Source organism: Mesocricetus auratus, unplaced genomic scaffold, assembly GCF_017639785.1.
Source record: "Mesocricetus auratus isolate SY011 unplaced genomic scaffold, BCM_Maur_2.0 Super-Scaffold_15014, whole genome shotgun sequence".
Classification (NCBI taxonomy): Eukaryota; Metazoa; Chordata; class Mammalia; order Rodentia; family Cricetidae; genus Mesocricetus; species Mesocricetus auratus.
In genome coordinates this window covers 76,152,531-76,224,619 of record NW_024429186.1, presented here as the reverse complement: position 1 = coordinate 76,224,619, position 72,089 = coordinate 76,152,531, and the positions used below count along the sequence as shown (strand labels likewise).

Genomic DNA, 72,089 nt, shown 5'->3' with positions numbered 1-72,089 from the left:
CATGTTCGCTGCTGCGTTTGTCCCAACAGCAAGCAAATACAGCCAGCCCAGATGTCTAGCAGTGGGTAAAGACAAAACACGGCATATACACAAAATGGAATGTCATTTAGATGTCAAGAGAAATAAAATTATAAAATCTACAGGAAAATAATGGATGGAGCGAGAACATATTGTATTATATAGGTGAGACAGTCTCAGGAAAATGAAAACAACTTACTCTTTTTCCTATGGGATCTTAACCTTTAGTGTTTGTGTGTATGTAAATAAAGGGTTGTGAGAATAGGTGCAGATTCTGAAGTCAAGTAGGAGACCGTGAGAGGGAAACAAGAGATTCTGAGAAAGAGGGAGAGGTGGAAAGCAAAAGGCACATGTGACATGAATGTTGGGATGAGGCTACTTGGGATGGGAGGAGACAGCAGAGATGGAGAGGATGGGGAGAGAGTAAATATAATAAAACAAGTTGTGTTTAAAAACGCCCATACTAAAATCCATATCTTTGCAAGCTAACCAAAGTAGATATATTTTAAATGTTAGAGAACATATCGGTTAGATTAAATGATTGCAGGAGTTTTCTTTTTTTTTAAACACAAAATTGAAAACTTTGATATGCAAGCAAAGGACCAGTAAGGCTAACGAATGTTTAAACAAAGAAATAGGAAGCCAAAAATATCTTCCAAAAATGCCATTGAGCTTGTTTTGTGTTGGTCAACTACTGCTGGGCACAGTGCATACCCTTAAGTATGATTTGTACACCCAGTGAAACACAAATGGAGAAAATGAATAGTTTTCCTTTTGGTGTGGTTAATTGGAAATAGTTTCTTGGTTAGGGTTAGGAGATCATGTTCACTTCCTCCTTTCAGCACTGGGACCTCATCTGGCTTGGACCTATACAGGTCTTTGCATGCTGCCAGAGTCTCTGGTGTTCATTTGTGAGTTGTTCTGTTGTGTGTGGAAGACACTGTTTCGTTGGTGTCTTCCATCTCCCCTGGTTCTTACAATCTTTCCACTTTTTCTTCCTTATAGCCCCCTGAGCCCTGAAGGAGAAATTTGATGAAGACCCCCTGTTAAGGACCACGAATGGGGTAGAAGTGGATAGGGTTCTGAGATGGTCGACAGGAACGCTGGATCTTTTTTTCATCTTTTATTTCAAAAGAAAAGTAGCTTGCAGCATGATATGTGTTAAGGAAGTAATTTAGTATATGCTAAATGTGTCTCTTTGTTTCAACACTAGGTGAGAGGAATTTTGAATTTTGTAATCCTCAAACATGGAGCCATTATATTTGCTCATAAAATAAATAGGACATGCTTACACCCACAGATAAATGCAGTCTTCATTCCTTTTCAAGGAAACTTGTCTTTACCTCAGACTGAAACCATTACCTAAAACTACAGCCAATCAATATGCACAGTTGTGGAGTCCATTCCCAATGTACACAACAACTCCTACACCTAAGCATCATTGATGAAGAAGAGATGAGAAGACTGTAAGAACCAAAGGATCAGGGAGTTAGCTGTGAGGCTGTGCCACCTTAACAACAAAAGATACACCAACACAACTGCCCAAACATGAAGTGAACAATGGGAACAGCAGAAAACATGCCAAACCGGGTGCGGAAGAGCCCATGAGGACTTAACTCTACACAATGAACTACAGTCAACTGAAGAAAGCTAGGAACAGGGGCCATGACCTTCCCCAGGGAAAAGCATATGAACTGGTTATTCAGTGCCAACTGATAAAGCCTGATAACATACATATTGAAACACAATATGTATTCAAGGTAATTGTAACCTTGTAAAAAGAGTTTGGCTGGGATCCTTCTCCTTCTATTGTGTGGAATAATTTAAAGTGTATTGGTATTAGCTCTTCTTTGAATTTCCAGTAGAATTCTGCACTGAAATGATTTGGCCCTGGACTTTTTTTGGTTGGAAGACTTTTGATGACTGCTTCTATTTTGTTAGTTAGGGGTTATGGGTCTATTTAAGTTGTTTATCTGATCTTGTTTTAATGTTGGTGATATCTATCCAGAAAATTGCACATTTTCTTTATGTTTTCCAATTTTGTGGAAGACAAGTTTTCCAAGTATGACCTGATGATTCTCTGGATTTCCCCAGTGTCTGTTGTTATGTCTCCCTTTTCATTTCTGATTTTGTTGATTTTCATGTTCTCTTTCTGCCTTTTGGTTAGGTTGGATAAAGGTTTGTCTATCTTGTTGATTTTCTCAAAGAACCAACTCTTTATTTCATTGATTCTTTGTATTGTTTTCTGTGTTTCTACTTTATTGATTTCAGCTCTCAATTTGATTATTTCCTGGCATTTATTCTTCCTGTGTGACTTTGATTCTTTTTGTTTTAGAGCTTTCAGGTGTTCTGTTAATTCTCTAGTGTGTCTATTCTCCAGTTTCTTCATGTAGACACTTAGTGCTATAAAATTTCCTGTTAGAACTGCTTTTAGAGTGTCAATTACCTTAGTACCCAAACCACACAAAGACACAACTAGGATAGGGAACTACAGACCAATCTCCTTCATGAATATTAATGCAAAAATACTCAACAAAATACTGGCAAATCGAATCCAAGAACACATATATCATACACCATGATCAAGTAGGCTTCATCCCAAGTATGCAGGAATGGTTCAACGTACACAAATTCATGAAAGTATACACCATATAAACAATCTTAAAAAGAAAAACCACATGATCATCTCATTAGATCCTGAAAAAGCCTTTGACAAAATACAATGTCCATTCATGATAATGGTCTTGGAGAGATCAGGGATAAATATAAAAAAGGCAATATACAGCAAACCGACAGATAACATCAAGATAAATGGAGAGAAACTTAAGGCAGTACCTCTAAGACCAGGAACAAGACTGGTCTCCATATCTCTTCAATATTGTACTTGAAGTTCTTGCTAGAGCTATAAGATAACAAAAGGAGATCAAGGGGATACAAATTGGAAAAGAAGAAGTCTAACTTTCACTATTTGCAGATGTGATAGTCTCCGTAAATAACCTGGAGAATTTACCAGGAAACTTCTACAGCTGATAAACACATTCAACAAAGTGGCAGGATACAGGATTGTCTCAAAAAATCAGTACTATATATAGACAATAAGGGGGATGAAAAAGAAACCAGCAAAACATCACCCTTTACAATAGCCACAAACAACATAAAATATCTTGTGTTAATGCTAACGAAACAGGTAAAGACCTGAATAATAAGAACTTTGAGTCTTTAAAGAAAGAAATTAAAGAAGATACCAGAAATGGAAAGATCTCCCATGTTCTTGGATATGTAGGATCAATATAGTAAAAATGGCAATCTTATCAAAAACAATCTATAGATTCAATGCAATCCCTATCAAAATTCCAGCACTATTCTTCACAGACCTTGAAAGGACAACTCTCAACTTTATATGGAAAAACAAAAGACACAGGGCAGCCAAAACAGCCTTGTACAATAAAGGAATTTCAGGAGGCATAACCATAGCTGACTTCAAGCACTAATATAGAGCTATAGTAATGAAAACAACTTGGAATTGGCACAAAAATAAAAAGGTAGACAAAAGGAATCAGATTGAAGACCCTGATATTAAATGACACACCTATGAACACCGGATCTTTGATAAAGAAGCTAAAACTATACAATGGAAAAAAGAGAGCACATTCAGCAAATGGTGCTGCAATAACTGGATGTTGGCATGTAAAATACTGCGGATAGATCCATATCCAGATAAAGGAGGCAGAAAGAGTGTAGGAGACATGGGGATAATGACACAAAGGAAAAAAAGTTCTCCACATCAACACGAGCAAAGCTCATATGAACTCGCACAGACTAAAACAGAAAGGGTAGGCCCTCCGTGGTTCTGTGCTGGTCCCCCTGGGTATATGTGGTGATGGACTCCAGTTTAGTGTTTTATGGGATTCCTGAATGTGTGAATGAGGGGGTCTCTGCTTTTCGTGCCTGCTCTTTGACTCTTTCATTTCTGTTCGTTTGTCCTGGCCAAATTCAAAATGATCACTTTTGTTTTATCTTATTTTATTTATGTTGTTACATTTTAATGTTATCTCTTAGAAACCTGTTCTTGTCTAAGGAGAGAAGAAAGGGAATGGATCTGGAGGGGAGAGACTGCTAGGAGTAGAGGAGGGGAAACTGTAATCAGCATATACTATGTGAGTAAATAATCTGTTTTCAATTAAGGTTAAAAAAATAAAAGAAACCTGAGCTGTTTCTTTTAAACACAGAAATTGCCACTTTTAAAGCAAAACTGGAAAATAGTCAAATTTGTGTTCTCTGCTTTGTTTTACTTTAATGTTTCAATCAAAAAATTAACAGTATTGGTATTAATGATAAGAATAGCTATGGCAACACTTGCCATTTATTGAGCATCTACTTAGGTTCTTTTCATACAGTATCACTAATCTCAAATAAAACTTCAGTGTAGATGGAAGTTTGTGTTCTGCTCAATCCCACAGCCATTTAGTTCCAAATAAGCACACAAATTCTTATATTAATTATAAACTGTTTGGTCTATGGCTCAGGCTTCTCATTGGTTATCTCTCTCTGAATTATTAGTCCATTTCTATTAATGTGTGTGTCTCCACATGGTCTTGGTTTGTGCCTCTTGCTTTCTCAAAAGCTGCATTGTGTCTCCAAAACAACTCACCTTCTGTGTTCCCCTTCCCAGAATTCTCCTAGTCTGGAAGCCCTATATATACTTCTTTTCTGGCTAATTTCTTCCTGTCCATAGGCTGAAACATTATTTATCAGCCAATAAGAGAAACATATTTTCACAGTATACAGAATGACTTCCCCTGAAGAGATGCCATGTAGCTGTCAAGAAAGAAAGAGATCTGGATGTCAATGTTAAGCCAAGACCACATGAAAATATCCAGATTAATAGATGGGTTAATAACTGAGAGATAGCCGATACAAAGCCTGATCCTTCAGCCAAACTGTTTATAATTAATATGAGCCTCTGTGTGTTTATTTGGGACTAAATGGCTGTGGGACTGGGTGGGGCAGAAACTTCCATCTGTCTTTCTGTAATCTCTTTCCCATTTCAAATGAAATGAACAACCAGAGCAATTAACTAACTTGCACATTTGACACATGGCAATGTAGGGACACCAGACTATAGCTGTCCAACTCAAAAGCATATGTTTAAGGAATTAATGCATCGTATCTATCCTAAATTTGTTCTGATTTCATCCAAATTTACAGTCTTCCTTCTGATGCTTTTGCCACTTTTCTGTTTCAGTAGACCTTGAAGATAAGAGGTACAAAAGGCATTTCTTTGGGCATGAATGTCATTATCATAATCAGGAAGGTATGTATATGTGTTCTTGGTGTTGGCATTCCTCAAATGTCCAAATTTTATATGCAGCTATACACATAAAAGGGTGATATCGAAACAAAACTCGAAAGCAATGGGGATTAAAGCTGTGAGCTTTTTCAAATTGGCTCATCCTTGTGTTTGCCAGAACCAGTCTGGTGCTTTGTGTCACACTTCTCTGCTGTATGCAGGCATATTGGCTCTTTTCCTTGGGAAACTGTTTACATATAGAACACACCCCCCAAAACAGTATTGGACAACCATGTTTATCCTTGTTTCCTGTCAGGTAGAGATCTGATGTTTTGTAATTGTATAATATAATTCTGACTTATTGGGACAAAATAACTCAAACTAAATATAAAACGACAGCATTAAATACACCAACCAAACAACAATGAGTTAATGAGAAGGAGTCCACAGTTGCGTGGACCATGACCTAAGTTCTCAAGGCACCTGCTGCCTGGATCTTGGCGGGACTGTTGGACTGAGTGATCGTGATCTGGGCTTGCCATGCTTCTTCATGCTCCCTGGGTGCTTGTCCTACTCTTTTCTTTCTCTTGCATCCTCAGGTCCCATGAGGCATTTGTTCTGTGCCTGCCTTTGATTGGAAACTGGCTTCAAATAGCCGGCTCAGCCTACGTCTCAGACTCAAGATAAGCTCCAGAGAAAGCTTCAGTTTGTCCCGGCTTGGGCTTTGCTCCTGATCTTTCTATCGGTCACTTTGGCCAGGCATGGGTCACAGGACTAATACCTAGAGTATGGAGAAGATTACAGGGAAAGTATAGTGTGACTGCAAGGGGTTGTTATGTCTGAAGGAGAGAAAGAATGATAAGCTGAAGACAAGCATAGATGACAATCCCCCAGACATTTGATGTATTTACCTAAACTTATGTCCATGTCACCAGATGGAAAAGTAACAGATGTGGATTTTATACAGTTGGCAAGTTACCTACTAATTCAAAACTGATTGATGCTGTAGTTACATTGTTACATGCATGGAAGAGCTGCAAGTGATTGGATTGGCCAGCTGTCATTTGACTTTTGAACAATAGATTTTAAAAAACCACAGAAATGGAGTCAGAATTGAGGTCAGGCCAAGGTCACTCACTCTTACTGACATTTCATGATTTCTCTCTGACTCGTATGCCTGATTAGTTAAATGGGGAATGATAGAACCTTAGAGGCATACTTTACCTGGACTCACTGAGGACATTTCTGAAAGAGTGAATGAACAGCTTTCTGTGAAATATTCATGTTGACTAGCAGTAAAGACAATTAGCCAAGTTGTTAACAGCAGCTCCATGACACTGTCACAATAAACAGCCTTAACCCATAGGATGAAAAACAGTATAAAATATCCATGTAGTAATATATCTATGAAACACCCAGGTATGTTGTACACACACACACACACACACACACACACACTTCAACAGTAGTTTGGAAGGGGAAGACCTTACTAGGGCTCTCTGTGAACTAGGCATTGGTAACAATTATGTTATGTTTGTTTGTTTTTCAGGACAAGATTTCTTTGTGTAGCCTTGGCTGTCCTGCAACTAGCTCTGCAGACCAGGTAAGCCTCAAATTCATGGAGATCTACCTGCCTCTGCCTCAAGTGCCTGAGATTAAACGCATGTGCTACCACTGCCCAGTCAGTCACTCAGTCTTAATTTTAACAGACATAATTTTAACATGTATGGGGTTTTCATTTCAACCTTTCCAAACTCCACTTGCCATCTCTGCATTTGTAAAATCCTGAACTTGGTTCCCAACACTTCCCCCATATAAAGAATATCCTATAATAATCACTTGCTTTATTTGAAAAGAATCAAAATCAACCTGTTGTAAAGCACGTGAGAGCACACTTGTATTTCTTTTTGCAGCTTCCTATGTAATGGAGAGCATATCCTGGAGAGTACATGAACTCTACAAAAGAACGAGTCCATTTGCTATTTGTGTGAAATGAGTACCATGCAGGGCAAGCACAAAACATTGCAAGGCTACTCCAACACTCAGGGTTGGATCTGTTTTATTAAGCCTTTGGGGCAGAAGTTAGTATCATTGTTACAATTCTTCTAAAAGACTTTATCACATAAAATAGAATAGTGACTTAATAAACTCTAAACTGTTTCTAAAAAAACAGATATAAACGTTGACCACCAGATGGCTCCCATATTTTTTAAAAAATTCATCAGCAATAGTAGAAACTATGCAAACAAACACAGATTAAAGTGAAGAAAAAGAGGAACATAATATAGCCAGTGGAAATCGGAAGTACATATGCGATACTGGGAATTTCTCTTTTCTGACAGTGTGTTAACTGTGAATGTGTAGCGGGAGACAGGGTTCTTTGTGGCATTTTGGTTTTTGAATCAGTGTGCCTATGCAGTTGGGAGTTAGAGAAACAAATATCATGCGGGAGAAACACTGCTCACAGTTTTACACTCAGTAGCATACTTGTATCATACTTTGCTTTGAGCAATACAAACATCCTATCATATAATCAGAAGTAATCCATAGGTCTTTCTGCACGGAGTTTGCACTGGGACAAAGTACATTTTATTGATAGACCGCTTTTACTGACACCCCAACTAGGCATCATTTTATGAGCAATATAATGCTAATATCGTGAAACAAATCAAAGTTTGCCACCAAAACAAAATAATTTTGAACTGCGCTAGCAACAGAGCCAGCCCATGACGTAGGTAGGGGTGCACTACAGGTCACAGCTCCAGGAGGGACTCTGCTGGTGTCCTAGACGATGTTTTAACTGATGTGTTATCCAAAGCTTAATACGTAAGCTATTAAGATAATAGACCCCACACTTGTCACTCTGACAGCTTCTTTAAAGGCTAAGCTGCCCAATTTGTCTCTCATTAAAAGCTCCAACGCAGTTGAGTGATCCACAGACACTGAGCCACGGCGCTTTCCGAGTATACTCATCTATTTTGAGAATTTTTTTTCAATAAAACAGGCATATGTTTCAATGAGTCATCTTAGCAGAGCAAACTCACAAGAAGGGGTGAGCCGCTCTTCCACCCTGCCCCTGAGTTCCCTTACCTTTCCTCGTTAGCACAAAGCTTGCCCCATGCCTCCTGCCACCGGGAAGGCAGTCATGTGCAGGCCGGGGCTCCTTAGCCCATATGGTTTTATTTGTGTTCTGCTGGCACAGTTATACTCATACAGTAACCAACATAAATTTTTAGTTTTATTATCACCTCTAAAAAGAGACAGAAATGTGAAAATTGAAGCCAGAAGGTTTGTATCACAGGATTAATTAGGCAGGGCCAAGTGGAGTCGCACTCCTCCTGGCTGTGAGCGCCTCAAGAAGGTGCCTGCCTGCAATTACCAAGCGCACGACGCAATTAAAGACGCTGCTTCTTTCTCCCGAGGTGTCACTTCTTAGTTGATAAATCTCTTTTTTAAAATTCTCTGGGGATCTGAACTGGCTTGAGGTGCAATCTACCAGGGTAGATATTCATGAAAAATTGATTTAGCTCTAGCCCAAGTGCAATAGGTTTAAAATAAACCTAAGAGGAGCGAACAGTATGTTTCTTGGCTGACATTTCATTGGCCATTCTTTTTTAATGAACAAAAGACTAGATAATTAAGAATTGGGATGCTATGGCTCTCCACAAGGAGATATGAATCGAACTGGTCTGCTGTTCCAAGCATGTCATCCTAGGTCACACCACACATGGGACTGACCTTTACCACTGGCCTGTTTGTACAACCCATGGACAACAGTATGGTCCACACAAGTCAGACTAAGTATATGCCTCCCACAGTGCGCAGCCCCTTATAATAGAAGCATGCCTCTGTATAAAATGATTTCTTGTTTCCTGATGTCCATACATGTCCACAGAGATTTGAAATGTGGCTCTGTTTTTCTAGTTCTTCCAAAGGAATTCTGCTTTACATGGTTCTTTGGAAGATTCCATCAAGACCCTAAGTCTGAAAAGATCCGTCAGTGTTCAGAAGGAAGCTCCACTTGTCTCCTGGCAGCCAGTTTGGCAGAGTGAGATTTTACCACGAGGCCATAAATCACCCAGCTCTCTCTTTCCTCTGAAATATAAATAATTTAAATATGCAGTACGCACTGTGTACCTGCTATGGAGAGGAGACTAGTGCTCTATCAAGATGCAAGAAGTCGAGCTTCAGCAATGATCTCATACTTCCTGCTGAAAAGAGAAGCACATATTTTTAAATCAATAGGCTAAACCCATCATTGTAAATGTAGAAATGCAATTCTGCTTTCATTTCAGAATGTACCATGTACAATTTAATACAGCAAAGGGAGCAAGAGACCCCTGGCTATACTATTTCTATTTCTTTATACTGTTTCTTTATTAGGAAAATTCGTTATGACTAAATGGTATTTTGCTCCCTCCCTCCCCCTTTACATCTTATTTGTTATTTTTATATTTAAACATTTATAAACAGATGATTTAAAAGGATTATACAGACAGTAAAAAAACTAAATGGGGATAATGATAAAAATTACCAACTTTTAGTGACTATAAGTTTGATTAAATATAACTTAGAAATCTAAATTCTAGTATTTGACATTAATTTTGGCAATTTTACTGAACATTTTATTCATGGATGATCTATTGAGGCAAGTTGCAAGTTAACATTACCTTAAGAATTTTTTAAATTTATCATTTATTTTTATTTTTATTAAAATTAGAGACAAGATGCTTCCCATGTCAATCCCTGCTCCCTCTCCCTCCCCTCCTTCCCTGCCAACCCCCAGCCTCCCCAGGCCCCCTCCCAATCCATACTCCATTACCCAGGGAGGGTGAGGCCCTCCATGGGGAATCTTCAGAGTCTGTCATTTTGTTCAGGGCAGGGTCTAGGCCTTCCCACAATAGTTCAGGCTGAGAGAGCATCCCTCATTGTGGGATGGGTACCCAAAGTACATTTGTATGCCAGGGATATATACTGATCTCCTACCCAAGGCCCAATAGATTTCCTAGGCCTCCTCACTGACACCAACATTCAGGGAGTCTGGATCAGTCCCATGGTGGTCTTTCACCCATCAGTCTGGGGTCCAAGAGCTCCCCCTTGTTCAGGTCAGTTGTTTCTGTGGGTTTCACCAGCCACTTTGCTCATCACTCCTCCCTCTCTGCAACTGGGTTCCAGGAGTTCAGTTCAGTGTTTAGCTGTGAGTGTCTGCCTCTGCTTCCATCAGTCATTGGATGAAGGGAAAAGGTAGTCATCAAACTCATCAGGGAGGGGCATTTAAGGTACTCTCTCCACTATTGCTTAGTTTGCCAGTTGGTGTCATCCTTGTAGATCTCTGGAAATCTCACTATTGCCAGATCTCTCTTCAATCCTATAATGATTCCCTCAATCATGGTATCTCTCATCCTGCTCTCCTCTATTCATCCCCTGACTCAACCTTCCTGCTCCCCCATGTCCTCCTCTCCTCTTCTCCCCCTTTCTTTTTTCCCTGGCTCCCTCTCCCCTCCCTGCATGCTCCCAATCTGTTCAGGAGATTTTACGTCATTCCCCTTCTCTGGGATACCATGTATATCTCTTAAGGTCCTTCCTGTCTCCCAGACTCTCTGACAGTGGGATTGTATGCTGGCACTTCCCTGATCCATGTCTAAAATCCATATATGTGTGAGCACATTACATGTTTGTTGTTTTGTGACTGGGTTACCTCACTCAGGATGGTTTCTTCTAGTGCTGTCCATTTACCTGCAAATTTCAAGATTCCATTGTTTTTTTTTCTGCTGAATAGTCCTCCATTGTGTGAATGTACCACATTTTCTCTATCCACTTTTCAGTTGAGGGGCATCTAGGTTGCTTCCAGGATCTGGCTATTACAAATAATGCTGCTATGAACATAGTGGAACAGATGTCCTTGCTGTATGAATATGCATCGTTTGGGTATATGCCTAAGAGTGGAATATCTGGATCGTATAGTAGACTGATTCCTATTTTCCTGAGGAATCTCCATACTGATTTCCACCACTCCCACCCGCAGTGGAGGAGTGTTCCCCCATTTCCACATCCTCTCCAGTATAAGCTGTCATTGGTGTTTTTGATTTTAGCCATTCTGATAAGAGTAAGATGGTATCTCAGAGCTGTTTTGATTTGCATTTCCCTCTGATGTCTAGGGATATTGAGCACTTTCTGAAGTGCCTCTCGGACATTTTAGACTCCTCTATTGAGAATTCTTTATTTAGTTCTGTAGCCCTCTTTGTAATTGGATCCTTTTGTGTTTTGGAGACTTGCTTCTTGAGTTCTTTGTATATTATGGAGTTCCATCCTCTATCAGGTGTGGGGTTAATATCTTTTCCCAATCTTTGAACTGCCTTTTTGTCTTATTGGCTGTGTCCTTTGCCTTACAGAATCTTCTCAGTTTCAGGAGGTCCCATTTATTAAACCCAGCACAATTCTTCACTGACCTTGAAAGAACAATTCTCGACTTCATATGGAAAAACAAAAGACCCAGGATAGCCAAGACCACCCTGCTCAATAAAGCAACGTCTGGAGGCATCACCTTAAGAATTTTAAGTGATGCTGAAAGGTACTGTTTCATTCCATATGCATTTTAGGCCTGGCTTAAAGGTTCATCAGGAATTAAAGAACAGAATTGAAGGTTATTTTGTCATTCTGAGGTGAACTGGTTTGTCTTGGTGAACTTGAAAAGCACAAACATAGCTTTCAAGTTTTCCTTGTAGGACTCTGGCTGTGGTTCATCCTAAGTTCCTTTATTATGACTTAGCCTCCTTTTGGGTCTCCAATAGATATATTCCTTCCTTGAAAGCTGCCCCATGGATTGAGTCCTCAACAACTGTGATTCACACAAGCTTTTGGTTTATAAATACAACTGATATCTCCTGCCGAGTGGTTGGATATAGGACAGAAGTGGAGGTTTTTATCATCCACAGTTAAAGTTCATAATCTGTTCGTTTGTTTTAAGTCATGTGTTGGATAACTCAATTCAGTAAGGGAGGCCTTTAAACCAGGATCTACAATCAGAGACCGGAAGAGACAGCAGTCCTTCTTCCTGTTGCCCTGGGGTTCCACAGCCACAAGAAAGCACACTGAATCAACTGGCTGAGACTTCAAGGACATCATGAGGTGTAATGCTCAGCCAAGCCCCACTTTACAGGGATTCCGTTCCCATGTCTGTATCCACACAATGCAATCTGTGCATGTCATTCCCAAGACCTCAAACACTGTTTCCTTTAAAGGAAATACTGGACAGTAGAAGATGCTGTCAGGAAGACATTATTTTTTTCTTCTCATCACCAACTTGGCCACTTTTCAAACCTGGTTGTCTCTCACCAGACAAAATTCCTAGTGAAGCATCTTGGTTTCTTTCATGTGTTTTAAGTAGTGTTTCCCACTGGGCCATAAGAAATTATTGAACTTCTACAACTCTGTCTCTCACGGTTTGTTACCAGTGAGAATTAACAGATGTGTGTAACTGGTTCTAAAACCAGAAAAAAAAGTGTGCTCATCTATTACTGGCATTTAATAGAATGAATGCAAGTATACATATTTTGGTCTCTATCATTAATTTGCTTCATCCTAACACTTTAACCTAACTTTGAAATTATAGACTCAAATAGAAATGTGGATTATTGTTTTGTTAAGTGCCTTAGCATCTTATTTGAAAATCGCATGAAAAAGTTAAATGCTAAACACACACCAGAAAGGTTACTGCATAGTCATAATATCAAAAATCTCTTCCATATTTTAAAACACTTTCATATTTCAATGCTACTGAAAATCTCAAGCAGCAGAACAGGTTATATAGCTTACGCAACCTTTTATTCTTTCATCCTTAGTTGTCTAGCCCTCTTATGAAGCTATGAAAATTCTCTCCTTTATTCATGATTATGGCAATGGTTTGGGAAATATTCTTCTTCCCACATCCTGATATCAGGATTTTGTCACTAAAAACCAAAGAGAACTTCATAAATGAAGGTAATGAAATTGGAGTTGAGTTATTCCAAGTCAGGGTTTCTCATGTCTGATTCTATTGCTGTTTGGGATAATAATTCCTTGCAGTGGAGCATGACGGGTATTTATATAGGAAAGTTTTTAGCAACCTCCCTGGCCTCTATCCAGAAAGCATCAGTAGGTTTCTCCCTAGCTGTGACAAACAAAATAGTCTTCAGACAGTGCCAAATGTTTCTCAAGGAACAAAATCTCTCCAGATTGAGAACCCGTGGTCTTACTACATACTTTCTATACATTAAAAAAATCAGCTGGGTTCATTTTATTTTTATCCATTCACTTATTTTATGGGTTTGTAAGTTTTAATTATTTTTAAATTTCATGTACAGAATTAGAGCACATCATGTTCTGTTCACAGGGGACCTCTGCACGGGGATGGATTCATTATTGAAAAGACATATCTTTGACAATGTGTCATTGAACACTACCCCTAAGTTTACATACTCCTTGGGAACTTGTCAGGCAAAGTTTTTCTATATTATTTCACATCACTGAGTAGATGCTTTTAGGATTTTCAATGTTACTTAGGAAATACTATATTAAATGAAAGAGGATCTATTAACAAAACTTTATGCTTATCAGAAAACAAAAATCCTGCATAAAGGTTAAGAAATGTGGTTTTTGATGTATAAAATTTGGTGGTTATATTTCTTTTGGAGATTCTGGTCCATGCATCTTAACAATTGCACTTTGATACATCAGTAAACGATTTTCTTCAGCCTTAATACAACTTAGTTATTACAAAGTCTGTCTTATAACAAATGTTCTTTTGAGGTTACTGTGCATTTGAACAGTAAACATGAATTAGTGCCTAAATGGATTTTCTGTGGTTTTAGGATCCTTTCTGAGAGAGTAAAATATCACGCACACACTTCTCTTGTGGTGGCTTTTACATTTTCTTTATTTCTCACTATCATCTAAAGGTAATTTAAATCTGTCTCTCATGTATCTTTATCATCTCTGTCTCGGTCCATCCTTCTGTGTTTCTGTCTCTCTCACAACATACACACACTCACAAGGAGAGTGGAGGAGAGAGAAGGGAGAGAGAGTCTGAGAGAGAGAGAGAGAAAGAGAAATCCTTGACACCATACCAGCTTTCTTGCTTTTTAGGTTAAAGTATAGGCTCTTTTCTTCTATTCATTATCCTTCATTGATTATTGGATTGAAAAAAATCTATATTTTGTTAAGGCCACTTTTAACTTTCTATCACTAGATGACATCTTATTTGCAATCAGAGCCGTGACTTTTCTCTCTTCCATTGACTTATAGGTCATGACAGTTTCCTGGATTTCCTTCTACATTTTGAATTTTCTTCAGACATTCTATTGTTATCTCTGAATTTTCTGTACCTTATGATCCAATTCCAATGCCCTCTTCTTTCCTTTCAAGAACTGGCCACAAAGTCTCAGCCATTTTAGACTATATTAACCTCTATATAGAAGTTCCTGTGTTGGCTGTGTTTATGTATCAATGTGACACAAACTAAAGTCATCAGAGATAAAGGAGCCTCAGTTGAGGAAATGCCTTCATGAGATCCAGCTTTAAGTCATGTTCTCAATTAATAATCAAGGAGTGAAGGCTCAGCCCACTGTGGTGCCATCTCTGGGCTGGTGGTCCTGGGTTCCATTTCCTGCCTCCAGGTTCCAGCCTTTCTTGAGTTCTGTCTTGACTTCCTCCAATAATGGACCATGATCTGGATGTATAAGCTGAATAAACATTTTCTTCCCCAACTTGCCTTTTGGTCTTGATGCTTTCATCCTAGCAATATAAATCCTAAGTGAGACAACTCCTATTTCAGTTTCCTTTCTTGGAAAATATACCACTCCAATATCTAATGGTATACAATGAGTATTTATCACTAGTCTTGGATTTGGCTGGGCTAATTTCAGGGCTCTCTTGCATTCTATGAAGCTGACTTTGGTCAAACCAAGGGCATATTCTATTATACTTGAAATAAATATTTATATGTCTGAAATCTAATGTTAGCTAATGGCCAGATGCTTACTGAGGTAATTGACTGGAACAGCAACACATGATCTATAAGTTTTATGCCATGACATCTGAGTTCCATCAAGAAATGTTTCAAGATTAAGAAATCCTACAAAGAAGAGTCAGAAACAACAATATTTTCTAAAACAATACTTATTTTATTTTATTATTTTATATATAAATGCTTTTCCTGCATGTATATACATATACCATGTATGTGCCTTGTTTACCCAAAAGCCAGAAAATGCATTTGATCTCATGGAAAAGTAGGTGAGAATGGTTGGGAATCACCATATTGGTGCTGAGAAATGAATAGTGGAGCTTTGCAAGACAAGCAAGTGTTCATAACATGGGCACTTCATGGGGGAAATCCTCCTGTGTATATGCTGTCCTATTGGTTGATAAATAAAGCACTGTTGGCCAATAGGGAAGCAAGATAGATGGGACTAGGAATCTAGGAGGAAATGTAGTCAAGAAAGAGTCGCCATGTGATCCCGGGAGGAGAGGACACAAGTCTGGTGTCCTGGGTAAGATAAGACCTTATGAAAATATTTATTAGTAATTATGGGTTAATAATTAAGTCAGAGCTAGCCATTAAGAAACTATGGATAACGGCCAACAGTTTCATAATTAATATAGTGTCTAGTGTATTATTTGGGGGCTGAGACAGTGGTGTGACCCAGACAGCTGGTGGGAAAGACTGCTCGTTACAGGCACTACTCATATTATTCGAAAGCCTAATAATGTGGTTTCAAAATTGACCCTTGGACCTAATAACTTCTGAGAGTAAGAACAAAGCTTGAAAAAGCTAGTCAGAGGCAAGTGTGGAGTGTTTCTTCAGCAAAAGGATGCTCTATGTGGATGAATCCAAGAAATTCAGAAAATTAATCTGAAAAAGTAGAAAGAAGTCATAATCAAAGAATTGACCTATGCTTTTCTAAATTTCAGTATACCTGTGAGTTAGAGATTATTATTCATCTCTTAGCTATTTGAAGCAATGTGTTTATTAAATTCCACAGTTCTCTTCTCACAATTGTATGTTGAGTTTGTGAGGGTCAGATAATTTGTCTTTTAGTTTAAATTTCTTTATATGCAGCAAAGTCAAAATACCTACCCACCTAGTCTGAGTTAAATAATGAAATGCTGGACCTTGGCCAAAAGGAGTAATGGGATGAGACTTTTAATGTCATGAAGAGTAGTGACCATGTTTTTAAGAAGGAAATGGAAAGACCAAAGATAGTCAAGCAATCCTCATCATAATGAACATTGTTAGATGTAATTTAACACTTGACTTCAAATTACACTATAAAGCCAAAGTGACAAACACAGTAATGTATAAAACAGAAATGTCAAACAATGATCCTTCATTAAAAAACCCAGGAGTAAATCCACACAGCTGTCTCCTCCACTTAGCAAGTTTTAGAGGTATCAGTACATATTTCATGACGAAAATGCTGTATAGTTATCAAAAACGATTGACAAAACTGGCTATCTACCTGAAAAAGAATGGAATTAGATTCATATCTGTCACCCTGCAAGACAACAATTTCTAATGGGTTATAGATGTAAATTTAAGACCCAAAATACTGAATTATTAAAAGATAATATAGGGGGAAATGCTCAAGATATAGGTAAATAAATGTCGCATCAGAACTCCATAAGAACATAAATAGTCCCAAGAACTTATAAATGGGATGTGTAAAATTAAAATCTTTTGTACAGGAAAGAAAACTGAGTAGAAAAAGTTGATAGGCTATAGAGTGATAGAAAACCTTACTAACAACACTTAAAACTGGAGCTTAAAAATCTACATTATGTGAAGAAGTATAAGAATTAAACAATAAAAGTGATGATCAATGAATGGGTTAGTGATCTGAACAGACAATTCTTAAAAGAAGAGATTTAAATAGCCCATATGTATTTTTATAGTCTCATCTTAGTGTATTTATTAGTGTATTATTAATGTATATTAGTTCATTTATCAGCTTTCATCAGAGGCTTCTTTCTGTCAGAAATGAAAGCTAATATAGAGATTGACAACTATTTAATGTGCAGAGAATAAAAGTGGAATATCTGTAAATGGGACATTTATAGTATACCCTTCATCCTAGAGACTCAGGGGTCATTTGCAAGAGGGGACAGGACATATTACTTGTCAGAACCAGATCAGTGGACATCTGCAGTATTTGCCGGACATGACAATGCAGTTGCACACATGGACTCACAGTACCTGCAGCTGAATGAATAAGGCCTGCGTGGAATCAAGTTATACAAATCCAGTCATTCACAGGAGTGGGGCTCAGGAATTCCAACTCCAGCAGAGGAACTTTGGACAATTGATGGCTGCTGGGAATGGGAAGTGCAAGCTTTCTTCAGGAATGTGGTCTCTGTGAGGTTACCCTTATTCTACTGAATTTTTCCACACCCTTGCAGAAACAGACATTACCAAATTGTCTCAGTGGGTTTTGTAAAAGAGAACACATAAGCTTAGAGAGAAAAAGTGGTGTCAGGGATAGGGGAGGAATTGGGAGGAGGGGTGAATGGTGGGTGAATTTTATCAAAATATATGTGTATGAATTTCTCCAACAATAAAAAAAGAGCTGCAAATGCTTACATAGAAACAAACAAAAAAACATGTTCAACATCCATAGCCACCAGGGAAATTCAAAGTAAAACTGTGAGATTGCATCTCACCCAACCCAGAATGGCTGCCAACAAGGAAACAAGTGTCGGTGAATCCTGGTGAGGATGTGGGGAAACAATGACCCTCATTCACCGCTGGTGTACAACCAGCACAATTACCTATATCAATTATTTATAGAAACTAGGGAGACTTCTCAGAAAATTAAGAATAAAACTACAATATGACGAGAGACACTTGTACATCTATATTTATTGCTGCTCTACTCACAACAGCAAGGAAATAGAGCCAGTCCAAATGTCCATCAACAGATGAATGGGTAATGAAAATGTGGCACATATTCACAGTGGGAATTTACTTAGTCATAAGAATTTTTCAGAAAAGTACATATATCTGGAAGCTGTAATATTAAGTGAGGCAACACGCACTATGTGTTTTTTCATATAAGGGAATCCCAGATTTTAATATTTATGTACATGAATATAGTTGGGTGGGAGTATGGTTATTGGTCATAAAACTAAGAAAGGAAATCATTAGTGGGGAAGATTTTTAAAAAGTGTGGGGTTAGCAGACACAAAAAGACAAACATGGTATATACTCACTCATATATGGATTTTAGATATGGATCAGGGGAGTGTCAGCCTATAATCCCAGGGCCAGTGAGTCTGGGAAACAGAAAGGTTCCTAAGAGAGATGCATGATACCCAAGAGAAACAGAATGAGGCAAGATCACTTCAGCAGATTGGGAACAGGAGGGGAGAAGAAGGCATGGGGGAGAAGTAAGGTTGAGTCGAGGTAAGAATAGAGGAGAGCAGGATGAGAGATACCATAATAGATGGAGTCATTATAGACTTGAGGAGAGAGCTGACACTAGTGAGATCTCCAGAGATCTAAAAGGATAACACCAACTGGAAAACTAAGCAATAGCGGAGAGACTACATTAATAACCCTCCTTGATGATAAGGTTGATGACTACCTCATATGCCATCCTAGAACCTTCATACAGTGACTGATGGAAGCAGAGACAGATACCCACAGCTAAACACTGAACTGAACTCCTGGAACCTAGTGACAGAGATGGAGGAGTGATGAGCAAAGGGGTCAAGACCATGATGGTGAAACCCACAAAGACAGCTGACTGGAAAATGGGGAGCTCTTGAATCACAGACTCATGGCTGAGAGGCCAACAGGGGACTGATCCAGACTCCTTGAATGTAGTGTTAGTGAGCAGGCCACAGAAATCACTGGGCCCTTGGATATATCAGTGTTTACAATGGTGTATGACTGATCTTTGGGAGCCCATTCCAAATAGAGGGATGCTCTCTCAGCCTGGACACATGGGGAAGGGCCTAGGTCCTTCCCTGGATGAAATGACAGACTTTGGAGATCCCCCCCAAGGAGGGCCTCACACTCCCTGGGGAATGATGTGGGGATTGGATGGGGGGTTGGGGGGGACTAGTGGTGGGACAAGGGAGGAGAGGTGGAGAGAGGGAGCTGGGATTGACATATGAAGCATTCATGTTCCTTGTAGAGAGAAGCCTTCCCGCCATCCTGGTTCTAGAGCCGCAACAGTCCCAAATGAACATACAGGAGGATATATTAATTATAAAGCTGTTGGCCGTTTTCTTGGTTTCTTACTGGCTATCTCTGATTTAAGTATTTACTCCATAATTGTTAATCTAAGTATATCTCTTACCGGAGAAAACAGTTCGGACATCTTACTTCTCTGGCGGCTACATCATGACTCCCTGTGTTTCTCCTTTCCATAATACTCCTTGACTCCTAGTCCTACCTATCTTGCTTCCCTATTGGCCAACAGTGCGTTATTGACATATACACAGGACTTCGCCATCAGTTTCTAATGTAAATAAAAACATATATTGAGGGAAAAAAACTAAAATAAGTATTTAAAAAGTAAAAATAAAAAGTGTGGGGTTAGAAGAAAACATGGGGCCATCAGAGCAAATGGGAAGAAGGGTAGTAGAAGAGGACAGGGCAGAGGGAAGAGATCAATATAAATGCTGTTCTATGTCATCCTTTAGTCCCAGCACTGGGAGGCAGAGGCAGGCTGAGCTCTGTGAGTTCGAGGCCAGCATAGTCTACAGAGCTACACAGAGAAACCCTGTCTGGAAAACAAACAAAAAATGCTACAATGAAGCTTAATCTTGGCACACTAATTAAAAAGTATAATAAAAATATATGGTCATTTTTCTTAGACAAAAGATAGAACTTTCTGAGAGAAAAAAATACCCCACACACCTTTAAAATCTTAGATTTAGAGGTTTTGTTGTCTTGAAGAATGCTTCAGAAAAGTGTATTTGAAAGTTCAACAAATGTCCAATTTTGTGGGTTTCCTGGATGTTCCGGTAGATATATATGTAGTGCTGTCTCTGGGTTTATGTGTTGTCTGTCACTAGATGTTCCTGTAGACACACGTGTTCAGGGCTGACTCTGGGGTTCTCTGTTAGCAGTGGGTGTTCCTCTAGGTACATGTCTGCATTGGTGAGTTTGGGGTCATATATTGGCAGCACTGAGGAGGTGGTATTGGTCCTGATATCATCTCTTACTTAGATAGTGTTTGGCTTGGGGATACTGTGAATGAGAAAAATTCAAACATGTCCTACACAGAAAATACTTTATCTAGTTTTTGTCTGAAAGATGAAAGTTCCTTTTTTGTGCCTTTCCACTGTGAATACTTTATTTCATAAATGTAAACTAGTCACATTCAAAATTTGATTCACTACACTATGCAAAATATGCAACTTAAAATATCCAATTTTTAAAAACTGGTCATACTTGCACAAAAAAATGGAAGATACCCTTTTATCCCCACACATTTTTATCCATGCTTATTTCCACTAGCAGTCTCCTTTGGGCTCCATCTTCCATCTGTTTACTATAAATGAGATTTAAATAAATGGTAAGTGGCTTAGACTTCTTTTACCCTGTGAGCTATTTTTTTTTATTGCTATTAGTAACAGTGTGGCTATTGCTAGACTAACATTTAAAACAAAACAAGGTGGTTATGTTTCATGACTGTTGCTGACCAGCTCCTATGGGTGGGTCTTCTACTTTGATGCAAAATGACATTGAAGAAGACTTACTCCCAAAGCTACTTGACACTGCTCAGTGACTGTGTCATGTGGGAACACCAGACCTTGAGCAGAGACCCACTTCCCCTTCTGCCTGGGAGTAGGCAGCTATAAGACAATGTTTACTAAAAACATGTTTACTAAAAACAATACAATGCCCGGGGGCAATAAGTTCCTGGAAAAGGCCTGCCCACAGAAACCGCCCTGACCTCGACCTTGTCCAAAGACTAACCGCCTCTTCTGACATGCCCAGATCAGTTTTTGGTGTCAGAGCAGAACCAGCCAGGGTAGAGGAGAGAGCAGAAGCTTTTCTGGAGGGAGCCTTTCTTAGGAAGTTTTCTTGAACCTTTTTGGGGCCTGCTTAAAGTTTTCTTTACATCGTTGAACAAGTCTCTGTGTTGTCAATCCCCGACACCCTCCGCACGTTCTCAGACACAGGCTGCGCGGCAGACGCGACAGTGCCATCTATGGCTGTCTCCCAGGAAACAATATCCCCTTAGCCTCTGGATTTTGAAGGAGAGTGTCCTAGAATAGAAACTACCAGAAGAGGGTGAGATGCTCATGAGGGCTATACCTAGGGTGAGTACAGTAGTACTTTCATATCCTGCTTTGTTTGTTTGTGGGTTTTTTGGGGGGGGTATGCTTCATAATCTAGGAAGGTCAATTTGTAATCTATGGAGAGAGTCAATAAACTCCAATTCTTAAGTGTTAAAATGACACTTTGGAGCCATTTCAAATATATAATAAATTACAGGTATCTAATGAGATATTTCTTTTTCGTGCCTTAATTGCATAATCTGACACCCTTCTATGAATACTTCCAAGGCACAGGTCTATCAACATCAATATGTTACCAGCATGGTCAAACAGACCTAGTATCAGGGGCATTTATAATTCTTTAATGTTCTTTTATTGCTGTCTTAAAATTCAGATTGATTTTAAAAGAGCAATTCTGTTTTCTGGTTCTGATGGGTCTCAAAGTGGCACAGTGTAACACAAATAATAAAAAGCCGAGACAGTTATTGGGCTTCAAGTTGAAGTTCAGAAATGTACAGCAGCCAGCCAGAAGCTCTTACCTCTACCAAGCTGAAATGGAGATGCTGTCTTCCCTGTGACTGGAAACTGAATCTTGCATGAGACCCTTCGCTTCATCCTTATTGCTCTCTCTAGTGCTGGGATTAAAGCAGGAGCTCTGTTACTCCTTTAGACTGATTCACCCTTGTGTCACCCTGGGTGTCCTTGGAGTCACAGAGATCCATCTGCCTGTGTCTCCTGAGTCCTGGGATTAAAGGTGCGTGGAACTACTGCATAGTTTCTATAGCTAATTAGTGTGGCTGGCTTTTCATTCTGATCTCCAGTGGATTTTTGAAGCATGAACAAGATATCACCACAACACATCTCACCCAGAGCACTACCTTAAAGACAACCAGTTCCTTCTTCTTCAGCCATTCTTTATGTAGATGAATTAATCTCCTTCCTTAGTCCATAACTTTAGGCCTAGCTTGTGGGGACACCAGACCTTGAGCAGAAACCCACTTCCCCTTCAGCCTGGGAGCAGGCAGCTGTGTAATGTTTACTGAAAACAATTCAGTGCTAAAGCTCTTGATAGGGCTCAGATAAGGGCTTACTCACTGAAATACCATGCCTTTCACACCCCCTACAGCTGGCTAGATGCCTCTTCCTGTTTCCCTGCGGTGTCTCCCTGATTCTGGGGCTGGAGATTAAACCACCAGCCAGGAAGGTGAGAAGTCTGGAAAGAATGGTATGTAGATGAATGGCAGAAGTCCTTAAAAAGGGAAGCTCCTTTTTCTTAGAGAGACTTCTCCTGAGACTTCGCTCTCCTAAGCAGACTTGAGTTCTCCTCCTAAGCTGACTTGGGAAGCATAAAGTTTTCTTAAAGCAACCGACCGGTCTCTGTGTCATCTATCCCGACCACCTCGCTACATTCTCGGATGCAGGCCGCACAGCAGGTGCGACACTAGCTTTTAATTATTGTATTTTGTTTACAAAGCATTTTGAGCATTCTTTCTTATTCATCACATGTGGACTTGTTTAAAAAATAACTGGTGTTTCTCAGCCATTTTTAAGGCAAAGGACAACTTCAATAGGACAAAACAGCAGACTACATAGTGGGAGAAGATTTTCACCAACTCCACATCTAATAGAGGGCTAAAATCCAAAATCTATAAAGAACTCAAGAAACAAGACATCGGCAAACTAATACAATTAAAAACGGGGTACAGATTTTAACAGAATTTTCAACAGGGGAATCTCAAATGACTGAGAAGCAGCAGCTGTATGTCAACATTAGGATAAAAATGGGACGAAAACATTTAACACAGAGGGTGCAAGTGAATGAAGAGAAGTTGATTTCTGTCAGTCAAGCTGAGATTTGGGGGTTAAGCAGCTATGCAGACTCCGGGTTGTGCTTCCTTACAAAGGGTAACTGCTCAAGGGCAGAGCCCAGTTACATAGTGGCAACAAACGGAAAATCATTTTAAAATGCCATTTTCTTCAAAACCGTTTATTTTAAATGAGGAAACACTTGATAAATACAGCCTTACACTGGAGTGACCCAGAGACATAAGGTTCTTCTTTAGAAGAATACAAGCAGGTATAGGAGTGAACTGAGTAGAGAGAATGTGGGCCAGTTTTTCAGAGAATAACATAGTAACCTTTTATTTAGAGTTCCCCATCCTGCAACCTGCCAGAACCATATTAAAGTATCTGATAATCTTTTGAAGCACAGGGCACATTTTAAAAAGAATTGTTTCACATCGACTCTCTTAAAAGGATATTCCGTTTTTCAACTGCTGAATACACTACTAATTTAGCATGAGCTGTATTTCATTACAGTTAAGCCATACACTCAGATGTGTATAAAATATATTACCTATTTTTGATTGAAATTCAATGATAATATGTTAACCAAAAAATCTTTTAAAACATGGTATTACTAATCTTACTTCAGAGCATTTTCAGAGTGTTTTTTATAAACTATTTAATATCAAAGTTTAAAAAAGCAGTAGCTTAGCCGGGCGTTGGTGGCGCACGCCTTTAATCCCAGCACTCGGGAGGCAGAGGCAGGCGGATCTCTGTGAGTTCCAGGCCAGCCTGGTCTACAAAGCGAGTTCCAGGACAGTCTCCAAAACAATACAGAGAAACCCTGTCTTGAAAAACCAAAAAAAAAAAAAAAGCAGTAGCTTTAGGAGAAATTAGAGTATTTTTTTAAGGAAAGACACTTTTGAAGTTACAAATAAAATGAACCTAGTAAAAAGAAAAGAGGACAGAGAAAGACACAAATAATGGTCACTTTGGCTTTTTTTTTAGAGCGTAACAAATTATCTTCTAAATAATTTAAAAGATGTCAACTTAATGTAGAGGAGCTCTATGAAATGTATTAGAAAGTTGATCTGATATCACATACATTTCTATAACAGATAGTTTTAAATTTTTCTCTTCGATCGATTTCTTCAGCCAATTGCATAAGTGCTCAATACTTTTATGAATAAGAGTGGTGTATAGAAATGTCCCTTTACAAAACTGCTTATAATTTTTGTATCTTTTCCCAATGTTGAGTATGACACCCAAAGTACATTTGTATGCCAGGGATAGATAAATATCTAGTACCAGAGGCCCCAAAGGTTGCTGAGGCCGTCTCACTGACACCCACATTCATGGGGTCTGCTTCAGTCCCATGCTGGCCTCTCAGCCATCAGTCTTGGGTCCATGAGCTCCCCCTTGTTCAAGTCAGCTGTTTCTGTGGATTGTCCCCCCACCCCAGTCTTTACCCCTTTGCTCATTGCTTCTCCCTCTATGCAACTGGTTTCCAGGAGTTCATTTCAGTGTTTAGCTGTGGGTGTTTGCCTCTGCTTTCATCATCCACTGGATGAAGGTTCTAGGATGGCATACAAGGTAGCCATCAATCTCATTATCAGGGAAGGGCATTTAAGGCAACCTCTCCACTATTGCTTAGATTGCCAGTTGTTATCATCCTTGTAGATCTCTGGAAATCTCACTAGTTCCAGATCTCTCCTCAAACCTATGATGACTCCCTCTACTATGGCATCTCTCATCCTGGTCTCCTCTATTCTTCCCTTGAGTCAAACTTCCTGCTCCCCCATATCCTCCTCTCCTCTACTCTTCTCATCCTCCCTTTTCCCCAGCTCCCTCTCCCCTCCCCCCATGCTCCCAGTCCACTCAGGATATCCTGTCCCATTCCCCTTCTCCAGGGTACTAAGCATATCTCTCTTAGGGTTCTCCCTGTTTCCCAGACTCTCTGGCGGTGGGATTGTAGGCTGGCATTCCCCTGGTTTATGTATGTGTGAGTACACGTTTGGGTATATGTATATGAGAATATGTGAGAATGTATTTGCGTGTGAATCTGTGTGTAAGTATGTGTGTATGCATATGGTTTAGGAGGCTATATCAGGACATGTAATGTCTTCCTTTATTATGCTTGCTATTTCCCCTTAAGGCATGATCTCTCACTAACCCAGGATCTCTCCACTTGGACTAGGGCTGGCTAGTCACTGAGATCTCAGAATCTACCTGTCTCAGATCAGTGTTGATATCGCCACTGTGTATAACCATGTTGTTCTTACTTTTACCTTTGTTCTGGGAAACAAACTCAGGTCCTCATGCTTATGAAACAAATGTTTTTATCCATTGATACTGCTGCCCAGCCACAATACATTTTTAAAGAATATAATGAACGTAAGGAATATTACAAATTGGTCACATTTTAAGATGTTTAAGCCTACTCATCCATCCATGCCCCTTTTACTAATCAGAGAAAACATTTGGCGGAGAGTCTTAAATGCCAATCAATCAACAAGCTATATATTGTCACTTTCTAAACTGTAATGTCAACATGAGTTTTTTCATTCTCTTTGCTGTTCTGAAGATTTTAGAAGAAAACCACCATACTTGTGGGCTTGAGAATGATAAGACTTTCAGTATCAGGGCTTGCTAAAGATTAACACACATTACCAGAATTATGTTAAAGCATGGATTTATGAGGAACAGTATGACTACCATATATTGTAGCTCTAAAACCAGTAGCCTATGAGCCACATCTATCTTACTGTCTGGTTTTATAAAGTTGTTTTTTGCAAACACCATGTCTATTTACTTTAATAGTGGCTTTTTTTCATCCCAGAACAGCAAAGATAATTCTTAAAGAAAATGCATGTACCCCAAACTGTAATTTATTTAATACTTGGCCTTTCACAACAATATTTTTTGATGCCTGGCTTAAATGCCATAAAATTTTCATATATATTAATTTAATTGTTTAATGGGTTATCACATACATGTAATTTTATTTTATCCTTGTTTGGAATGATGCCAAATTTATTTAAGAACAAAAATAAATATAACAATTTAAGAGTTAAAACATATATAACAATTCAATTATGAAATAAAATAAATTGTAATACTTAAAAGTACACACTTCCTTCAGTATAAAGTATTGAGTGTCAGGTAGCTGGGAAAATAATGGAATCATGATAGGAAGATTTCATACTTGACAGGCTGAGGGATATTTGGAAAGCAGCTTATCCATATAGAACACCCACAATAAGTGAATATTTCTACAAATACATAGAAATATCAAAAGGCACATTCTGTGACAGTTACTGGAGATCCACCCTGGCATACCTCACCCTCTTTGGTGATCGGAGTGGAAATTGGGTGGGGCCTGGGGGACCTGGAGGGGAGGGAGGGGAAGAGGGGAGGGAGAGACAGCTGGGATTGACATGTGAAACAAGATTATTTCTAACCTAAATAAAAAAATAATAAAAAAGGAAAAAATGATTAAGGTAAAAGAAATAAAATTGCCAACAATAAGGTAAAGTTACTTTGAGAGGGAAAATGCTTTCTTATGGACACTCACATTTTCAGAATTATTTAATTTTGTAAATAATCTGTGCTACAGTCTCAGTACTATTCTACATGCAACATTTACATGCATTCTATACCTACTGTTTTATAAAAATCTCCGCTATTATGACATATCTATCACAACTGAAAACAGATGATAAATAGATGAGACTTTCTTGAAACATATTATTATTGAAAGACATCATATTATTTATGATGTTGAGTTAGACATATGTCTCAGTTTTACTCTCTGCCTTAAAGAAAAGGGTGGTATGTCATATAATGTTAGTGTTTAAGATCCTTGGAGATAAGAATTACAGTTAAGTACTAAAAGAAAAAGGCAAACACATTGACCTGCACAACTGTGTAATCACAGGTTTGGCTGATGCAGTACTGTTATTTTTTTCTTCTCAACTGGATCAGCCCTTCTGCCCTCCAAAATGGCTGGAGTAAGTGTATCCTTGACCCAAAATGGAATATTTCATCAAGTATTTTAAAGGCTGTTTAAAAATATCACAACTTGGCTTTTAGCAGCCAGTGTCCTCTGAAATACTCTGCTGATTCACAAAGCTGTCTGAGAAATTCATGACGTCGCTGCAACATCAGCCTGAATGAGAATAAAGTGTTCGTTTGAAGACCAGAAATTTACTTTATTGGCTGAAGGGGTACTCCCCTTTGGTTTAAAGAGAGGCATTAGAAAATCTATTACATTTGAATTATATTCTGCAGCCACCATCTTGTCTGGTTGCAACTAGTATTTCACTTTAATTGTACTGCTATATAATTTCTTATAGAAAGATACTCGGTCTGAACTCTGAAGATTTTTTCCCTTCTTTTATTTTGTTTTAATGTAACACTTTTCAATGTTTCTCTGGGTTCTAAATAGGGGGTAGAGATTATACGTTTGTGTTGATTATGTTAATTAAGTGATTTTGTTATACTTACTGCTATGGAAAGAAGGTATTTTATGAAAAACCATGCCTTATAAAATTGGAGTCTAGTTGTCTGTGTCATTTAAGAGACTATTTTAAACAAGCTTGTAATAGGATATATATTCCTGAATTCTTGTAAGAGGACACATTCTCTCTCTTTGAGAAACATAATTTATATACATACCTTTAGTTTATTTTCTATTTTCCTTTATCCTTTATTTCTAAGAAGTGTTCAATGCAGCATCTCCCATTTCTTCACTGTGAACTTACTCATTCTTTGAGTAATTATTTAGTAAATGTCATTGTTATTATTTATCTTACCTTTGCTAGTATAAAATATAAATAAAATACTCTCTGCCTGAATAAACCCAGGCTTTTTTCATAGAGCTGGGAAAGTCAGCAACTTACTTGTGCTCAAAGAGTTCTATGCATGGTTTCTTTTCATTGAACAGTCTATATGATGCCTTAGAGGTGAAGTTGGATGGATAAGACACTTGAGGACAATGAAATGTGCTGGTAAATACATAATTCTATTAAAAATAAAGGATAGAAAAAGTTAGAAGGACAGTGGTGAGCTGGTCTCTGTTGTTGAAGCCTGGAACAAATGAAGAGACTACACACCATGGAGTCAGGCCATTGAGAACTGTGTTAAAAAGTAACATGATAGATCTTATTAACTAAATAGTTAAAATTAAAGGAAGTATCTCAATGACCATATCAAGGACAGTTTGGAAACTGAAAGAAAGAAAACACTGGGAAAACACTGGCTGTGTCAGTGGAAGAAAATTGGTACCTTCATTTGAGTTTCTTCTCTTACAGAAAAGGATTATTTGTATCAGAACATCATTTTCTAATTGTTGCCCTAATTGTTAGAAGGGAGCAACTATTATCAGTCATTAGTCACTATGTATCCTGGAGATCTTTATTCTTATGACTAAGTTGTACAGCCCCCATTCTTACATTAAAACCCAAATCCCCAGTGTTATTATATTTAGAGGGGCTCCCCAGTCAAGTATTTGTAGAAGAATCAATTGGTAAGCCAGAGTGTGGTATGAAATCCTCACAAGATGAGAAGAGACACCATGGACATTTTTCTTTCAATTTCAGACATAACAAGGGCCATATGAGGGTACAACAGATAGCAACCATACAAGACAGGAGCAGAGATATCACCAGAACCAACTTTTAAGGCTCCTTGATCTTGGATTCTCCATCCACACCATGAGAAAATAAGTTCCTGTATTTAAGTCAGTAACACTTCAGTCTGTTATTTTGCTATGGGAGGCAGAGAAGACAAAAACCCGGTGTGGAATCTCTTCTTCAAGTTCCATACATCTCTAACTAGTTAATTCGCCAAGCTGACGACTGTCACTCTTTTCAAGTTCTCACCCAGTTGGAAGCAGAAAGATAGAGCAAATCACAGGTTATTTGTTCACATGAAAACAATTCAGCAAGTATGGGACTTGGGCGGTAAGGAAAAGGATTTAGTTACCATCATAGTCTTTAACCCATTCATATTCTTTGCATTTCTTTAGAAGTATTTGCCCAAAACCACCAGTGGGCACACATACTGGGATATGTGCATGTCATTGAGCTTGGAGTGTTGTAGAAAATCATGTGGGTTTGATGTCTCTGACTTCCTTGAAAGCAACTTTTACATCTTGGGCTGCCTCACTTATGCACATTCCTTTGCTTTTTCTTCATCTTCATATTGGGTCATATGTTATAAGAATCAGCATTTGCCTTCTGCTACCTTTAACCTACTACTTTTCTTCTCTGGACCAGAATCGTTCCACTACACCTACAACTTCTTTTAAATGTATTTTTAATGGCAATGTATAAATCTTTACTTTTATAGACTAGAATTGCAGTTACATCATTGACCTCCGGGTAATTCCAATTAAATGTTTTCACAGCACCATAAGTCATTTATTTAACTTCCAATAGGTGTGAGTGATTTTCTAATATTTTTTCCTTCAAATATTTATTGGCCTGCATTAAATGCAATCAAAATTTGGATGTGGGCTTTCGAAGAATTTAATTTTCTAACACATGAAGTCCAAGCAGGAAGCACATGTTTTGGATATCAGACACAGATTTATTATAGTGATGATTCAAAACTGTCTCCAAACAAGTCTAGAAGTAGTCAAGACCACACTCAAATAAAACTTTGGGTGTGTTTGATGTGAAAACAAATGGTCTCTTTTTCTCAAGCATCTCTATTTATAACACTGCCTTTCTACTAGTTCCCTTGGTTTCAAGTTGTAGGAAGGGGCCAGTAAATATTGAAAGAGTTGTGAAAGGAGTAAAAGAGTGATTCATAAATGTGATATTTCCATTATTACACATGTACAATAATTTACAAAGGTACATTCACTCTCCCTTGCTTGGCTACCGTTACATTCTCACAAGACCTAAGAGTAAACAAAACAAAAAAAATGAGCAAAATGGATCGATTTTTGTACAGCTGTTGAATAAGGATTAGCTTATTTAAAAATGTTAATAACTTTTCCTAAGTATGTAAAGGCATATTAATCTTCAAAATAAATAATAATAATCAATCCTTTATATTTGGTCCTGTGCTTTATTCTATTGATAAATCATATAACTTTTGCAAAAAAAGCAATAATGTTGGGTAACTCAATGTCTTGTATTTGCAGTTGTCTTTGTAGAAATTAAACATGGCTTCAAAAATGATGACATAAAATCATACCACTTAGTGCAATGATGTAGTCTTAAAGATATAGGAAGTAATATTGGTGTCTAGCGACAATAATCTAAGGAAGATTAGACATTTCTTAATCAGAATGAATGCTGACACTGGTCTGGAGACCATTTCTTATTTGATCACGCTTGGAAAACAGCAAATGTCAAGGCCATTATTTTTTATTAACAGGATCTGGCATGGGCTTAAATAGCAAATTGAAATATCTTATTTTTGTGGTGGGCATCAGAAACAAATTGGGTTGAAAAAATACTGTCTTAAAATATATTATATATAGGTTCTTGTATATGAGTGGTTAAATTTGTAGTAAAATCTTTAGTTTAGAAGTAAAAGGCAAGGAAATTTTTTCTAAAATGCTAATGAGTTGTCTTTGTCACAAAAGGATAGTTTGTATGTCTGGCTCATCACAATTTTAATTGTAAATCTCAGGAAATGCAGAATATGAGAATTAAGTTAGGAAGTGCTCAATGGATTGCAGAGTAAATTTTATTAAATTTCTTCATAAAACAACATTGACAAATAATCTAATACAGAACTGTTTGTGCCATACAAGGTATTGCTGTAGGAACAAATAGGAGGTTCCAAACTCAGTCTGAGTTCTCCGAGTTTTTGCCAATGATTTTGATGGTACTCTGTGATATGTATTTTTAAAAATTGTTTGCTTTTTTCTTCAAAGCAGGAGGTCTTCAAAAGAACTAAATTATTTTTAAAAATTTAAGTATTTAGTTGAATATTTCCCACATTGTAGGGTAATAAATATAATCCATTCTATAGAGAATACAGTCATTATTTTAATTCAAAGTGTTAGTAAAATATAAATACAGAAAAAGAAGTAGAAAGCCTGTGATAATAACTTGAAAGGACAAAATTTTAAGGGAAAGCAAGTTTCTTCCCCTGTTTTTGTTTTCCTCCTGTACTTGGTTTGACTTTTGAAAGATGATAACATCTGTTTTGTATGATTCAGGTATGAAACATAACCAGCAGCACCTATAAGAAAGTGTCACTCAGCATTGACCTCACCAGGAACTGCAGTGAAATGGCACACTAGGACTGATAATCCAGGCTCAATAAATACTATTTAGAGGAGTCTAAGTGAGTCAAGTAACAGTCACTCTGAGCTCCTTCACAAATCCTCCCTTTCACTTTTACTCACCTTGATTCAAGGTTGTATTTGTGTTCCAGAGTGTAGCAGACTCACTTGAGGATGGAGGCTTGACTTGTGCTTGCAGCAATCCACCTGCCTCAGCTTCCCTAGTGGATCAAATACAGGAGCTACTATTGGCATAGAAAATATCATTATTATCTCATAACCTTACAGCAGGAGAAAAAAACATAAACTTGCAGATAGCCATTCTGACTGGGGTGAGATTAAATCTCAAACTAGTTTTATATGGCATTTTACTGATGCCAAGGATCTTGAACACTTACTTGAAAGCACTTGATAGCAATTATTTTGAGAATTATCTGTTCATATCTATAGTCCATTTTTAAAAGATTGATTTGTTTTCTTATACTTGTTATCTTTTATGTTCTTTCTGTATTCTAGATAATACTCTTGTGTTGGATATATATTGTATAGAGAATTTCTTCACTCAGTTGAATGTTTCTTTGGAATTGTGAGGTCACAACTGTCACTTGTTCATCCCGTATCCAGAGGAGTCACAGCTCTATTTGAAAACTATCCATGTCCATAAGCTGTGTAGTATTACCTGTTTTCTCTTCTGTGAGATTCAGAGTTTCAGTTTCTCTCTAATGTCTTTTTTTCTCCTTAGAGCTCCCTTTTTCTTGTGTTGACAGATCGGGGTCATGCTTTAGTGTTCCGTGCGCACATTCAGTTGGCCATAACTATTTGCAGAAGATGTTGTCTTTCCTGTATTGTACATTGTTTGCAGACTGTGTTCTCTGCCCACTACCAAAGGGTAAGGGTAAACACCAGCATAGCTACAAGCTTTTGGATATGCATTGATGACCTGCCTGCGAGATGTGCTAGTGCATTCGTGTCACAAAGCTCATAGGAGTAACCAAGCAATATATATTTAGCTTTAAGGTCTTTTGTGATGAAGGTTTTGAGATGAAACCCACAACCAACACTGCTCATGTAACGAAGAACCTGAGATTAGATAGGGCCAGAAAAGTATCAGTAAAGCAAATACTACAGTTCTACTAAAGGAATATAGCCATAAAATGTGTCCTAACAACAATCGTCTAACTCATAGATTATTGTATTGCTCAGAGAATCTTCCTTTTGTGGAAAAGGGAAAAATAGAGACTCACAACCAGACAATATGCAGAGAGACTTTGAAACACTCATCCCTGAAAGGGATGTTTCCTTCAAATCCCTCCCACCAGGTATATAGGAATTCTGCAGAAGAGGAGGCAGAAAGAGTGTGAATGGAAGATGCAGGACACCGAGGAATCAAGACCTCTAAACACAGCAGGACCAACACATATATGGACTCATGGAGACTGGCAGTTTGCACAGGGCTTCCATGCATCTATTCAAAGGGAAGCTCTGGTACTAAGAGAAGTGGACCCAATCCCTAACCCAGAAATTATTTCCAGTTGACAACCTCTGACAAATGTTTTCTTCAAGGGAATCTCATGGGAGAAAGAAACTCTTAAGGATAGGTCACATTCCCAGAAGTATGTGTCCAACAGAAAACAAATTCAATAGCATCTTTGGAGGATTTGGCTGCTAATGTTGTGTAGGACCTTTTTTTTCTTTTCTTTCCCTCCCTTTCTCTTTCTGATGGGGGATATCCATAGCTACATATCCCTTATTGTAAGTTGATGAATAAAGCACTACTGTTTGGCCAATAGTCAGTAGAGGAAGGAAGATAGGCAGGTCTAGGAGATGAGGAGAATTCTGAGAAAGGTAGGCAGAGGGGAACACCATGGAGGGACTGGGAAGGTAGGATGCACCAGGAGTTCTCCAGTAAGATAAGACCATGTGGAAATACACAGATTAATAGAAATGGGTTAATAATTAAGAGAGAGCTAGCCAATAAAAAGGCCAAACCATCTGCCAACAGTTTTATAACTAATATAGTATCTCTGTATATTCATTTGGGGCTGAAATGGTGGGAACTGGAGGAACAAGAAAAATGCAAACAACATCTTTTTCCTCCCTCCCTTCCTCCCTCCCTCCCTCCCTCCCTCCCTCCCTCCCTCCCTCCCTCCCTCCTTCCCTTTCTTTTCTTTCCCTTACAAGGCCTTTGGGTATACATCATGATTTCTGGTTTTGTGTTTTTAGGAGATTCCTGTGTGTGGTAATAAGCATTTCAGTGTTTATATCTTCTTGTGTTTTTTCTTTGCCTCTTTTTCTCCTGTTTGCTTTGTTCCATTCCAGTTTGCTTGTTTCTGCTTATCTTCTTTCATTTTATCATTGTTCTTTGGGTGCTTGTTTGTTTTCTAATAAGAAACAAAAAGGGCGTGGATTTGAATGAGAGGTGTGGTGAGGGATTTTTGGAGGACTTGAGGGAGGGTAAATCATAGCCAGGATATATTGTATGAAAAAGTTCTATTTTCAGCAAAAGAAAAAAGTAAGCTGAAATTATGTGGACTAAGGCCTGTGTTCTATATTATGTTCTGTTGATTGTCATTCCTGCTTTTGTGACAATCCAATGCAATTTTAATTACTATAGCTCTGTACTATAATCTCTATTAGATATGGAAATGCTTTCAGTGATATTCTATTTGCTTGAGATTGCTTTTGGCTGTTTGGGGTCTTCTCTGTTTCTGCATAGATTTTACAATAGTTTTCTTTCTTTCTGTCTTTTTTTAACTTCCGTGAAGAATACATGGGAATTTTGGTTGAAATTTCAGTATGTCTGTTAATTGCTTTTGGTATGATGTTCATTTTCACAATATCATTTCTCCCAGTCAAAGAATGAGCATTGGCTGAATTTCTTCAACATTTAAATTTTCCATGTTGAGGTCTTTCACCAACTTGATAATTTTACTGTGACTCATTTTGTTATTTTGAGGTTATTGTAAATGGGCTTGTTTCTTTGACTTATCAGTGCATTTGTCATTGGAATACAGAAAGGATACTGATTTTTATATGTTAATTTTATATGTCCTGTATCTTTGCTGAAAGTAGAGATCGGTTATAGGAGTTTTCTGGTAAAATATTCAGTCTCTCTAATGACAAGCATCATATTAACAAAAAAGGACTCTGACTTATGACTTCCATATTTCTCTTCTCTTATAGCTCTAAGAAATTCAGAGAACAATACTAAATAAGAGAATTGTGTTGATAGTTGGAAACCTTGTTTTGTTCCTGATTTTCGTGATGTTGCCTTAACTCTTTCTCTATTTATCATGGCATTGGCTGTGAGTTTACCATATACAACCTTTATTATGTTGAGGTATGATCCCTTCAACCTTATTCTCTCTAGGACTTTTATCATGGAATATCAGAATGGGTGTTCATATGACTTTTGTATCTAAGTGTATTTATATGATGTATTACATTTCTTGGCTTATATATATTGAAATACTACTGTGTCCTAGGGATAAAGTTGAGTTGAAAGTCAGCATTAACATTAAAACCAACATCTAAGAAAGTCTTAATCATTTATTATGCTTTTGAAACTCTGCTTATCAGTAAATTGGAGAAGCTATTAAATCTGAGAGACTAGTATTATATAGGTCAATTATATAACCAAGGGTCTGATGTTTGATATTTTACAGATAATCCATCTATTATGATATACTCATTTCTTTTGAAAACTATTATGTGGGAATCAAGATACACTAGACTCAGTATAGGTTAAGTGAAGTGTATACAGGGAGCATGCTTTTACACAAGAAGTGGGTGACCAAGGCAGGTTCCAGCTCCAAGCATCTCCCAGACTGTTCCCTGTGACCTGACCAGGAGCAAAAGAGAGCTCTGGGGTCTGGGATCCTGGAACTTGTCCTGCCTCTGTCACACATTCACCTGTGACCATGCCCAAACGGACGTGGTCAGTGCTACAGGTGTGGGCAGAGTGGATATCTCACTACAATTCCCCTTTTAGTCTAAAGAAAAAGATTTAGGCTTGATACAAAACTATATACAAAGGCAGCAAATATCAAGTATGCTCTAGGTGGAGGAAACGTAAGAACAACACACTTAAAACCTATCACCAGTGAAAGCAGCTAGAGCAAATGGCAAGAACTCCACATCAAGTTCTAGGATAAAGGCATCACACAGATTACTATAGAGTTGTCCTAAGCTGGAAAGGTTGTCTTGTATCTAATATTTCTATCTAGGAAGAGAGAGCAATAATTGTGACAGTCTAATCTTCAACCTCATCAAAGACCTCAAAAGGAGGATAACAATACTAGAATAGGCAGGAAGTGCAAACGAGCAACTTCCAAAAGGTGCAGAAAAGACAGAAACAGCAGGCTACCTGGACAGTCACCCAAAGTCTCACAGCAGCAAAGAGACAACCAGGTTTGGCTAAGGCTGGGAGTATCTGACTGGCCAACACAGAGTCAATGAGGTTGAAAAGCTATTTTACCCTGACTTGGCAAGGTTCAGCAGTCTTCTAATATTATCTCCTGCAAGCACAGTAGGACAGCATGTCCAAAGACAGCAGTCGAGGTGGGGGACAGTTCTTAAACTGCATTCATATTATGCATATTGAATGTAAAATTTAATATACAAGTTTCTTTAAGTAACTAATGATCTTAACATGAAAAATAAAACACTATATTTCTCTCTAGGCTCCTTAATATTGGTGATTTTTGTTTTAGAAAGTTTCTTTCTACACAAAGAAAATAGAAGAATACATAGTGTACATTGTATGGAATCCAATTTAATTCAACTTTTTTGGTTGGCATAATTTAGAGTGTGATTTGGGGACCCAAGGCTGATTAATTTTATCTCCAAGAGGGCTAGCAATTAAAGGATATAAAAATTAAAAACAAACAAACAAAAATATCACAATACTTAGTCTCTGGAATTTATCAGGTCATTTTATTGATGGGCAATTTTCAACCTCCCAACTTAGTGTTCCTGACTTTAAAAGGATACAGCATCCTTTTAGGCAGGATATTAAGATTAATTAGTTAAGATTGCAAAGTGCTTTATGCATGAAATATTGTATGAGATAATAGGATAAATATTAATAATATCCCTCTAGAAGTCCACAGACAGTCATAGTAAGGTAACTAAGAAAAATAAATTGCGGGGCTTGGTATGAAATTGAAAATCACTAATGGAAGGAAGGTTTGTTCCTACTGGGCACAGCGTTACATCATGCATAATGTAATACCAGGTCATTTTCAATTGTTTTAATTGCTGCAAGTAACTGATCTTTAGAACTGCCCCAACAAGCTTCGGCTCAGCCCTAATGACTTGAAAATGGTGCCAACGACCAGCATTATCCCCTATTGAACAGTAAATGGTATCGACCTTCTTCCCTGGGTCCATCACTCAACAGGCTCCTTAACGTAATTCATGACACAATTAACATTAATTAACTTTACAAAAATCCCTCGCCTCTCTGCTGTTTTAAGACTTCAGGCATTGAACAAGGTAAAGAGCAACTAACAAAAAAAGTTATGAATCCTTTTGCTTGAGCCATCAATTAGGGTAAGTAAAAGATTCCTAAATTTTTATAACCCTCATTTATCACTTGCCACTCCTGATAAGTTTATCCTGTGCAAAGATATCTTTAAAGCCATTCAGTATGAAAAGAACCATTCATCTCTGTACTTCACACCCACTTTAAAACCAAGAGTGGGAGCTTCCAAATTCATGTCAGAGTAAAGCAAGAGTTACAAGTGATTACTGGGCCCTAGGTGAAAGCTACCTAAGTGCCTCTCAGGCACATAAGGGAAGAACTTGGCCTTTTCCTTCTCATCTCCACCTCTAGAGAACACTTCTACAGGAATTGCATTTTTGCTCTGAGTTCCAAGTGATTAACAAAGCTTTCTCTAGAACTGCAACAATAATGGGGAATCTACATTCATTAGGCATGAAACTTTACATGTATTTTCCATTTAACCATTACAGTAAGTTCATAAAATAGACTGTCACAACCATTTGAGTGAAACTTGCTAATACTATAATGATATTTGCTTTATTCTAAGCAGCTAAATGTAATTGCCCATTAATGATGGAACTAGTGTTCAAATCTACTTTACATTCTGAATTAATGACCTTTTTCTTATGAAGGTAGAAAATTTGGCTTTAGCATGTGCAAATTCCCAGAGGAATTATACTGGGGAGTCAAACTGAAATACCAAAAACTCTCAAAGAGAAAATATGCTGTATTTCTTCATTAAATAAGAGCTACTAGAAAAAGCTGATTTATGTGTCTGGAAAGTATGAACTTTCTGCTTGAGGTGTAAGTAGCTCAAAAATTGTCCTGAAGAGGTCTGTTGCCTTTTAGACAGTTAAGTTGAAAAGAAGATAGCTTTGTGTTATATATCTCCCTCTCATAAGTGCTCAAGGACTTCTCAGCATGTTTGACTCCTCTTTCAGAGATCTGCCATTTATCTTGAGTGTTTCACACACATCTTGGATTTTTGATCTTTAGTGTTTTGGTGTCTTTCAATAGGATTAGTCTTGTGTAAACTTCCTTCCTTAATCCTAAGCAAACATCACCAATTCCATAGCAGTTTTCTTCTTTTCAAGGTTATTAGCATTTGTGTCTGCAAGCACATGCTGTGTGTGTGTGTGTGTGTGTGTGTGTGTGTGTGTGTGTGTGTGTGTGGAGTGTTATTAGCCTTATTTGCAGAAACTACTTGTCTGAGATTCAGTTCCTAGAAACAATTTTTACACTCTGCTGTAGAAAAGTTTCTCTGTGAGTCCAATGTACTATACTGACTAATCCAAAGGTCCATTTTAGTTAGTATATAACATTGTATCAAAAAAAACCTGGAAATAACAACAGAAATTCAATTTTGTGTCTATATTCTCAAAAAATGATGCAGTAAATTGAGAAAATATTTCAGGGCTGAAGTCTGTGCATCAGCTCCTGAAGAATATGAAGAGATGTGAATTTCTCCATGCATTTTCTTTATATTGTTGTGTTGATTATGTTGAAAAGCCACATGAACAATAATCAAGAGCACTGCAGTGCACAGTGCCATCCGTGAGCACTTGGTCTTCCCAAGTGAGATTGGGGGCAAGAAGATCCGTGTGAAACTGCATGGCAGCTGCCTCATAAAGGTTCATTTAGACAAAGCACAGCAGAACAACATGGAGCACAAGGTTGAAACATTTTCTGGTGTGTATAAGAAGCTCATGGGCAATGATATCATTTCAAATTTCCAGAGTTTCAGTTGTAAAGAAAATGACTGAATGAAGCATCATTCACAGTTAGAAAAAATAATCTTGTGGTTTTTTGAAAAAAATGATTTAACCCTATTTAATCACTTTAGCCAATGCATAGAAATACTAATTAGATGAGATGTCATGTAGAGTTCAATGTGGGAAAAATTTTAAATACATTTTTATTTAAATTAGAAACAATCTTATTTTACATGTCAATTCCAGTTCTCTCATCCTCTGATCCCCCCTCAGACCTCCCCAACCCAACCTGCACCCACTCCCTAAGGATTGTGAGGCTTGCCATAAGGGGGCCATCAAAGTCCATCAATTCACTGGGGGAGGGTCTAGGCCCTCTTTGGTGTTTCTGGGCTGCAATAGTATCCCTCCATAGGGAATGGGCTCCCAAAGTCCATTTGTGCACTAGGGATAAATGCTGGTATGAAAACAAAATTTTAAAGATATTTTTCCTTGGGTAATGCATAGTCATGTCTGTTTTTAAACCCTATTTGTAGAGCAAGGATGATTTAAGATTTGGTAATCTAGAAATATTTATGATTTTCTGTCTCGTAAATGAAATTTACTAATTGAATAATTCAATTATGCTTTCATACAGTGCCTATAAGGCAAACCGATACATTTACTGGACTTATGACTAAAGGTAGGGAAATGGTGACTCTGATCCACAATGTTACAAGAACCACACACCCTCTACACAGCCACTGTAACACAAGGTTGGACATGGAGTAACAGCATTGTGGAAGGAGCATCCTAATGATGAAACATTGTGAAGGAAGCACGTAACAGCTCACAGCGCACAGAGGTTTTGAAAGTGTTCCAGTCTGTGCTGCACTAGGGTGAGAAGATTACTGCACTAAACGGCCTCAGTGAGTTAAAAAAAGTACATGAAGTGGAGTAGAGGTAGTGCTCTCTGGATAAGATGGAGATGGGCAGAGGAGCTTAGATGGTATCAAAACACATTGTGGAGCTCTCCAATCATGACTACAAGTACTAGAGCATTGATACCCATTGTAATTTGGGGGCAATTTTGGTACACATGACTGCCTCTAAAAATTCACCAGGATTTTTACTTTGTATTAATATTATCTCCCTCTAAAAGAAAAGATTTTTTGGCTGTTAAGAAATAATGATATAATGTCATTTGTTTTCCCTCTTATATTTAAGTCTCAAGCCGTTTTATGTATAAAGACCCTTCTGCTTCTTTTCATAGTGCTGTGGTAAAATAAAATGAGAACACAGGTCATAGCCTCATACACATCATGTCCAACAACACCATTCATTCAATTACTAATTCTTTGAAATAATCTGTGTGATATGAGGTATATGAAAATATGCTGACCCATCTAATGAAATCACATGACAATGGAACAGAAAGTTATAAAAAGATGATAACACATCGAAAAGTGTTGTCTAGACATTTTTTTAAAAAGCTATGAGAATAGACTTTCCTGGTGGTGTAGAAAATTTGCTTCAAGGAAATAATGCTCCACTTAGATTTTTTAAAAAGTGGACAGAAGTTTAAGTTGAGGTTGATAGAAGAATATTAGACTGACAAATAAGCCAGTGGAAAATTTAAAGGTATTAGCATGTATAGTTTCCTCTGCAAATGTGAACCTGTCATATAGAGATGGGAGTTTTATAGTAGAGATGAGATTGTCAAGATCATTTAAACTATATTTTATGCCATCATAAAAGCCCACATTTCTCTTGATGGTAATAAAGAGTAAAGAGGTTTACAATTAGGAAATGATATTTTCAGATTTACCTTTGAAAAAATTGACGGCAAATTGCATGGTGGTATTCAGCAAGCCAGTGCAAAATCTGCTATGCTTGAGCTTTGCAAATTATATGTATCTGGTGGAGAGGCATTAACAGATACCCAATATTGATTGTCAACTCTTCAATGAGACTACATTATATCCAAGACTTCTATATCATTCTCAGATATGTAAGAAAAGTGTTCACTTACTCATTATTGAGACAACTACACACAAGTAATATCTGAACAATTAAGGACCTAAAAATTAAGGACCAGAGAAAGGTCTCCGTGAGGAAAGTAGTGACTGCCAAGCAAGATTTCCTTAGGTGAATCACAAGAGCTCACAGAGTGGAAGGGGAGAGACTAGTCCTTAATCTGTCCTCTGGCCTCACCTGTAGGCCATGGTACATTCCCTTTCACACACAGTAAATGATAAATGTGACTTTTTAAGTTAGGAAATTGTGCTGATATCGTCAAAAGTATTTCTGCAATCTTCTGCTGATCTGAAGCCCTGTAAGGACATGCATGCATGTCTGCAATGGCTGGTAGACTTCCCTCGGATCCCAGCTTCCCCTGCTGGAGTTTGCTTATACACTGTGCATTTCCCCTTGCTTAAATAGTTGTCACAATCCCTGTACAACCCAGGTGGTCTCTAATATTCATTCAATTTTTCAAACATTTTGTATGTAGGAAATGACTTAGAAGATTCTGGAAGGTTCTGGACACAAAGATATGCACAAGTTTGAGATTTGCTATTATGTGGCAATAACCAGTTAAAATATGGTAAGACAAAGGGTTTCAGAGAAGGTAATAATGTGAACCAGAACTAAGTTAAGAGGAAGTTAGTGACAATCGAAACTCCCCATGAAAACAAATGAAGGAATAGCCACAAAATCCTCAGATTTAGTCACAATAAAGATATAAACAGATCATGATGTCCCTGGATGGAGATTTTCAGTATTACAGGGATATGACTAATGCACAGATTAACTCGGAAACTCAATACAAGGTCAATGAAGTTTTTGATTAACAAATTGCTATCTGAGTTTAAAGTTGATATAAAATTTAAAGCTCATACTAACAGAAATAGACTTTTGCAAAATATCAATAAATTTATATATATCACAAGATAATTATTTTGCTTAATATCTAAAATCACTAAAACAACATAGCTTTGGCAAAACAAGAAACACAAGAATAACATTACATTGATTTGGTACAGACTCATGGGACATATAAAATGAGAGCACTCAGAAAAGGTGTTCAAATAATGCCTAGATGACAAGGAGTAGCTGTCATGCAGTGAAAGATGCGCTAAGTTAGAGTGTGGGGGAAAGTCAACCTTCTCTCTTACATAGTGTACTCAGCTCTTTAAGGGTCTAGCCTGAATGTCCAATAGTGATGATACACTAACACCAACCATTGTGAGTGCTGGCTGCTGGCTCTCCCAAGTGGCCCACTCAGCAGGCTGACAGACACTAGTGGTACAGCACTGTCCAGGCATTAAGGACCTTACGCTGAGACTGGTTATCCCCACCTACATCCGATTCAGCTTCTCTTGTATTATCTTTTCTTCTCTTCTTTTCAAGAAAATCACCAAATGATTCTTTATAAAATAATACTTATTACAGCATCTGATTCTCATTAATCTGACCTGAGTAGATCCAACAGAAAAGATTATTCCTCATTTTTTGAAGCTGTGTGTGATTTGACTGAGATTTATTTCTGTTTGGCTCCTCACAGACTCTGGCTTCCATGGGCTTGTGATGAACTCATCCAATGCATACAACTTGTAAATCTCTGTATCTAGAATTAAAATAAAAGAGGTTTTATAACAGACTCCCACCTATTCCTAGGCAATAGAGACCAGAGGACATACTGCTACTCACAGTCCATCATCCTATGGAGACTGTCAAGAATAGAAGTCAGTAATGACAATCTTGAAAAAGTAATTTGAAGCTGAGTTTAAGAGACAGCTCAGGATATTAGACCCGATTTCCTCCCGCTCGCCCTCTCTCGGATCCCCTGGCTTGGGGACTACAGCCAGGCTGACATCCCCTGGAAGGACAACCAAGCAACCAGGAGCCTTCAGAGAGCTGGTCCACTTCTGCCCACACTTAGGGCAGAGAACAGAGGTGAGCACATGGACCTCATCTTAGACCCGATTTCCTCCCACAAAAATCACATGATCATCTCACTAGATGCTGAAAAAGCCTTTGACAAAATCCAACACCCCTTCATTTGTAAAGTATTGGAGAGATCTTGGATAACAGAAGTATACCTAAACATAATAAAAGCTATATACAGCAAACCAACAGTCAACATCAAACTAAATGGACAGAAACTCAAGGTGATTCTGCTAAAATCAGGAACAAGACAAGGCTGTCCCCTCTCCCCATACCTCTTCAATATTGTACTTGAAGTTCTAGCTAGAGCAATACGACAAAAAAAGGAGATCAAGGGGATACAAATTGGAAAGGAAGAGGTAAAACTTTCACTATTTGCAGATGATATGATAGTTTACATAAGTGACCCAAAGAACTTTACCAGGGAACTCTTACAGCTGATTAACACCTTTAGCAAAGTGGCAGGATACAAGATCAACTCAAGAAAATCAGTAGCCCTACTATATACAGACGATAAGAGGGCTGAGAAAGAAATCAGAGAAACATCACCCTTTACAATTGCCACACACAAGGTAAAATACTTTGAGGTAACACTAACCAAACAAGTGAAAGACCTGTATTGCAAGAACTTTGAGTCTTTAAAGAAAGAAATTAAAGAAGACACCAGAAAATGGAAAGATCTCCCATGCTCTTGGATAGGTAGGATCAAGGTAGTAAAAATGGCAATCCTGCCAAAGGTAATCTACAGACTCAATGCAATCCCCATCAAAATTCCAGCACAATTCTTCACAGACGTTGAAAGAACAATTTTTAACTTTATATGGCAAAACAAAAGACCCAGGATAGCCAAAACAACCCTGCTCAACAAAGCAACATCTGGAGGCATCACCATTCCTGACTTCAAGCTCTATTTTAGAGCTGTAGTTCTGAAAACAGCTTTTTATTAGCACAAAATAAGATGAATAAAGGAGACTGGGCATCAATAACTTTATAAAATACAATCTCAAAGCATGTAGAATTTAATGAAAATTTTAGACAAAATACTGGTCCCACTAGATAGAAAAACTATGACTTAAGTTCCTGCATGATATTCCTATCTTCTGTCTATTCTAGCAAACTCACTCCTGGCCCATTCTCATATAAATAGACACATTGAACATGTGACTAATGCATATGTGAGGGAAATAGGACCACTGATGAATGGAGTTAAAAGTGTATTTCAAAGCACTTTATACATCTAGCTGTGAGACATGTAGGGGAGACAGCATGGCTCCTTCGTGTACTTGCTCCCAAGGACTGTTATGACAAATCATTAGAGACTTTGTCTTCAAACGACACAGACACATGTTCTCAGTTCTGGAGGCTTGAAGAATAAAATATGGTGTCAGTAGCTCCATGACCTATCTAAAGATGGAAGAATAGTGTTCTCCTTAGCCTCTTCCCAGCCTTTGGTCACTGCTAACAGCTTCTATTATTCCTTGCTTCCTTTGTCCGCGTGTCTATTGCTATGATGAAACACCGTGATAAAAAAGTAAGTTGGAGAGGACAGGTTTCCTCAGCTTCCACTTCTGCAGCACTGTTCATCACTGAAGATTTCAAAACAGAAACTCAAACAGGGCAGGATCCTGGAAGCAGAAGTTGGTGCAGAGGCCATGGCGGTGTGTTGATTAATGGCTTGCTTCCCCTGAATTGTTCAGTCTGCTTTCCAACAGAACCCAGGACTACAAGCTCAAGGGTGGCCCTACCCACAATAGGCGGGGCCCTCCCGCATCAATCACTAAGAAAAACACGTTGTATCTGGGTCTTTTCTTAAATGAGGTCTCACCTCCTTTCTGATAACCCTAGCTTGTGTCAACTTGACATGACACTAGCCAACTCACTTGGACTGTAGTTTCACCCGAAGAACTTCTGAATCTGGCCGTGGAAATGGCTCAGCAGCAAAAGTGGTTGCGAGGACCCAATTTCATAAACATAGAACCCATACAAATGCTGGGCAGATATGGAGACCATCTGTAGTTTTGGGAAGGTGGAGACAGGGAGTACTTAGAGCAAGCTGGCCTTCCAATCTAGCTGAAGAGGTAAGCTTCTGGTACTGAGGGAGCCGGTCTCAATACACAGGGTGGGAAAAGACACAATTGTTAAATGTGCGTGGGTTTCTATGATGTGCCAGTGTGCATGTGTGTACCTGCATACACTCATATACACACACATTCAAATGTGCACCCTTCATACAAAATACATAGGAATGAAAAGAAATACAAAGGAAGAAAAGTTTTGTCTATGTCCACATAGAATTGTGTTTCCTTTTTGTGTATTGGTGAGACTGAAGCTCTCACTCATCGGTAGGGTTCACCATAGTGAGCATGCTTTCATTTGGTTATGTCATCAAAGAGCCAATTACAAAATAAAGTCACATTCATGGGTGTCCAAGGACTTTAGTGTATCATTTTTGTTTTGTTTTTTTTTTTCAAGAGAGGGTTTTTCTGTGTAGCTTTGGAGCTTGTCTTGGAACTTGCTCTGCAGACCAGGCTGACCTCGAACTCACAGAGATCTGCCTGCCTCTGCCTCGAGAGTGCTGGGATTAAAGGCATGTGCCACCACCACCCAGCTGCATATCTTTTTGCAAGATGCTTTGCTACCAGATACAGTGACAATGCTGTTGATGACCTTTGACCGAAGTCAGTAGTTGAGGTTTCCAGCTTTCTAATCAAAAGTCTGTGTTTATTTTATTCTTGCTTCTGTACACTGTGAACAAGATGCTCATAAATATCACCTCCTTATTAACCTGGTGAAGACTTTCAAAACATAGCGGCTGAGTCCTTGCTCTGATGTGTTTCATGTAGTTGATGGCTCCAAAATTCTTTCTTGTGGACCAAATGTGTCTTTCCAAAGGATGGTGTACATTCAAATTTCTACAACAGATTTTTGTTAAATAATGTGAGAAACTTTCAATGCAGTAAGTTTCTTTTAAGGTATCTGCAAACTTAATTGGTATATCAATTGGCAGGTGCAAGTTAATTTTATGGGTACTTAATTGCTAATTTCCTATGCAAATCAATATTTGAACTTTTAATTTTCAATTGAGCATGCATTAAAATGGGGTTTTAACTGCTTAAAGTAACTGGAAAATTTTTAAGTGTATTTGTATGCCTCAATATAAGCTTTCTGTACTGCTGCCAATATGGTCTGTCTCTTAGAGGCAAATCTTGATAAAAACATCCTAAGAAGTAAATACCATTGCAGAGATTTTCTTATTTCTAGAAGTGAAAATTATGGATGGGTTTCCAAAACTTGTGTTTTTATTCACTAACAATTCCCATGTCACAAAATCTCCCAAACTTATTGGTAGAAGGTGGCCATTAGAAAAAGATCACACATATATGAGTATAGATGGGTTATGCATCATACAAGATCCTTGAAATGGACTTATCTCAGGTTTTTGAGTATTTGGATTTTGAAGCATATACATATACATAATGAAGCTTCTTGGCAGAGAAGACTAAAATCTGAACATGAAATTTAAGTGTCAGATTTACTTACAATGCATAGACTGAAAATAATTTTGTAGAATGCTTTGCTTATGTTTGTTTTAATGGTGGCCCTGCAGATGAGATCGGATGTTGACACTCAATTGTTTTTATTTATCTGTTAAGAAATTTGGTTAATGTTTATTACTTATTTTGTAAAATAAGGAGTTTGGTTATGATCTTTCATTTGGGAACATTTCTGATTTTTAATTTTCAGATCAGAGAAGTTTGCCATGTATATAAATAAGCATATATATGCTTATATGTACATATATGCTCATGTGTGTATCTATACATAAACATATAGTGAATTTATCTGTAAAACAGTGAATACTCTCTGATAACAGCATTTCTATACTTTTTAGTTAATCTAGTAATAAACTCTGGGTCCCTTCATATACCTCAGATTTCTCTCCAAACTGTGGTCCTCCTGGCTAAGTCTGTCAAGTGTTAGATTTATAGAAGTGTGCCACCAAATATGACCCTTGTGTCTTTCTTTATGGAAAATAGGCATGTATGTATAAATTTAAATGAATTCTTTCATCTATATGAATATGGAGGCCATCATATATTGGGATTTGCATGACTTTTAAATACATTTCCAAAATTGCTCTTAATATTTCTGACATGGGCAGAAACTGTCATCAATCATGCCATCTGATGTCAAATTAGGCATGGCTGTGAAATTTTAAAATATATACCTTGGGCAGAAATCAGTTGATCTTAGGGTAAGGTATCCTTCCTAATCATATTCCTTAGATCATAATCTAGTTCTCAAAGATGGGGAAAGTCAAGCTATTCAAGACACCAGAAAGATTTAATTCATCATTGTCTTGATGACCAAGAGGAACCTTCTATGACCTGAGAAACTTCCTCAGATCACCCTGTGATAGTCAATACGGAAATGGCGCTCCACAATAAAATCATGAGTTATTAAATTCTGCTACCAACAAAAGTGAGCTGGAAGGTACATATGTCCCCATAGTTTCCAACCAGCATTCAGTTCCCTGCTTAGTGACAACCTGGAGCAGACAATGCAGTCTTCCATAGTCAGGCCACTTCCCTACAGAATTCTAAGGTAAGAAATGGATGTTGGGACTGGAAGGAGAGTCCAGCAGTTATTAGAATCTACTGTTTTTCTTGAGAGATCAAATTTGATGGCCAGAACTCAAGTGGGGCCAGACCATGACCATATTTAACTCCAACTCCAGGAGTTAACAGATGGCTTCTGTTCTCTGTTGGTACCAACATACAGGAGACTATGTTCACATGAACACACACACACACACACTACATACATACATACATAATAATAATAATAAGTATTTGTAAAAAATGAACATTGCTTTAAGTAGCTTGATATGTACTTATGTGTTAAGCACATCTATAAAAAAGATGTAATAGTATTCTGCATTTAAAACAGTACAGTACTATTTGTAGTTTCTATTTTAATACATACATGTTGAGAACACCAGATAGGCTGCTAATATACCTTTCCCACTTTCTTTGTTCCCCAAGACCCAATTCTCAGTGTGGCCCCTAGCACTGACATTAGTTGCAGCCTCCTCTCCCCTATTCCCCTGCTTACTGTAGATACCACAGACTATATATACCACTTGTCTTCTCTTTGCCCCTTCATTGCTATGTCCCAGCCCCCAACATGGATGGATACCCACTGCTCAGTCATGGGTGATGCTTACCAGAAGACCATTCAGGCAGCCCTTGAAACTTTTCCACTCTCTGGGTTCCCCCAGATCTGATCTCAGGGTACCCCTCACAACAACAGGACACCAGATGTAAGCTCTCTTCCCCATTTGTCCAGTCTTCTGTGGATTCCACAGACCATACCTCCAAGTCTGACATTTCCCCACCCTCCATCACCAGCAAGTAATACATGATCACACCAGCCAAGCAGGGCAGTAAAAGAGGAAAAATATAGTCTATACACTCTCAAAATTCAGAGAGGAAACAGAAACCAAAGAACAAAACACCCATCTAACAAAGGCAAAGGCAGAAATCAGCAATTATAATCATGCCAAACCCAGATGGCTAGATACCAGTATTAAAGCATAACCAATAATAGCCAGAGTAGTAGGTTACCACCACAGCCCAGTTATCTTGAGCAATTGTATGAAGATGATAGAGATCCCTAAAGAGGAAATGAATAATTCCCTTAAAGAAATCCAGGAAAATAGAATTAGAGGGAATTCCAGCTATGTTCATAGCAGCACTATTTGTAATAGCCAGAATCTTGAAGCAACCTAGATGCCCCACGGCTAAAGAGTGGATAGAGAAAATGTGGTACATTGACACAATGGAGTGCTAGTCAGTGGAAAACAAAAATGAAATCTTGAAAAATCACAGGAAAATGGGTGGAGCTAGAAGAAACCATCCTGGATGAGGTAACAAAAAGACAAACATGGTATATTCACTAATATATGGATATTAGATATAGAGCAACAGATTACCAGCCTATAATCCACACCTACAGAGAAGCTAGGAAACAAGGAGGACCTAAGAGGCATGCAGTGTTCCCTTAAGAGGTGGGAAGACACAAGATCTCTTGAGCAAATTGGGAGTATGGGGGAAGGGAGAGGGAGTTAGGAGATAGAGAAGGGGAGAAGAGTTGGGGAAGGAGGAAGATTGAGAAAGGAGAAGAATAGAGGAGAGCAAGAAAAGTGATACATACCATTTTAGGTTTAAAGAGAAATCTAGCACTAGGGAAATGTCCAAAGATCTACAAGGATGACACCAACAAAAATTTTAGCAACATTGGAGAGGCTACCTTAAATGCCCTTCCCCTACAATGAGACTGACGACTACCTTAAGTACCATCCTAGAGCCTTCACCCAGTAACTGATAAAAACAGAATCAGAGACCCATAGCCAAGCACTAAGTCGAACTCGTGGAATCCAGTTGTAGAGAGGAAGGAGTGTTGGACAAAGGGATCAAGACCAGGCTGAGGAAACCCACAGAAACAGCTGACCTGAACAAAACAAACAGACAGTTGGGAAACCAGTGTAGGACTGAACTAGGCTTCCTGATCATGGGAGTCTATTATGAGGCCTGGGTAGTCTATGGGGCCTCTGGTAGTAAAACAGTATTTATCCCTAATATACGAATGGATTTGGGAGAAAATTCCACATAGAGGGATATTCACTCAGTCTAGGCCCTCTCCCAAATGATGATCCCCATGGGGATCCTCATCCTCCCTGGCAAGCAGAAGGGGGATGGGATGAGGGTTGGTGGGGGCCAAGGGAGGATGGGAGGGAGAGGGAACTGAAATTGATATATATAAAAAAGAGTGTTTCTAATTTAAATAAAAACATCTAGGGAAAAATAGAGAGGAAACTCTTGAAATGGAAAATTTGTGAATGTGAACAGGAACTACAGAGGCAAGCTTCAACAACAGAAAAGAGGAGATGGAAGAGAGAATCACTGCCATTGAAGATACTATAGAAGAAGTGTATACATTAGTCAATGAAAATGTTAAATCTAAGATATCCCTGACACAAAATCCAGGAAATGTGGGACACGATGAAAAGACAAAACCTAAGAATTATAGGAAGAGAAGACAAGGAGGAGTTCCAGCTCAAAATTTCAGAAAATATTTTCAAGGAAATCATAAAGAAAATATTTCTAACCTGTAGAAGATGACTAGCAATGTACAAAAAGCATACAGAAGACCAAATGGCTTGGGCCAGAAAAGGGGGCAACTTTATCACAAAAAATCACAACACTAAACATATGGAACAGAGTAAAAATATCAAAAGCTGCTAAGGAAAAAGACCAAATACTCTATGATGGCAGACCCATTAGATTACTTGACTGCTCAATGGATATTCTAAAACCCAGAAGGGCGCAAACAAATACTCTCTAGACTCTAAGAGACTGCAGATCCCAGCTCAGACTACTATATCACAGTGAATGAAGAAAATAAGATACTCTGTGATAAATTCAAGTTTATACAATATCTGTTAATTCAACCCCACAGAAGGTACTAGAAGGAAAACATGATCATAAGGAGGTTAAACACACCCATGAAAACACAGGAAATAAGTAATCTCATACCAGCAAAGCCAAAAAAAGGAATATCTCTCTCTCTCCTCTCTCTCTCTCTCTCTCTCTCTCTCTCTCTCTCTCTCTCTCTCTCTCTCTCTCTCTCTCACACACACACATACACACACACACACAGAGCCAGCACCACCACCACCAATAACAATAAAATAACAGGAATCATTGATCACTGATATTTTTCAATGCCAATGGCCTCAGTTCCCAAATAAAAAGATAATGATTAAGAAAATGGATATGAAAACATGATCCATCCTTCTTCATCTAAGAAAAATACTTCAATGTCAAGGATAGGTATTACATTAGGATAAAGAACCCATAAATATATGCCAATTAAATGGGCCTAAGAAGCAAGGTATTGTAGACATTCTAATATCTAACAAAATAGAATTCAAATCAAAATTAATCAAAAGATATAGGGAAGGACACTTCATAACTATCAAAGAGAAAAACCCACCATGATGATCTTTCAGTTCTTAAATCTATGCCCCAAATACAAGGCCTCCCACTTTTGTAAAGATATTAAATCACATATTTATATACTTTGATAGTGGGAGACTCCAGTAACCCAATCTCAGCAACAGTCAGGTCATCCAGACAAAAAATAAAATAGAAATAATGAAAATTGCAAATATTATTAACCAAAATGGAACTAAGCAATATCTACAGAACATTTAATCTAAACACAAAAGAATTTACTCTTTTCTTAGCACCTCATGAAACTTTCTCCCAAATGACAACATGCTTGGTCACTAAACATATCTACACAAATGCAAGAAAATTTAAGTAACCCTCTACATCATATCAAACCCCCATGTGTTGAGTGAAGCCTTTTACTTGCCAGCCTCTTTGGTTTTTCCCCACCAGTTGCCTGGGATCTGCCACGTTGTAGTCCCCAAATATCATACAAGACGTTGTATTAATTATGAAGCTGTTGGCCTTCCTTGTTTTATACAGGCTAGCTCTGACTTAAGTATTTACCCCATAATTGTTATTCTAAGTATTTCTCTTACCGTAGCAAAGGTCTGGACTTGTTACCCCTATGGCAGCTATATATTGACTTCCTGTGTTTCTCCTCCCCAGAGTCCTCTTGGACTCCTAGTCCCACCTATCTTGCTTCCATATTGGCCAACAGTGCTTTATTGACATATACACATGACATCCCCATCATCTCCTCTTTAGTGTCTAAATAAAGGAAAGGTCTTAACTTTGACATAGTCAAATTATATACAACAGAACAGTTATCAAGTAAGAACATAGTTACAATATTTTGTCCGTCAACATTCAGCAAGATTTAAAGAAAGTATTATCTATCCCATCCTTGTGAGTCCAGAGTTCTATATGTAGCTTATCTTTTGTCATAACTAAGAAAACTATAACTATCTGCCTTCAACACCATCAAAGATCACAGAAGGAGAATATATAAACTCTAGGATTGACAGAGACATCTTACTTCCTGGACAGTCACCTAAAGTTCTTCTGTAATGTTGGGGCATCCATCTTCAGCCCATAGGTCACCATGTGTCTGGAAGACTTCTCAGCAAAGCAGGAAATTTTAAACTGTCCATCTGGAATGGCAGTCTGTCATTCATTTTTCTGTGTTCTGCAGAAATTCTTGTATACTCTTCTATGAGTCAGGAACCCTGTAGGACTGTTTGAGTTCAGCAGTCACTTTCCTGTGGGTCCTGCATGTCCAGTTTATACAGCAACAGTCAAGCAGTCCAGGCAAGAGCAGTTTTTAATATTATTCTCTTTGTTTCTATTTTATTGATCTCAGCCCTCATTTTGATTATGCCTTGCTATGTACTCCTCTTGAGTATGCTTATTTCTTTTTTCCCAGAGTTTTTGACTTTGGTGTTATGTTGCTAGTATGAAACCTCTCCAATTTTTTATGTAGCCACTTAGTGCTATGAACTTTCCTCTTAGCACAGCTTTCATTGTGTACCATAAGTTTGGGTATGTTGTGTATTCATTTTCATTGTATTCTAGAACATGTTTAACAGCCTCCAAAACAATACAGAGAAACCCTGTAAAACAAAACAAAAAATTCCAAGACAATTCTTTACAGACATTTAAAGGACAATTCTCAATTTCATTTGGAAAAAACAAAAAAGCCCAGGATAGCTGAAACAATTCTGAACACTGAAAGAATTTTCAGAGGTACCACCATCTCTGATTTCAAGTTGTACTACAGAAATATAGTGATAAATACCAAATGATGTTGGCATAAAAACAGACACTTGATCAATGGAATTAATTGAAAACCTAGCCATAAATCCACACACCTAGGCTGGGCATTGGTGGCACGTGCCTTTAATCCCAGCACTCGGGAGGCAGAGGCAAGAGAATCTCTGTGAGTTTTTTGGACAGCCTGGTCTACAGAGCGAGTTCCAGGACAGCCTCCAAAACAATACAGAGAAACCCTATCTCAAAAAACCAAAAGTAAAAATTCACACACCTATGAATAACTGGTTTTAGATGAAGCCATTAATACACACTTGAAAAAAAAAGAAAGGAAAGTGTCTCCAACAAATGGTGATGGTCTGTCAGACTGTAGAAGAATGTAGACTATATAAGAATGAAGACTGGAGAAGAATTCAAACAGATCCGCATTTATTACCAGACACAAAACTCAAGGCCAAGTAGATCAAAGAGGTCAACACCAAACCAGAAATACTGAATATGACAAAAGAGAAAGCAGAGGATATCTTTGAATGCATTGGCCAGGAGACAACTTCTTTAGTAGAATACCTACTAACAGGGATTAATAAATAGGACCTCATGAAACTGAAAAGCTGCCCTAGAAACTAGACAACACAAATCCAAATAGTACATTAAGAAGAGAGAGGGGGGCAAATGCAAAGGGAGAATTCTCAATAGAGGAATCTCAAATAGCCAAGAAACACTTTAGGAAAATTTCAACATGCTTAGCCATCATGGAAATGCAAATAAAAATGACTTTGAGAGTCCATCTTACACATGTCAGAATGCCCAAGGTAAAAACACAAGGGAAAATTCATGCTGGAGAGGATGTGGCACAAGGGAAACACTCCTCCATTGCTGATGGGAGTGCAAAGTACAGCCACTTTGGAAATCAATATGATGGTTTTCTAGAAAAGTAAGAATCTACCTACTTTAAGACTCAAGATTCCATGCCTGGACATATACCCAAAGGATGATCAATCCTACCACAAGTACATGTGCTCAACAATGTTCATAGTGCATTTATTCATAATATTCAGAAAGTGAAAACAATCTAGATGTCCCTCAACTTAAGAATGGATAAAGAAAATATGCTACATTTACACAGTAAATTTACTCTAGTATTACTCAAATGTTAAAAAACCTTTGCAAACAAATGCATGGAACTAGAAAAAAACATCTTGAGTGAGGTAACCCAACCACAGAAAGAGAAACATGGTATATACTCACTCATGTATGGATATCAAACAGAGCAAATGTTTACCAGTCTATAATCCATACCTCCAGAGAAGCTAGGAAACAAGGAGGACCCTAAGAGAGACATACATGGTCCCCCAGAGAAGGGGAAAGGGACAGGAGCTCCTGAACAAATTATACGGAGTTAATCCAGACCAAGAAAGTCACATAAGGTGTGCATTCATTCACTTATAAATGATAACTAACTGTTAAACAAATGATAATTGAGGGGCAAATCACAGACCCACAAAAGTTAGGTAAAAACGAGGTCTGGGTGGGATAGGATTCATTCGGTGGTGGATGTGAGTGTGTAAGGATTGAAGTGCAAGGATCAGGTGGTGGGAAAGGGGTAGAGGAACAGAGTTGGGGGGCAGCTGGTATTTGGAAGCTCTGGGCTGAATTATGTAAACCTAGTGCAATGTAAACTTTCTGGAACCTGTGAGAGTGAACCCTAGTGAGGATTCCTTATAATGGAGGATACCAGATATGAACTGGCCTTCTGTTTTAGTCAGACAAGGATTTCAGCATTGTACCAGGGCTGTATTCTGTGGAACTGTTGTTGGCCACAGAATCTCTTGGAAATCCCCCAAACAACTCAGGCTGATGCTAGGACAGAAAGTCACTTTCAAAAAACTGATTGTGGGGCCCCATTGGCTGTGGACCCATTGAATGTTGAGCTGGTGCCTGCATACAGCCTTCTCCCCTGCATTCCAATCTCTTTGGTGCAGGCTGGGACGATCATCCTGGACGCCAACACAGCTACAAAACCTTCACCTATAAGACCTACAATCTGTCTTGTTTGCAAGATTGCTGGGGCAATGGTGACACAGAACTTGTGGCAGTAGCCAAGCAATGCCTGTTTTAATGTGGGACCATACCATAAGAAGAGTCCCATCCAAGTCAAAGCCACGATGTCCAGTATTCAGAAGCTGGATTAACCCAAAGACCTAGTTGAGAATCAAACATGACTGGAAAAATATCAATTAAATGATTCCTTACACTGTTCCGCTATACTAACAGATCAGTGCCCTGTTCAGTCTTCATCAGAGTGGCTTCCTCTGGCAGCAGATGGGAGCCGGGGAAGAGCCAGGTGCTATGTGGAGAGAGTGTTTTAACTGGATGACTCCTTTGGGTAACCTCCGTTCAGAGTTTGAGGAACCCTGGGGAAGATATACAGAAAAACTTTTAGGAGTTAGTGTGAATTTATGACACTAGTAGAATATGGCTCACTGACTCAACTAAGCAGGGCTCACATGGGCTCACAACGACTGAAATAGCAAGCGTGGGCCTCTATGGGGCTGCACCAGGTCCTCTACATATGGTATGACTGTTAGCTTGGTGTTTTTGTGGGAGCCTTACAGAGGGAGCAGCCCTTGAGACTTCTTTCCTCCTGTTCTATTGTTTTCCCTAGGTCCCAGACTTACCTCAATAAGGGTCCTGGACCCCCAAACAGAGTTGGATAAATGGTCGCTCTTATTGAGTAATCTTCAATCCAATAATATATTAGTTGGTTACTTCCACAAGCTGTTTGCCACCATTGCTTTGGCATATCTTGAAGGCAGGACACCGCTGTAGACTGAAGAGTTTATAGTTGGTCTGGTGTTTATCTTTCTCCTCTGGTGTCAGAGTACCTACCAGTACCATGAACATTAATCAGTAGGGGTGGAGGCTGTGTGTAGGCACTAGCTCTACTTTTCTATGTTCAATGAGTTATACAGCTATAGTCTTCAGCAATAGGGCTTTACCATCCCTCAGTTTGTGAATAGCATCCAATTGCCTTTGCAATAATCCAGATTATTTGAGTTTCCCATGGAGTCCCTTTGGACAACAACTTCATTAGTTGTAACCCATTCTTATCACTAGAAGCTTAATTTGGTGACATGAGATATCTAGTTGGGGTTATATCTCTCTTGTAATTTGGCAATATTATTTAGATCACTTTCATATATGTATATATTTTAGGAAGCTTTTGCTATGTTAGGTTTCCATACAGGCCCTCAAATGGCCCTAAGTTTTACCTCTTCCTCCATCTATTTCCTCCCTTGCTCCCTCTACCCTTCCCCCAATTATCTTCCTTTTGTGGTCCTTCTCCCCTCATCCATCCATAACTATCTATTCTATTTCCATTTCTTAGGGAGATTCATACCTCTCCACTAGTACACTACTCTATTCTGGACCTCTGTGGTTATACAAACTGTAGTTTTCTTATCAAAGAATTAATAGCTAAAAGCTACATATAAGCAAATGCATATCATATAAGTCCTTTTTGGTCTGAGTAACCTCACTCAGGATGATCTTTTTTCTGGCTCCAATTTTGTTATTTCATTTTTTAAAAAGTGAATAATTTTCTATCTTTCAAGTGCACCACATTTTCTTTATCCACTCATTTGCTGGTGAACATTTATGCCATTTCAAGTACTGGCCATTATGAAATGACTAGACCTTTCCACCAAAGAGGAGAGTTAAAAAACAAAAATCATGCAATGGCAACAACTTGATATGTCTTACAGAAATTAATGTCTAAACTTAAACAAGAGTAAATATATCTGAATAATAAAATACACACATATTATCCCATTGCTAGTGATGGGGGATGTTCTTCTGTATATATATATATATATATATATATATATATATATATATATATGTGTGTGTGTGTGTGTGTATGTACATATATGTTTCTCCTATTAGCTGATGAATAAAACACTGATTGGCTAGTAACCATGCAGGAATTATACACAGGGCTACCAAACAAGGATAATTCTGGGGAGGGGAGACAGAGAGAAGCTGCCAGGGAGACAACATGTAGCTGCTAAAGGAATGACATACTAGATTATAGGTAAGCCATGGCCTCGTGGCAATACATAGATTAACAGAAGTAGGTTAATAATTAAGAGATAAGGATAGTTAGTAAGAAGCCTAAACTATTGGCCAAACGGTTTATAATTAATATAATATTCTGTATAAATTTGGGCTAAATGGCAGCAGGACCAGGCAGGAAAGAGACTGCATCTACAGCAGTCAGACTAGTTTATATAGTTAACTATATTCTTTTAATGAAAACAAAAAACTCTTCAAGAATACTTTACATCTTGAATTTTTATAAACTCAAACACCAACTGTATCTTGTCGGACCATCATGACTTAAAATTAGAATCCATTGTCAACACAGATTACAGAAACCCCACAAACTCATGGAAATTGAACAATGTTCAACTGCATCACCTGTGGGTAAAGGAAGAAATAAAGAAAGAAATCAAAGACTTCCTAGAGTTCAATGAAAATGAAGGCACAACATACCCGAACCTCTACAATACTCTGAAAGCAGTTCTAAGAGGAAAGTTCACAGCACTAAGTGCTGACATGAAGAAACTGGAGAATAGTCACACTAGAGAATTAACAGAGCACCTGAAAGTGCTAGAACAAAAGGAAACAAACTCACTCAGGAGGAAATAATTAAGCTGAGAGCTGAAATCAATAACGTAGAAACAAAGAAAATAATACAAAGAATCAATGAAACAAAGAGTTGGTTCTTTGAGAAAATGAACAAGATAGACAAACCTTTATCTAACCTTCCAAAAGACAGAGAAAGAACATGCTAATTAACAAAATCAGAAATGAAAAGGGGGACATGACAACAAACACTGGGGAAATCCAGAGAATCATCAGGTATTCATTTGAAAACCTGTACTCCACTAAATTGGAAAATTTAAAGGCAATGGATGATTTTCTGGATAGATATCACTTACCAAATTTAAATCAAGAACAGATAAACAATTTAAACAGATCTATAACACTTAAAGAAATAGAAGCAGCCATAAAAATCCTTCCAACCAAAAAAGAAATTCCAGGGCCAGATGGCTTCAGTGCAGAATTCTACCAAAAATTGAAGGAAGAGCTAATTCCAATACTCTTCAAACTGTTCCACACAATAGGAGCAGAAGGATCACTGCCAAACTCTTTTTATGAGACTACAATTACCTTAGTACCCAAACCACACAAAGACACATCCAAGATAGGTAATCACAGACCAATCTCCCTCATGAACATTGATGCAAAAGTACTCAATAAAATACTAGAAAATAGAATCCAAGAACACATTAGAAAAATCATACATCGTGATCAAGTAGCCTTCATCCCAGGGATGCAGGGATGGTTCAACATACAAAAATCCATCAATGTAATCATCATGCAAACAATATGAAAAAGAAAAACCACATAATCATCTCACTAGACAAGAGGTCATTCCAATTTTTTGTATCTGTTGAGGTTTGCTCTATTGTAAAGTGTGTGGTTGATTTTAGAGAAGGTTCCATGTGGTGCTGAGAAGAAGGTATATTCTTTGTTTGGATAGACTGTTTTAGAGATGTCTGTTAATCCCAATTGGGTCATAGCTTCTGTTAGTTCCATTATTTCTCAGTGTTTTTTGTTTGTTTGTTTTTTGGTTTTTTGAGACAGGGTTTCTCTGTATTGTTTTGGAGGCTGTTCTGGAACTCTCTCTGTAGATTAGGCTGGCCTTGAACTCGCAGAGATCTGACTGCCTCTGCCTCCCGAGTGCTGGGATTAAAGGCATGCACCACCAACGCCCAGCTAGTTCCATTGTTTCTTTGTTAAGTTTCTGTCTGGTGGGCCTGTTCAGTGGTGAGAGTGGGGTGTTGAAGTCTCCCACTATTAGTGTGTGTGGTTTAATGAGTGCTTTGAGTTCTAGTATTGTTTCTTTTATGAATGTGGGTGCCTTTTTATTTGGGGCATATATGTTCAGAATTGAGACTTCATCCTGATGAATTTTTCCTACAATGAATATCAAATGACCTTCTTCATCCCTTTTGATTAATTTAGTTTGAAGTCTATTTTGTTAGATATTAGGATAGCTACACCCATTTGCTTCTTAAGACCACTTGATTGGAAACTCTATTCTGAACCCTTAAACTTGAGGTAACATCTGTCTTTGAAATTCAGGTGTGTTTCTTGCATACAGCAGAAGGATGGATTCTGTTTTTGTAGCCATTCTGATAGCCTGTGTCTTTTTATGGGTGAGTTAAGACCATTGATATTCAAGGATATTAATGACCATCGATTGCTAATTCTTGTTTGCTTTCAATCCGTTTTTGGTGGTGGTTTTGTATGTGAGTTTTCCCCCTATTTCTGACTTCTGGTAAAGTAAGACTATCTATTTTCCATGATATTTTGAGTGTAGTTAACTTCCTAGGGTTAGAGTTTTCCTTCTAGAACTTTCTGTAGGGCTGGATTTGTGAATATGTATTGTGTAAATCTGACTTTGTCATGGAATATCTTGTTTTCTCCATCTATGGTGATTGAGAGTTTTGCTGGGAATACTGGTCTGGGCTGGAATCTGTGATCTCTTAGTGTTTGTAGAACATCTATCCAGGACCTTCTCGCTTTCATAGTTTCCATAGAGAAGTCAGGTGTAATTATGATAGGTTTGCCTTCATATGATGTCAGAAAAGACTCTCTGTCTTTAAGGTATGAATGCTAATTATGTTAGTTCTGTGCTTTTTGACTACTGTTTGCATAACTTATGTTTTGCTAAGGCTTTCCTCACTGTGTCAAAATAACTGAGATAGGTAGCTCAAAAGGAGGAAATGTTTGTTTAGTTCGTGGCTTCAATCCGTAACAGACAGGTTTAATTCTTTTAGGCTTGCAGCAGAGCAGAAAATCCTGGAATTGACCATGTGCTGGAACAAAGCTGCTTACCTCATGCTGGTCAAAAAGCAGCAAGGCCAGGGTTCTAATGCACCTTCTAGGACTACGTTCCCAGTCATCTATTGCTTCTAACTGAGTCCTTCAACTTGCCAATAGCATGATCTTCTATCCATTGGAAACTAATCCTTCAAAACATGAGCTTTTGGAGAACATTCCAAATTTCACTTTTTTTAAGGTAACATTTCTAATTTTAGTATGTAATTTTGTATTTGGGTTTTCATAGGATATGCACGCAGTAGCTTGATGTAGTTCAATGGTTTGGTTGTTGTTCCACAAAAAAACCCAAAACAAACAAACGAAACCAACCACTATCACCACAATTATACACAAATGTAAAATGTAAATATAACAGGTAAACAAAATTTAAAAGTCATAAAAGAATATCAATAATTGTTGATAAGCATACAATCTAATTTCTCATATACTGATCACTAGGGTCTAAATTGATACAATCACTTGGAAGTTTGCACCATAGTGTTGATAAAACCAAGCACAGAAAACCTCCATGGCTGGGTTAATTTAATACTTGGCATTTAACCAATAGAATAGTGTTGCTTTGATATCCCAAAACTGGAAAGCCACGCTTGTACTGTGAATGTTGGAAAGAACAGACTGTGGTATTAGTTTGCTGGAGATGCTGTCAGCAAGTGAATCTCAAGGAAGCAATCATCAGTGGAAAAGGCCAGAGGTGGGCAAGCAGAGTCTTTTATTAATCTGTTTTGCAAATCAAGAAAAGTGTTAAAATTTGTACAGAGTCAAGGAAGCCTTGAGTGAAGGTATAAGAATGATCATTGGTCAGGTAACCCAAGTACACAGCTCATCTGCAGAAACAAGCAGGTCCTGCTTAATCGTGTGGGGAGCCTCAGTGAGTTGTCCTCTAACAAACACACGTTGTGGTCCATGCTGTGCATGCCTTCACTCATGCAGGCACCATGCACACACCACACACAAAAGGATAGCGTAGAACACCTGACATTTACCTGTGACCTCCTCATGTAGTCAGGGAAACCCCATGCATGCCCTCATGTGTGCATACACTACCATACAAGTGATTCATACAGACAACAATTTCAATTTCAATTTAAAAGGGTTATATCTCAAACAAATTAGTGGAAAAGAGACTCATCATAATATTCTCTGTGCTTTGCTCCTGTAACATTTACACAGGTTTAGTAAATGCAACTTTGAAGATTTATCCTTAAGTTCTGCATTGCAGGTGAGTATACAGAGTGAGGAAGTTTGTAGCAAATTTCTGTCTCAGGATACAAAGTAACATAGTGGTCCCCACATGTGGGTATTCACGCCCTGTGGGTCCAAAATAGTCAGCAATCTGTATGTGATATCTCACGAACTTTCAGAAATAATTGGTGGACTTGGAGGATAAGAGATAATCCAATGTTATGCACTGGGATGAGTCTAGAAAATCCTGAATTAGATGGGATAATCATGAGGAAGATTTTTGTTTCGAACTATGAATCAAATTCAATGAGATTTGAACATATTCTCCTAGTTTACTCATCTGTACAGTGATGGAGAAAAACATACAGGGAATAGCCCTGTATGGTGAGGACTGCCTTCACTTGGCTCAATCTGCAGAGGAAGTGCAACTTGTATATAAAGAGCAATGGCCAGTTTGATGATCAGTGGGTTTTTGGCAGGGTTAATGCACTGTGATAGACATATACTGAGCCCACTCCTTAGCAAGAGTGAGGCTCGTTCACACAGGCTTCTTCTTAAATGCTCACTCTTAGGAGATAATGCCAAAATAATTAACTCATGTTACTGATTATAATGTGATAATTATATAGAGAAAAAACCACTTTAGCTAACATATATTACTTTAAGATAAATGAATCAATGTTAAGGCTAAGTTGATTGACAGTTTTAGAGCCAAAGAGAATATAATAGAGCTGTTCTCTATTTTTAGGTGCAATCTGTTCCTGGCTACACTGCCTAAAATAACATGCCATAAGGTAAAAGTTCCATTTTACTTGTGCACTTACTTGTAAACACACAGAAGGGCTAAAACCTTAGAATGGGGCTTATATCAGAAAATTAATACTGTCCATACTATTTATTTTTGCTCCAAAATTTTTTTACAATCTTTATTATAAATATAAGAGTATTTTGAGCTAAATGCTTAATTTTATATATTTTTCTTTAATCTAGGTCCAGTTACCATCTCTAACTTCATATAATCTTCCTTACCACATAGTTCACTCAGTCCTACATAGACATATTTCCTTTAAAATATGAAAGAGGATTACCAAAGTCAAGTTTGAGATTGGTGATAAAACATGAGAAAAATAGATGCTCAATAAATGGCAGCTGTAACTGTAGTTATTGTTATCGCTAATAACAATGCTCTTAACTCTATACATACTCTTGTTGTCTGAAATACTAAAATAAAACGCATCAAAGTAAGCAAACCTGATTTTATTTACTATTGTTTTGCTTGAGCATAATACCTTTGTGTATAATGAAATAGTTCAGCTTTCCTAATCTTCTTAATTGCTGCAGGGAATTTCGAAACATCCTAGTATCTGTGCCTTACTCCCCACCTACACACCAGGGTATGATTTTTACATCTGAGATATGATCTTAGCTTTCAAAAAATAACCTGCCTAGTCTTGCCCTTACACATATGGCTGTATCCACTGTAGCATAGTCTTCTCTTAATAATACTTTGGGAAAGCTTTTTGTTTTTTGATAAAAGAAATAAGTCATTGGGAAAAGGTTTGGTTTTGAAAGCCTATGTTGCCAGAAAAAAAATGGATGTATACCTGCAAAAGTTTGTTTTGACTTTCACCTAAAACCTTTTATATCAACTAACTGAAAATGAACAGAAGACATCATTTCAGATCAAAAACCACAAAAACCTTAGAAGGACACATAGAAAAAGAAAAATTTCAAAACATTCAGCTTGAAAATGATTTTCTGAAAATAATGCCTAATGCACAGATTGAAAATAATAGATTTCATGAAACTTGAAAATGTATACACAATAGAATATGCATAGAATGGGAAAAACTATTCATAAATCATATATCTGGTAAGAGACTAGTATTCAGAATATTTTGTGAAGTCTAAAACTTCCCAAATGACGTAAATGCAAATCTGACTTGAAAATATTCATAGACCCAATATAAGAGACAAATAGGTAATCACTGAGCACATAAAAATATAGAGAGCACCAGTACACTTGAAGGACCTCATGCCTCAAGCAATGGAAATAGGATGCTTAATGACTCCATGATGTATCTCCATCTTTATCCAAACATATCTGTAAACATCCGGGAAACCAAGAAAGGTTGGTAGATATGGCTTTTACTAGTTTTAGGTGCATGTAGATTAAAGCAAACAGGGTGAGTCTCCATATTGTCTTATGCCTGTTCTTAATTAGACACCCATTAAAGTAAGACGCATCATGGGATGGGACATGTACAATGAACAAATGCTTACCTAATCCAAGACAGATATCCATTTTGCTCCACCCCTAGCAAACATACCCCGTTGATTTGTAATTTTCTCTATTATACATTTTGATGTTTTTTTTTCACCAACTCTTCCCAGATGTTTCCCATCCACCCACCCAATTTCAATCTCTCCCTCCTCCTGTCCCTTCTGTCTTAAAATATAGTAAAGAAAAAAAAATGAAGACCAAGTTAAAACAAACAAAAAGACAAGCAAAGCAAAACAAAAACACCATAAGAATATTTGGGCTAAATTTTGTCTCGGTTAATTATTCCTGGGCTCAGGCCTGCCCTACAGTGTGGTTGATGTACTTCAGTGCTGCAGATACAGTAGAGTTTGTCGTTTCCAGCAGGTATCAAGTACAAATAGCTTCTTGGTTAAGGATGGGGTTTTGTATCCATTTCCCTTCCTCGGTGTTGTGACTTTGTCTGTTTTGAACCTGTACGGGTTTTTTGTGTATGTGTTTGGTGCTTGTCATGGCTTCTGAGTCCATCTCTGGCTTTTATGAAGGACTCTTCATAAAAGTAAGCCCAGAGCAGTAACCGGGCTCTTGAGTTCACTCACTCATGTGCCCACCGTCGCTCTGGACAGTGTATTTCTTTCTTTTCTGTACTGTTGCTTAGCTCTTGAATAGTCTCTCTGTTATTCTGCAACCTGTGTGCTCTGCTATTTCAGTTACTGCAATTCGAGATCAAGAACCTGGAAAAATGTGCCTATTGATGTCAGTCTTGGTGGACTTACAGCATTGTGATGTCTTTGAGGGACCAGCAATGTCTCATGCTGGAGTCAGTCAGTGCTCACAGCTTTACTCCGGGGACAGCATTGTGAGCACAGCGTTCCCCTAGCACACTGCCTCAGATAATGGTGTTAGGCAGTATCCCTGGGGTTTGAGAAGCTGTGGTCAGCTCCACAGTGCCTCACTTTCTTTACACTTATTTCTTTGGTTGACCTTTTTCTCCATCTTGGTTTCCTTGAAAGTTTTAATTTAGAATAAAAACATATGGGTTTGGTGAGTCTGGAGTAGAGACACTAGTGAATATATTATGGTAACAAGAATAGTGACATTGAAAATGTATATTAAATTTCCATATTTTGAAGTGTTAAGAATGTTTATCCAGCCGGGCGTTGGTGGCGCACGCCTTTAATCCCAGCACTCGGGAGGCAGAGGCAGGCGGATCTCTGTGAGTTCAAGGCCAGCCTGGTCTACAGAGCTAGTTCCAGGACAGCCTCCAAAACAATACAGAGAAACCCTGTCTCGAAAAACCAAAAAAAAAAAAAAAGAATGTTTATCCATAAAAATTATAATTCTGGGTAATTTCCTATATCTAAACTATCTTTCTAAAGTGCCATACTTTAGTAAAAAAAATAAGGTGAGTTAAACCTAAATTCAATAGAATTAGTATTTCCCTTACACCTTCCATATCGTTTTGATATAGAAAGTGAACGTTGTTATTGTAATTAGGCTACGCTGGCCAACATGGTGGCTTTTAGAAACTAAAGTCAATCCACCACTTCTAAGAAGTAGACAGAATTCCTTGCCAGCCCGAGTTCATTGGGATTCAAAAATGAAAAGAAAACATCTCAATGCATTGTAGTAACTTCAGATAATTTCATGTTGCATGGAAGTTATAACAATGTGAACCTAGAAGAAAGGGGAAAATTAACAAGAAAATTCCTAGTTCTGTGTCATGAGACTTAATGCCCTTGAAGATAACTAGGGATGGGGAAATGCAGTAAGGGCCAGTATGGCACAGGGGAATCCAGGAAGTTGGGTTGCTGCCTTTGTGCTTGGGAACAGCCTTCAGAGACAAACTGTATTTGCAAGCAAAGAGTGGCTCCTCCTTCATTTTAGAAGTTACTATCAGCTTTCCACTTTCCCTGGTGCACAAGTAGAGCTCACAGTTTTGTTACTGCTATGCCTACAGTTCAGATTTTAAAATCTCTAACTTATTTTCAACCCTATCCAACTTATTTCCACCACTATCATCATTTTCCTAGACACCTGAAGTTTATTTTCTGCACTTGAAGTATTTCCAATTTTCTGTAGTTTCCCTCTGTATAGTATAGCACAATTATGATAGGGTTTCAAAGAAGCATCCAGCTTCTCCTGGATCCAGTCTGCATCGTGAATGAATGCCGGTGTCATCAAAGAAATATTTTTCTAGATGTATTTTTTCATAGGTAAATTTGCAGAGAACTTGTAGGCTGCAAAGCCTCCATAGGAGTTTGAGCTTAATAGTTTTGGTCTCTGTTTGAAGCAACACCAAGCCAGTGTGAATTGAATATTCCAGCATCAGAAGTCAGTCTAATCCTGGAACATTTTCGTCTTGTCATGTAAACCATGTAGATATCACAGCTATGTGATTTCAGGGATGGCCTAGAAAAGCAGAGTGTGGTAGTGGGATGATAATACTTGTTTTACTAGAAATGAAAATATTGAGAGCTTGTGGTTTAATATTTCATGTATAGACAGGTCAGTAAGATGGCTTACTTAGTGAGTAAGGGTATGTACTGTTAAGCCTGAAGATCTTGATGTTGATCTATAGAATACACGTGGCAGATTATGAGAAACTATTGCCAAGATGTGGTCTCTGACATCTACATGTGTACTATAATACACAGGTACTCACACAATAAATGAACTTAAAATGCAATTTTAAAAGTTATTTCATGCTGAATTGGTGTCTTTGTGGTGTTTTGTTACTCATTTCAGAGTAATAACTTTCCTTTTCAAGAATAATATTTTAGTAGTTCAAAAGCAATTTATAATTTTTACAAGCTATTTAAATTATAATCTTAAGCAACACATTTAAACACATATAGTTTGATGGTGAATATTATGTAATGCAGTTAGTCACATATGTGCTAAATTTTTATCATAAAACATAAAAGATTCAAATTTAAGAGTGAAAATAAATCAAATGATGTCAACTCCATTTTTCTTTGTGGTTTGTTTTATGAAGTAGGGTCCCTCTATGTAGTTTTGGTGGTCCTGGGGCTCGTTACATAGACCAGGCTGGCATTGTACTCCAGACATTCATCTGCCTCTACTTCCTAAGTGTTGGAATTAGTGCTTTACACCATCATTCCTGGCTCATTCAACTTTGAATTCATATTAAAGTTCATACTATATTAAATCTCCTGTGGGCTTATCTCTATAAAATTTGTTCGGAAAACACATTTGTAGAATGGTTTGGTGAAATGAAATATCTGCAACAAGTAGTTACTCAGTTAATAGGTTTCACAAAGCTTGGTAAAATGTCTAAAAGGGTTTTGATATTATTTTCACCAAATAACAAGCCAGTCATTAATAGATATGTATCTTTCTTATTTTATTTTATTTTTGTTTTTTTGAGACATGGTTTCTCTGTGGCTTTGGAGGATGTCCTGGACCAAGCTCTTGTAGACCAAGCTGGTCTCGAACTCACAGAGATCTGCCTGCCTCTGCCTCTTGAGTGCTGGGATTAAAAGTGTGTTCCACCACTGCCTGGCGATCATTACCTTTTTTACCCTCTTTTCTGTATTTTAAAGAGAAAGGTTTAACTTTAACATAGTCAAATTATATATAATAGAACAGTTATCAAGTAAGAACTATAGTTACAATATTTTTGTCCATTAACATTTAGTAAGATTTAAAGAAAGTATTTTATCATTTATCCTATCTATGTGAGTCTAAAGTCTTATATGTAGCTTATCTTTTATCATAATTAAGGAAATCTATGATTATAACTATCTGTCTTTAACTCCATCAAAGACCACAGAAAGATAATATATAAATACTAGAATTTACAGGACATCTTGCTACCTAGACAGTCACTCGAAGTTCCTCTGTAACATTGGGGCATCCATCTTCAGCCCATAGGCCACAATGTGTCTTGAAGACTTCTCAGCAAAGCAGAAAATTTCAACCTGTTCATCTGCATTGGCATTCTGTCAGCCATTTTTCTGTGTCCTGCAGAAAGTCTGGCAGACACTTCCATGAAGCAGGAACCCTGAAGGACTGTCCAAACTCAGCAGTCACCTTTCTGTGAGTCCCACATGTCCAGACTATACAGCAATAGTTACATAGTCCAGACAAGAGCAGTTTCTTGCCCAAATGGGTACTCTTACCATGTTGAAAGCAAACTCTATAATGAGTTTTTTTTGATGCCCATCTTCCTCTCAGATGTAATTGATATGCCAGGAACAGACATTTCTCATTGTCAAGAAAAACCTAAACCATTTTAAGCGTCATTTTCTGAAGGTCTTTGAAAGAATTGAAGACTATCTATCTATCTCATATATATCTTTGCATAGTTAGAAAACCTAACTTACCTAACTATAAATTCTGACTCTTATAGGTAACTATCTATAATCTGTATTTAATTATATGTTACATTTTTAAATGAGTTATACAAACACAATACCTAAACAAGAGGAAAAATATACACATCACAAAATTGATCTTAAATTTGTGTCAATAAATCAAAAACCATACCAATACAAAGTATTCATTTCCAAACCATAATCGCCTTTTACCTTTAAAAAGAGATTGGTTGTGACCATTAACCAACTATAAGCAACCCCATTTAAGTGAAAACAAAAATTCATAAAAATGTTTGGGAAATTGGGCGTTGCTCATTCTGAATTTCCTCCTGCTGATAGGAGGCCCTGTCCATACCATGGGGATCATGACAAAACTCAGAAACCTGGCCAACCCCTTATTTCTGTAGTCTCAGGTGTTTTAGATGTTGGATTACTTGGGCCACTGCTTCTGGAGTTCTTGGTTCATCAAACCACAGAAGCCTGGAAGGAATCCACAGCTTCCCATTTTCTGTGGAAACATAAATAAAATCTTTTTTCCCAAGTAACCTGTCTTTATGTTTAGATTTAGAAGTCAAAACCTTTTTAAAATATATAAGTTGGATTAATTTAGCAGCATTTATAAACAAGCATACTTTAGCAGTGTTTCTTTCTTAGTAATTGAATAACTGAAAAACATAATAGCATACAGTATCCAGACTCTGTGTATTTTCCATTTTTACATGGCTTATATCTTTTACTTTTACATTTTAGAGACATGGTTTCTGTGTACTTTGGCTGCTCTTGAACTCCCTCTGTACACCAGGCTGGTCTTGAAATAACAAAGATCTGCTTGCCTGTGCCTCCTGAGTGCTGGGATTAAAGGTGAGTGCCACCACATCCAGCTACTATCTTTCTTTTTTTCAGTATCTTGTTTCTTTTACTATCCCATGTCTACCTATATTTTTAAACACAATATGAACCTTTTCGAGGTTTTACCTCATCTGAATCTGACTTTACGCAAAACTTTATGTTTTTCTGGCCACATGTCTTATATAGGCTAAAGAACATTGCTAAAATTAAAGTGGACACAACTTCTGGCTTTGCAACATGGCAGGTGTAAGTTTGACTCCAGCACACCACCTCAGTCTATGCTGACATCCAGCAGCATGGTACTGGCTTGGAGATGTGGTCACTGCCACTGCCAGACGCTCATACACACCATTAAATTGTTAGGCAGAGCCTCTTAAAAGAACCTTGCCATTTTGTTTTTTGATTTTTGGTTTTTTTTGGGGTTTGCTTGTTCGTTTTTTGCTGCTTATACTGAGTCAGGAAGACTCTGCTAAGCTAGCCACGTGAGTTTCTGCTTGTCTCTAGCAAAATAGAGCCCACCTGAGAAAAATCCTGCTACCAAGAAGCCTGGCTTCTCTTTGTTTTTTGTATCCCTTTTAAACTTTTGTCATTTTATGTGGAAATTCACATACCCAAGCTGCCACCATATGTTGGGTAACACATTGTTGTGGGATCCTGTGTAGGTTCCGAGCCACACCAACCCAAATGAACACTAAGGAACGTATGTTAATTATGAAGCTGTTGACCGTTTGCTTGTTTCTTATTGGCTAGCTCTGACTTAAGTATTTATCCCATAATTGTTAATCTAAGTATTTCTCTTACCGGAGAAAAGGGTCTGAACCTCTTACTCCTCTGGAGGTCTGCATTGTGTCTCGATTGTTATGTTTTTTATTTTGAAAAAAGAAGTATTCTAGAGCCCAAAGTGATTTCTACATTTGGAAATATTTAGAAAATCAAAAAGACACAGTGAGAAATTTGTAATGAGTATACAACAAAGAGAAGTAAAATCAAACTCTAATTCCTCTGTCTGTGTCCTCTCTCCGTGTAACTACATACCACATTGCTATTTTGGTGACATCAGAATCAAGGATGCAATATTTATAGAGTGATGTTACTCTAGTGATAACATATTACAAGAAGCCTTGGCAACAATTTAAGACACAGTAGGGGAGCTGGAAGAGAGCTATTTTTGTAACATTTAAAATTATACTAAATTTAAAAAAATTCCTGCTGGGCTCAAGCTTTAAATAGCATGGTGTGGTGATCAGACTATCAGATTCTGATAATTTATTATAAAAATGGAGAACAGTTGACAAATAAAATTTATGTATGAAAAGCATCTTAGGCCATTTATGTAATTTATCATCTTAAATCATTTTTTCAATGGGTTTTAGTCTGCAAATAGAGCAGTATTAAGTTGAATCTCAGTATTAAAAGTAATAAATCAAAGTATTAGATTTCTGCCAAATAGTATCAAGAACCACAGCTAGCACAATGTTAAAAACACTAGTCACATAATCTACCAGGACACTTGGACAAATTAGACTTGGATTTTACTGCTGTTATTTAATTTTCTTTTTAAACCTTCTTTTATGCTGTGTTAACTTTATTGAGATACACTTCATATATCATGCAATTCATCCACTTATAGAATATAGCCTATTATTTTCATATGTTCAATTATCAATTTTGTTTTTGTTATTTTAAAAAGCAGCCATATGAGAACAGAGGAGAGTGTTCTGAAATGCTGTCATCTGGGCATGACATGGCTGTGTACCCATAAAGTTATAGCACTTGTGGCTGCAAGACTGGGCCTGTCCTGTCACGGATGGGGCCCACAGAGGGACTTACACTTCTTTACCAACTATAGACCACTAGTGGTTGCTAGGGCGACAGGGGTCATATTTCTCAGAGATGAAGCTGCTGGTAAGCAGCCCTGGTTCAAGTCATAACCCCCATTCCTGTCCATACAGTCAGCCTTACCTAATTAAACACAGTGGGTCACACATACAAGGTCATGAGAAGAGAAGGAGGGCATGTCATAAAAAAGAAGGGACATGAGAGACAGTGTCAGAGAGTAAAAACATATGAGTTGTACCGTAACGAAGAATAAAAAAACACTTATTTGCTGTAGTAGACAGATAGATGTTGCTGCCTTCACCCTCTCTGTGTTTATTAGGCTTTGCAATGAATCTCGTTCACTTGGTCAAAATTCAAGGACATAATTTCATTTGATAATTTTTCTTTCTTTTCTCCTCAGGAAATTTCCTTTTTTTTTCTTTAAAAGAACCTCAAGACATGAAAAAAAGTAAAATTATTATATAAACAAAAACTGAAGCACATGATGTTTTGATGTCTGTATGGAAATCCTGCAGGCCTTTATATTCAGTAGTGAGAGGTTTAATCGTAACAATGCCTGCAGAATGGTTTCTGGAGACGATGTCCAGTTCAGATCATGTTTAACTGAATACTGTATTTCCCTGGATACGTAAGTCATTGTTATGTGTGCGTTATCCTCAATATTAAAGATTTTGCTAATAAATCTGGTAGGTGTGTGGATTTAATTGAAGTCATTGTAAATTCTTTGTTTAAATTCAAGGGCATATTTTGGCCCTCAGTGTGTAATTAGTATTTGCTTAACACACTGGAAATCATAATTGGAATTCTTGCTGGAGTGAGATGACCTCAGTTACAGCTAATGATTTGGACCACAGCAGCAGAAAATTTTAAAACAGACTGAAAGAGAACTCAAAGAAAGCTACAAACTGGTGTTCAATTTCATTGTATTGTATTTTAGGCCCTGTTAAAGAGGGCATGTGGAGGACACTTCTACTTGCGTATGCTATCACATTATACATTTCTCAGAGGTTTTGTTTACTATAACTCAGTAGAAACAAGAAACTCTTTTCTTTTCAAATGGAATACCTAATGTTGCCATAATTATAGCATAAAATACAATCATACAAAATAGCTAAGAACTCCTGATCTTGAAAACATGAATAAAATCACATATTAGGGAAATTTTTGTAAATTTTAGGTACTAAATGGACTGAATCTTTTATAGCTGGACTTAAATGACTATCCTAAAATGACAATACAGCATATAATAATGTCATAAATAAAGTTATATAATTATTAGCTGCCATCATACATGCTGAATTGTGCTAAGATTAGCATGTACATTTCTATGCTACCTATCACATCCCCGTGTCTTCCCCACTCAGCATTAATTACACTTCTAAATGCTGATTTATAAGTTCACAGGAAGAAAAAGTAGGGGAGGTAATTCACATGTTCAGGCTCCATGTCATCTGAGGACAAAAGAAAATTGTGAGAAAAGTAACAAGGAAAGAAACGTATGGTGCTGTTGCTACATGCACTGATGCATCATACCTCCCGGTCCACGGAAGTCAATTGAAAAGATACCCCAGTGAATGTTGCATTTATGGTTTCATGGGTGGAAGGTTTATCCCTAAGGTATCAAAGTAATAGTTTGCTGTTTCTAAGATGGAGAAACTTTAGCTAATATTTTCCATGTGCCAGATAACAGTTATATCTTATGTAACTGCTTATTCAGGTGGCTGCACACATAGCTGTACACAAAGTGAAGTTTCAGTTAGCACTGGGCATCCTACTTTTCCTATTTTACGTAATTTAATACTGGTTAGTAGTTGTCAGATAAAATTGAATTAAATGGAAAGTGAAGTTTACTTACTCTCACTTGGTAAAGTTTTAAAAATCCTTGAATAACTTGAGATGGGTGACTTTTATATATAAAACAAACCTCAATAAAGTTGTTTAAAAACTGAAATGGAGTTCTCATTTAATGTGAGGTTTACCCTTTTCTATTAACTGACAAACGCCACTCACTGATAGCTTCATTAATTACTCAAAACATTCTATTCGGGACGTATATGTTCACAGTGAGTAAAACATTCTACTCGGGACGTATATGTTCACAGTG

At 37.8% G+C, this 72,089-nt stretch overlaps 1 long non-coding RNA gene across 1 annotated transcript in view; it reads left to right on the top strand.

Annotated features, from left to right (window-relative positions):
- The window catches only part of LOC121139505, a 10,032-nt gene extending 8,261 nt beyond the window's left edge, over positions 1–1,771 (top strand). The window contains exon 3 of the long non-coding RNA XR_005876456.1: positions 1,024–1,771. This is a non-coding gene — a long non-coding RNA (uncharacterized LOC121139505). The remainder of the gene's footprint in view (positions 1–1,023) is intronic.
- The last annotated feature ends 70,318 nt before the right edge of the window (positions 1,772–72,089 follow it).